At 41.3% G+C, this 72,089-nt stretch overlaps 1 protein-coding gene across 1 annotated transcript; it reads right to left on the bottom strand.

The window, feature by feature from the left end:
* Positions 1–55,602: 55,602 nt before the first annotated feature.
* On the bottom strand, positions 55,603–56,985 carry LOC122665635 (aspartic proteinase CDR1-like). The gene has a single exon (XM_043861786.1). It carries the CDS (start codon positions 56,983–56,985, stop codon positions 55,603–55,605), a length of 1,383 nt encoding a protein of 460 aa, XP_043717721.1.
* Positions 56,986–72,089: the final 15,104 nt, after the last annotated feature.

The raw sequence follows: 72,089 nt of genomic DNA, 5'->3' as shown, positions 1-72,089 counted from the left end.
AAGAAAACTGTTATATGTCATCCTGATCTGTATGTGCCATGCCATGCTGGTACCTGGGTACTAGATGAAATGGGACGTTGATGCACCCAGAATACCTCTCGGGATGATAGAACTTGCATATAGTATATCTGTGGTTAGGATGCTTGTTCCCTTATGTTACGACCCTTGCCAACAGGAGGTTTATGTGTTGGATAGTCTGAGCACCTGATGGCTGTGGAGGCAGGAGAGGCCAGGTCAGGGGTAGTGATGGCTATCGGGGTCAACCATTGGGTGGTCATGATGGCTTCTACCGGCATAGGTTGTCCCCTGGTGATAATTGAGGTTTCACTAGGGCGATAGGATAAGTGACCCTCAGTGTCTCTCGAGTTATCATAATAGCATATATTTGACTGATAGAATTGTGTGCTAGGTGAAAAATGAATCTAATATTAGCATGAATCATTCTGTTTGATATTGCTTGTGTGGTGTATGCGCATTCCCCTTTGCTCTCTCACTAGCCAGTGTAATTAACCCCATTGCAAAACCCCTTTTTAGCTATTATGCAGGAGGTACTACTTTGATGAGCACCGCTAGATGCGAATCAAGTGGAGCCAATGGTTAGGACTTGGATGTGGATGTACACCCAAGGATGGTGCCCTTGGGGTAATTATTTATTCTTTAATTTTTGTATTTTATTCCACTGTCATGTATAAACTATATGTTTAATTATAGGAGAGATTGAATGGTTACATCATGAATAATTATACTATGTGTTATCATTAAAGAACTGATGCTATATAATTTCACATAATTTAATTAAATTTTGCTTTCGCTAAATCTGTAATTGGAATGGTTTATTCCATTTGGTATGTTCCTTTCTGTCATCATAATATGATGACAGGGAAGATTGTGGCTCGGGACACTGTATCTGTGATCCTGATAGGCATTGGGATGATGTGTGATTGTCCCAATCATACCCCTATTTGGCAAAATATCTTACATTGGGATGGGGGCGTGACAAGAAGGGTGAGACCTATCTCAACAATAAGTTTAAACAGAACTGCCAAACAAAGAGAGAGCGTGTCAGACTCTTAGAGGGATTTATTTAAATCCATCTAGGAATTAAATTAAATCCCATCATTATAAATAGGACCAAAATGCAGACGGGGAGGTAGTCTTCCATGTTTTCTGGCTCTCCCCCTCCTGGAGTGTTTTAGTCCATCTCTCCCTCTTATGATCTCTTCTTCTTCTTCTTGCTTTTTTCTTCTATGATACAGAGTTAGGGGTTTTAGAAACCCAGATCTGTGCTTGAAGAATTGAAAAGCATCTGGGATTGGCTTGATTGGAGGTTCAGACCGGTTTACTTTGAGTGCTCATTGGAGGAAGAACCACTGTCTATTGGAGGAGCAACACTTGAGGCTCATCAGGTTAGCAGTTCTTTATGAATTCCTCTTGATTTTAATTATTGATTATTCATAGTATGTGAAAGAAACCCGAATCGATTTATTTCCACTACGCATTAGGGTATGGGATGGATCCCTCTTTCCATGTGATGGATTAGAGATGAATTTTCTCCATCTGTTTAGGGTTCCATAATTGCATGGGACACAAAACAGAAGGACAAGGCATTGGTTTATCAGATCAAACCCTAATTGGGATGCACTAGGGTTCCCATGGGTGACCATGGTAAACCCTAAAATTTAAATAGGGTGCCCATGGGCGACCATGGGCTAACCCAGGGTGTGCAATACCCTAATTGCTTTATTATTGGTTTCCCAGGGGAACTATGACTTGATCCTAGGACCGTAGTTTTGACCTATACATAAAAGGTCTAAAATGACCAAGGGTTGAGCCTTGGGCTTGGTCATGATGAAACCAATCATAAAAGTTCCATTTCTGGGCAGTTTGGTATGTGCAGATGAGACATAGTGCGGATCATGTTGCATCATCCACTCAATGCATCATCCGTAGGGTTTAACCTCTGCACACTGTTTCAGCCATACCTCGGTCAATATATAACAAAATGATGTGATTCAAAATGCGTTGTAAACTAGACTTAAAGGGCTACATTTTTCATGAAAAAACCTTTGACAAGTCTGATGCAGCCCTGGACCTGGACCATAAAGTTGAAAAAGTAGAAGCCGCCACCTCACACCCTAAGGTTCTTCGAAGATCAGTCCAGGTCAAGGAGAGGCATGCCAGGCAAGGCTAGCCCCTGTAGGGATAGTCCATCCATTCATTATCTTCCCAATAACTTTCAGGAAAGAAGTTGCACCTAAACGAGGGAAGATTTAGATCAATTTGGGATTATCTCAAATTCTAATAATTTTGCCTAATTAAATAAAGGATCAATCAGCTAGCTAGTATATTGGGTCGATTGAAGATTGGATTGAAGAGTGGATTTCTGATAGAGAGTATTTTGGGTGGTTTACAGAGATGGTGGGATTCTAATTGGAAGAATATGGGGCTGATTGAAGATTGGAGATTGCAATCTTATTTTGTTTCTTTTCTTCCTTACGCATACTCAATTCTAGGTCTATATGTAATCCCTCACGAGAATGTAGAAAGCAGATTATGAAGTCTAATGAAAATTGCTCAGCTGAGTATTTGGAACTCTCAATTGGAGTTTCTATTGCAATTTTGATTTTCTTGTTCGATTGATTAACTCTTGGTCACATAGGGAATGTGATTTCGATTCTCCTGACCCGTTGCTTCCAATGGGGCTGGATCATTTGGTTATCATGGCCTATGATTACGAGATCGGAAGATTGTAATGCCATCCCGTTGAGCTACCTGTACAGTCCCCGTTGAGGATATCAATGCAGGGGAAGAAAAATCGCGCTTGTGGCAAGAAATTACTACCTTGCAACGTGAGAATGAAGCTTTGGGAAATGAATCGAGACGTTCAAATCCGAATGAGGAGACGATTAATCTTGACTCACCTTTCATCCAATGACACACAACCTTTCCGGGAGAGGAGGCCTCACCAGAACGGGAACCAACATGGTGGAGAGCAAAAAGTTGTGATGATACTCAGGCATAGTGGTGGTCATACAACTCCCGTGGAGGACATTAACACAAGTGAAGTTCATACGACAATGGATGATGTTGCAGATGAATGAATCATTGTTTAGGTTGATTTCAGTAAACCCCCAATTTTTAATGAGCACCAGAATGAGTACATCGATGAACACAGTGGTTTCAAAAGTCTTGAACCAGATTACATTTTGAAAGCATAATAACATTTCTACCCGCATCGCATTGAGTGGTTCAACATTTTCAATATGTATGATGATCCGTATTTGGCCTTTACTACTTTCATGTCTCCATTTAAACTTGTTCGAGGTATTAGCATCATCAACAAGTCAAAAATCCTCATTTTTTTGAGTTGTGAAGATAACCATAGCTATCTTCTTCAGATCCGAAGTAGTAATGTAAAGTTTGTTATGTAAAACTGAAAATACCAATGGTGATTTTGCTTGTTTCCCATTTGACTCCGGTGGAAGACGAGCATTATTAACTAGAAATAGAGTTCAAGGACGAACTCTTTCTCAACCTGGAGGGAATGATGCTACCCTAGACCTGGACCATGAAGTTGACAAAGTAGAAGCCACCACCTCAGACCCTAAGGTTCTTCGAAGATCGTTCCAGGTCAAGGAGAGGTATGCCAGGCAAGGCTAGCCCCTAAAAGAGGGAAGATTTGGACTGATTTGGGATTATCTCAGTTTCTAGATAAATTATGCCTAACTAAATATAGGATCAATTAGCTAGCTACTATATTGCATTGATTGAAGATTTGATTGAAGATAGGATTGAAGAGTGGATTTCTGAATGAGAGTATTTTGGGTAGATTGAAGAGAAGATGGGATTCTGATTGGAAGAATATGGGGCTGATTGAAGATTGGATTGGAATCTTATTTTCTTAAATTAGAATCTTATTTTCTTTCTTTTCTTCCTTACACGTACTCAATTCTAAGTCTATATGTAATCCTTCATGAGAATGTAGAAAGCAGATTCTGAAGTTTAATGAAAATTGCTCAGTTAGGTATTTGGAACTCTCAATAGGAGTTTCTGTTGCAATTTAGATTTTCTTGTTCAATTGATTAACTCCTGGTCACGTAGGGAACTTGATTTTGATTCTCCCGATCCATAGCTTCCGATGAGGTAGCACTAAAATTAGAAGGCAAGGCCCTCAAAATTGGGTTTAAAGTTGTATATTATGCAATGATAGAAAACTAGAATCGAATTGACTCTGGTAATCTCACCTACTTCAAGGATGTTTAGGTAGGGGATTGAGAGAGGTTTTAATTGGGTTTGTTATAAGTATTAGCATCTTCAAAACATACTAAATTAGGCAAACACAACTGCTCGGATTTTGGACACGGGCATACCACAAACCCTTTGTCATGGCATCTGACACATTTTCAGTAGTGTCAAATTTGGAGATACTCACATCGCCCTGCTAGATAATCTCCTTGATAAGGTGATACTTCTGCTGCATGTGCTTGTTCCTTTGCTGAGACCTATGCTCCTTGGCTTGTTGAATTGCTCCTCTATTATCACATAATCAGGGAATAGGGCATTTGACAAGTTAGGGACCACCTCCAGATCTGATAGAAACGTCCTCAGCCAAACACCTTCCTTTGCTACATCACAATCTGCAAGGTATTCTGGTTCGGTAGTAGAATCAGCTGTAGATTTTTGTTTTTCTCTCTTCCAAACGATGGCACCTCCTCCCATTACGTAAACAATTTCATATGGGGATTTTCTGTCATCTTTATAGGTTTGGAAATCTAAGTCAGTATACCCCAAAATCGATAACTGGTCACATCCAAAAACTAAGAAATAATCCTTAGTCCTCCTCAAGTACTTAAGGATGTTGATTTAACTGGTAATGGCTCACAATACTTATTGTATAGAAAATATCTGGCTTCGTACACAATATAGCGCACATAAGACTCTCTATTGCGGAAGTGTAGAGAATCCTCCTCATCTCTTTAATGTCCATCAGAGTCTGAGAACATTTAGATTTGGAAAGATTGACTCCATGCCGAAAAGGAACACTTCCTCTCTTGGAGTTCTCTATACTGAATCTAGCCATAATTTTATCTATGTAGGATGCTTGTGACAAGCCCAACATCCATCTTTAGCGATCTCCCTTATGAGTTTAATCCCTAGGATGTAGTTTGTAATGACCCCGATCCAAGGACCAGGTGGGGCCCATGACACCAGGGTCCTGTTGGGACTGCACAGGAAAACATTCTACCAAGCGTTCAATATAATCAAAGTGCATAAAATTAAAGACATAGCGGAAGATAATGATTTAAAACTTAAAACATGGTACTGATGGCTTTAACGTCTACAATCCATACTCTCTAAGGAGAAGAACAGAACCTTAAAAAATATTTACAGTCATCCGAAAGATTTTCCTTCCGCATAAATATCCTTTACTATAGAAGAGTTCTATCTATTTCAAAGTAATAAACTCCAAAATGATCCTCAGATCATCAGTCTTCATCTTGCTCGATGATAGAAATGCCCTTACCCTTATTCATGCTTGTCTTATCTGTAAAAAATTTATCATTCGAGAAATGAGCTATCGCCCAGTAAAAAATGACATTGCTAATCATGCTCACAATATAACATGCAATTAAAATTTCATTTTCTATATAAAAGCATGGCATCATTCCTTATCATTTGAATAATAATCATTCAATCAATCAATTTCCATAAATCTTTCAGTCATTTATCTACCGGTAACATTTTATTCATTTATCATTTTTCATTTCATTTCAGTCTTAGATCTTCATCTAGTATATCTTTGTCGTACTACCGAAGTAGCTCTAGTTACAAACCACTAGAATGGGTTTAGTTGCACCGAAATGGCTCCAGTTACAAACAACTGGAATGGGTTCAGTGATGGCCTCAACACCCATCTTCATAGGCACTTCATGAGCACCGAGTCATATGTTGGCCTGTGCCCATCGACATTTAACTTTCTTTTCATTTTCATTCTTTGTTAATCATTTTTAGACGTCGTTCATAAAATCATGTACCATTTACATTCCCATTAATAACCATAAGATCATTCAACATTCAAGCATATAGAGACCTAACATAGTCATATCCATAAATCTTTACTAAATATCACCATAAGCATTGCATAAACATATATATATTCAATCTACAATATTAACCATCGATTAACAATGCTTCCTTACCAACACTTTTGCGTTTCGATTGTCCAATTAGTGTCGGCCTTTCGAGGGTTCTTGTTCTACAAAAAAAACCCCCAAAACTTAGGGTTCTTATCTCAGATCCTCAAATAAGCTCAAAATCTCTTCAATCCAAGATAGGTTCTAGTTGAAATCATCAAATTGTAAAATTCTGTTATGTCACTGTTTTACCTACAGTGATATAAAAATACTAAATAAATACTTGATGTGCTTAATATTGAACAAGGTTATTGGATACTGAAAGCTAACATCCATGTATTAATTTCATAATATGACCATACATCTTGAAACCCCTCCTAACATAGAGTTTCAAATATTTCAAAAACACACTTCTGACTATGACAGAATTGGAGTCATCAACTTGTAAAAATCATAAATCCATTCTCATAAATTCAAATGTCTTCATTATTTTTGGAGGATTTATAAGCCTGATTAAAGTTCATTCAATCCAAAAATTAGATCAAAATTCAAAATATAAATACCTCAAACACATCTCTCAATCTTAAGTACAGAAAACTACCCCAATAGTGACCTGTCGTGAGCACGAATTTATAAACATATCAAATGAACTTGTTTCTTAATGAAATTTTCAGGAGATCATATTAAAACATATAAATACTCTCAATAATTATATAAGACCATGAATCGATCCCTAAATATGGTAGATAATATGAACAATCTTGGGCTACTGTTCTGTCCAACCCAGAAATTTCAGAAACAAGAAAAATCATTTACTTTTTCTCTCATCACCTCTTGTATCCGAATTTTCCATGCTTCACTACCATGATTTAAATTTAGAAAAACATCAATATAACATGAATAATGTATGCCTTAATCCATATAAAATTTATAATGTATCCTCAAGCATCAACGCCCTATTCTTCCATCCCATTTATGAAATCTTCTCTCAAGGGACAAAAATTCAGAATTCAAGAATGGGGAACCTACCTTGTTGAAGAACCAGGTCTTGATCCTAGCTTTGGCTCTTCACTCTACCATATTCTAAGCTCCAATCTTCAACTCATCCTTGGAAATTTTCTCACAAAACCCTAGAATTTGGACACTCAAACCCCAAAAGGACACACTCCCCCCTTCCATGATTTTCCTTCCCTCTCTTTTCTTGTTTTTCTTGTTTTTATTTCTCTTCTCTTTTCCTTAGAATGACTCTCTCTCTGTCTTAGATTTATCTCACTTGAAATCTCCCTTATGCCCCTCCATTATCTTCTTCTTTCCTATTGTATCCCCTCATTAATATATATCTTACTTGAAATCTCCTTTATGCCCTTCCATTATCTTCTTCTTTCCTATTGTATCCCCTCATTAATATATATCTTACTTGAAATCTCCTTTATGCCCTTCCGTTATCTTCTTCTTTCCTATTATATCCCTTCATTAATATATATTTTACTTGAAATCTCCTTTTTTCCCTTACTTAACTCTTCTTTTCCTTTTACAACTTTCCCATTAAACCCTCATTTAAACTCTTCTTTTTCTTTTATAACTTTTCCATTAAACCCTCACTTAAACTCTTCTTTTCCTTTTATAACTTTCCCATTAAATTCTCACTTAAACTTTTCCTTTTGTTCACAACCTATAGGGAATTAGTATTTGGAATCTTTCTAGTGAGTTTCCTATAATATCCTTGTTTTCCTATTTCATTGAATCAAAAAGAAACTCAAAAAGAACCAACTTGAACCAAATAGTAAACTATTAATCAAAAGGTGAACTAAACATATCTTTCATACACTTTAAATTATAAACTATAGCATATAAAAATGTACCATAGTGTATAAAATCAATACATAGTTTATATACATAGATCAAGGGTTATAAAATTACATAAATACTCTTACATGGCTATACATGACCAACAATCATACTCATGCTTATAATTCATTATAAAACATGCAAAAATCATAATTACATGAAATCTTACCATAAATTAACAATATCAACAGGAAAATTGATTCCCTACCATCCAATCCAGTCATATAAAAAGTAAGACAGTAAACTAATATTAAAATAAAATTCTTGGGTCGAGCTATTACATCCTCCCCTCCTTATAAAAATTTCGTCCCCTAAATTGATGTACCTTGATCATCAAATAACTAGGGATACTCATCTCGCATGTTGGATTCAAGCTCCCATGATGCTTCTTGGCTTGTATAATTCCAAACACAAGAATTTCACCAATAGGACAGCTCGGTTCCATAAAACTTTTTCCTTTCGGTCCATAATCTTCATAGGTTCTTCCACATATGATAGATCTTCATTCAATTGTAACGGTTGGTAGTCCAAAACATGAGATGAATCACCAATGTACCTCTTTAGCATTGACAAGTGGAAAACATTGTGGACATTGGACAACTATGGCGGTAAGGCAAGCATATAAGCCACTGATCCAACTCTTTCAAGAATCTCGAAGGGTCCTATATATCTTGGACTCAACTTTCCTTTCTTGCCAAACCTCATAACTCCCTTCATTGGTGCAACTTTCAGAAACACCTTATCTCCTTCCAAGGTTTTAATTAAACTTATAAAAGGGGACCAAAAACAAAGAGGGGCCACAAAGTCTCCACGTTTTCTTGTTGCCCCCTCTTGGATGTGTTTTGGTCTCTCTCTCCCTCTTGTGATCTCTTCTTCTTCTTCTTCTTGTTTCTCTCTATTGTGATTGAGAGTTAGGGTTTTAGAGCATCTGGGATTGGCTTGAAGAACTTTGGCTGCACCATTGGAGGTTCGGATCTGTTTACTTGGAGTACTCATTTGAGGAAGAACCACTGTCTATTCGAGGAGCAACACTTGAGGCTCATCAGGTTAGCAGTTTTTTATTAATTCCTGTTGATTTTAATTATTGATTATTCATGGGATGCAAAAGAAACCCGAATCGATCTGTTTCCGCTATGCATTCGGGTATGGGATGGTCCCTCTTTCTATGTGATGGATTAGAGATGAATTTCTGCATCTCTTTTGGGTTCTATAATTTCATGGGACACAAAAGAGAAAGGCAGGGCATTGGTTTATCAGACCAAACCCTAATTGGGATGCACCAAGGTTCCCATGGACGACCATGGGAAACTCTAAAATTTAAATAGGGTGCCCATGGGCTAACCCAGGGCGTGCAATACCCTAATTGGTTTATAATTGGTTTCCCAGGAGAACCTTGACTTGATCCCAGGACCGTAGTTTGACCTACAAAATGGATTTGGGACAGCAAGGGATGGATCTTCTTCCTTCTTCTTTCTTCTTTTTCCTTCTTCTTCCTCCTTCCCTCTTTCCTTCTTGCTTCCCAAGTTCTCTCTCTTCTCTCAAGTGTTGGAGATGGGAGAAATGAGAGGGGGTTGTGGTTTCCACCTATTTCGATAAGGATTCAAAGGTGCATTTGGTTGGGGGTTGATTTGGGGCTTGAAATGGGTTTTAAAACACAATAGAATCCAAATAGGTCTTAGGTTCGTGTTCTTAGGGTTTAGTTAGGCCATATAGGCCACAAATGATCTAAAATAACCAAGGGTTAAGCCCGGGGCCAAGGCAAGATGAAACCAAGCCAATAGAACTTCCATATGATAGATTTTCGTACTAGGCGGATTGCGGGTGGCTCATGCATCGTCCATCAACCATTGGGGCAAAATACAGAAGACCTCTTCCCACCGTTTTGGCCATAACTCAATCGATACAGAACAAAATGATGCAATTCAAAATGTATTGCAAACTAGACTTAAAGGGCTACATTTTTCATGAAGAAATCATTGATCAAATCAAAAGGGAAGATCTTTGGAATTGGGTTCAAAGATGGCTATAGTGCATTGTAAGCAAACCAGGATTTGAATTGACTCTAATGATCTCGCCTACTTCAAGGGTATTTAGGTAGGGATTGAGAGGGGTTTTAATAGTGGTTGTTTGCAGTCATTAGAATCATTTAAACATACTAAATTAGGCAAACACCACAGCTCGGATTTGGGCACGGGCATAACAATCCCCACACCTTGTAAAAATTTTGTCCTCGAAATTGATTTATTGGATGGGTTGAAGATTTATGGGTACGTCGCCCACAATTCGTCCTAAAACTCCAGAGAGACGCTTCTTTGTTGAAAAGACTATTCCAAAGCACCTCCTCCTAGGTAAAGGGGTGGTTGCAAAGGTGGATTTTTCTTTGGTTAAAGGTCTCGACTGGTTGCTTCACCTGAGTTCAGTTGGCAGCAAGTTCGGGGTGCTCCTGAGTAAGGACACAAGTCGGGTTCGGGAAATACTTTCGCAACATCGATACGTGGAAGACATCACAGACACCTGCCAATGGTGGGGTAGTTCCAAACTACACACTACCTACTCACTAGGTGCCAAAACCTCATATGAGCCAAAGAATCTCAGGCTCAACTTTCCTTTCTCTCTATGCCTTAGCACCCCTTCAGTGGGTAAAACTTGAGAGAGAAATTGCATGGTCTCTAATAACAAATTCTGGGTTCTTCCATCTAACATTGGCGTAGCTCTTTTTCCTTAACTGAGCCACCAAGATACCTTGTTATTGACTCCATTCATTCAAGCATTGATGATGGGTGTGATACTTATTTGTGGCTTGATAGTTGACATGTTAATAGTGTTCTCATTTTCAAATATGGAGATCGAATAAGATATGATGCTAAATCTGATAGGATGGCCAAGGTTTCCTCCAATATTCTGGATGGAATTTGGTGTTCAGGGCCCAGAACTTCCAATAACTTAATTGAAGTTTGGTCTATTCTCTCTTCCACATTGCTAAGACCAAGAGGGAGTAGTGATTAAGTGCAATGGATTGGAAATTCTTCAAAGAAATTCACCTCTGTCTCTACCTGGAACTCGATTAGATTAAAATCCCAAAAAGTCCTTTGGCATAAGATTGTATGATTCAATTATAATATTTCTAGGCACAATTTTACTGTTTGGCATGCTTTGACACTATCTCTTCCTACTCAAGACTTCCTCCTAAAGAGAAACCTTTCTATGCCTAATTGTTCTCTCTTAGAACTCTCAAGAAAATGTGAACCACCTAATCTTTTCTTGTCCTTTTTCTAGATCTATTTGGAAAGGGATCCTTGGTAAGTGTTGGCCACACCATTGAACTATCCTTCCCTTTCAAAGAGAATCGACGTAGATATTAAAATATTTCAATGGTAAGTTCAATCTTTGAAATTATTGGAAAGCTTGCTTTTATTGAAATGATTGATCATATTAATTAAATAAAAAAATCTCCTCGTGTACCATAGAATAAATATGGGATGTCATTTCTTAAGAGATCATAAATAAACTTATACTCATTCATTCAGATAGACATCTTGCCTCAAGATGGGACATTCCTCCAAAAAAACAGATATGAATTCAAAGCGAATCGAATCTGGATTTTTTACTATTCCATTGCGAGCCAGTTGTGTTGCAATCCCTCAATCTGGATTGTTTTCTTGGACAACGGTTCACCAAAGAAGTATCTGCTTAATTCCAAACCAACTCCCCCCTCCCCAACAAAAAAAAAAAAACATCCCTAGCTAACTCAATTAATCAATAGAACTTCCTCTAACAGGCCCTTCAAGTAGAAATTTTTTCTAAAAATTGTGGGTTAGTCAACTTCTGGATAGATATACCTTGTATTGGCTTGGTCCAAACATGTATGTAATAGCACTTACTGACCAAGCTGTTGACATGATATGCATGCATTGTTGATCTTATACTTCAATGTATGTACATTACAAAACTAGTTCAAACTTAAGGAGTCTAGACACATGGGGAATCAAAACGAAGAATGTGTCCATTTTATTATTCAGTTTCAAAAACAATACAAGAGTTCTGAAAATGCAATTGCAGAGGGAACTATTAGAGTGGAAGATATGCTTCTAACTAGCATCATCTTCTAACTGGGAGATGATGTTCAAAAACACCTCAAAGCCCTGATACATATCAGAGAGAAGATAGTATTCATTCTTCGCATGGCATGTAGCCATCAATCCTGAATACAAAAAACATGTAGAAAGCACAATTAAACATTTTCCACAAAAGAATGACTTCAAAACATCTATCTCTATGCTAACAGATCCTGTCCTCTTAGTCAAGAATATTTACTTTCCTTGGACAATATGAAGAGTTGTATTTCTCCAATGAATATCAAGATTGAACTGGTATCTCCAATTGTTAGAAAGGGAAAGATATTGGGTCAATATTGGATATTGGACCCAATATTGGATTCGTCTAGCAATAAGGATCTTTCCTTGTTGGGAAAGATTGGGTGGATTGGTAATTGAGTCGCATACAATAGGAAACTCAATATCTCTTGCCCATATGTGCTACCAATTTGGGAGTGAGAGAGGGGCAAATCATATATGATTATGAGACTGCCAAAAACTCACAAGAGGCACAAGCAACCCAAAATCGTGAAAGGGCTATCATTGGCTGGAAGTCTTGCATCTGTGAGACTCTAGGTAATGATCAATGTCAAACCCTGCTCCTGATTGGCTGGTATTTTAATTGAAGGATAGGAACCCCTGACTAGGCAACCAGGAACACTGTGGAGTATCACTCGAGTGACTTGGACCAATGAGGAAACCTTGTGCATGTCATCCTACATACCTGTCAGAAGGTGGATAGCAGACCCCTGCAGTTGCACAGCTCATAGTATGACCCCAGGTAATCTCTCTCCTCCCCATAACTACGGGACCCACTTCTGAAAAAGTGTGTAAAAACCCCTATAAGGCATGTGGGGACAATACCCTGACCAAGGGTCAAACCCCTGTGCAAGCCCCATTGAGTTTCAGCTAGATGGGATCTCTGGACGATGGCACTGGGCGATGTAGACAAGGCCTAGAGACATCGTCCAGTGAGTGAAACAGCATATTTTAATGGATTTTAATTGTGGGGACCACCCAACATGGACATGGGCACCATCCATAGATAGAGGGGAGTCTGAGGGACCACCTCAAACCCCTAGTTTAGAATGGACCCCACCATAGAGCCCAAAATGGCTGTGAATTTGATTAAAAATGCATTTTGAAAAATGGACTTAACTGACCAAACAGACCCTAGATGGGCTTGGCCTATAAATAGGTGGCCTTGGGCTCATTTTAGAACCCTTGGCCACTATTCATTTCGTGGGAGAGAAGAGAGGAAAGAAAGGAGAGAAAGAAGAAGAAGAAAGAAGAGGAAGAAGAAGGAGAGGCTGCCACCCATCCAAGCTTGGGATCAAGCTTCTCTCACCTGTGCAGGTATAAACTCTCATGAAACACCTGTTGCCTTCTTAAGATCTCTGTGGTTGTTGATGTTTCAAATCCCTGGGAAGCCTTGAACAGCTAGGGCTTGCTCTGGACAGCTCCAAATCTGCCATGCAAGCCTTGAGCATGGGAGATCTGTGATTTTTATTTAATTTAAGAATTCTGGTTTGCTGTTTTTGAGAGCCGAATCTGGCTGTGCATGGCTGCACTGCCCAAATCCACTGCTGGCTTATTGTTTGGAACCCTGGATGCAGGCTATGGCTGCACAGACCTAACCCTAGACAATTGCAGCCTTAAATCACTATTTTACACTTATTTCCAATCTGATATAAGGCAAAAACTGAGATTCATGCTTGAAGAAAACCCTATGATACTATTCACTGGGTTATCTGGGCAGCCTCTGGCAGCCACAGGGTGGACCTAATGGAAGATCCAATCAGACCAAAATGGAGATCATCCCTAGGGCTACCTGACCCCCTAACATGCGTGGGGATCAGATTTGAACACTGTCCATAAAGCCCAACCTTGGAATCTCAGCCCATTGTCGATTTGAAGACTCTGGGCGATGCACCCAACACCTAGAGCCATCGCCCAATGAAGGTTTTTCTGCAGAAATGCTGATCTAGCTTTGGGGACCTCACCCATTGGCCATGTGACACTGTGGGAGGATGAGAAATGACATAAAAGCCCTTCCCCACATTTGTCCTTAAGAAGAATTGGTTTGGGAACCCAAGTGGGCCCCGTAGGTGAAAGGTACCCTACCTGTGCTTGGTCCTACAGCACAGACAAGTTGTGGACAGCATTGTGATCCTATTCTGACCTAGGGTCAGGTACAGTCACTGATAATGACCATTTTACACCTGTGCCACTAACTCTGGATGATGCACTGGGACATCAGCCTAACGCCCAGTGCAAGGCCCAGTAATTCCAAGTGAGAACCAACTGAACACCGGGTCAACCCAGTAAGCTTAGGTTAACCCTAGGACTACCAGAGACAGCTTGGAAACCTAACATGACAACTTCTGATTTATATCTAGGACTTGATCCCGTGCTCAAGGTCAACAACCAGACTACTGCTGGAACTGAGTTTGCAACCGAGTTTCTAGAACCAAACTCAGGTGAGTGAATAATATTATCATATGTGCATGTGTAATTATGATGTTATGCCGGTAATTAAGAATTATAATTATAAATGCTATGTTACTTACTTCTATTTCAAACTACTCAAATCATTGCATAATGACTGTCTGTTGATCAACATTATAAATTCTTATTTGATGATTGTTTGTTAGACTAGATGTCGTAGTCAGCTTGGAAATGAGGCCTGTGGTAGCCCGTAGTATGGGATGCGGTTGACACCACCTGACTTATACGATGCCATATAGATATGGGGCTAGGGTTTCATCACCTGTGCTATGCACCCTTGCCAACAGGGGTTTAGGTGTTGGATGCCTGTGAGGGTGACCATATGTGAATATGAGAAAAGAAAAGAAGTGAAAAGAAAAGAAAAGAAATGTGTTTACACTGGAATGGTGATTATGAGCTATATGCTAGGCTATAAACTAGAAATGAAAAGAAAAGAGAAAAGAAATGGATTGCCCTACAGGTTAATCACAGAGGGCTGGTCGGGCTAACCTTGGTGAACGAATGCGAGAGCTGACTGGTCCTCTCCGACAACTCAATGGGTGTATCGCGGGAAGAGGTAACCAAGCTTGCACCAAGGATACATGTATTGGGGATTGTAGTAGCACAGACCTGACTTAGTTGTATTGCTAGGTGGCTAATAAATAATCTGGACTTACATATCATGTAGGATCATGTGGACTGTGGTTGCACGTGCATGCATGATGATATATTTGCTCACGAGCTCAAAGGAGCTCACACTTTGTTATATATGTTTTCTTTAGATGATTTTGTAGATCGATGCCGCTGTGGCATGGGGGCTCTTTTCAAGGAGGAGAGCCCTGGTTGTTATGATGATGTTGGTGTGGGCTCCGACGGAGGTCATACCGATCCTGCGTACATTCTCGGAGGTCATTGATGAGGACCGTTGAAGAGTGTACGTGATGCTTTTTGTCTTGGGGACTCCTTTTTGTTTTTGTTAGGAGTTTATCCCCATTCTAACTATTTTTTTGTTGTAGTCTTTTAATTTTTTTTCTTTTTGGGGTTGAGTTAGCTCACTTTGTATATATTAATGTATGTAGTAACTTTAGCTTTATTTCGTCAACTTTGGTTCTTAAGTTGTGAGTTGTTGGGAAATGTATCAGGACAAACTCATCTATGTATATATTATCATCATTTCCCCGTATCACTATACTTCCTTTTATTATTGTAATTTGTAGTATATCTGTAGCACTCTGATCTTGCCTTCGGTAAAGTGAATGAACGTGGTTCCGTGAATGTAATAACTGCTTCTAGATCCGTGGGATTTGGCAGATTGCCGTTACACAATTTGGGTCACCTACCTAATCCTTCCAAGGGGTGGTTTGGGGTGTGACAGTGCTTGGTATCAGAGCGTGAGGCTCTTCTTACATTCATGGAATGCAGATTAGGGTTAATAAGTTATTGACATTAAAATACGTAATAACTAAAAGCTACAAGGGAGGTAGATGTAATTAAATGAAAAGTGCATAATTTCCATTAAATAAAAGATGACTGTGGCTAAACCACTACATAAGTTTTAATTACATGAACTGAGATTCAATAATTACATAGCTGATGAAAAAAAAAACACTAAACTAGATATACCCCAAACAAAGAAAAATACATAATCTTGATAAAGGGAAAATGAATAATATATAAAATAATAATAAATGAGTGAATAATTAATTAAATTAAATAACTAAATAAACATGAAGTGTGAAAATAAAGGAATACAACTATTATTTGGGGTCTTGGTAGGACTTATAGGAAATTGAAAACTTTGCTACTTGTTTAAAATAAGAACCTAAAATATATAAATAGTTATACATATTTATGAGCTTTGGTTTGTGTAATATTTAATTACTAAGTGTTTGATACTGTGATGTACGAACCATGTGGAGTGCTGCTATGCAAAACGGAACATAGATATATAGGTATGTTATATTACATATTTACAACGTGCCGGGAGCGTAGATCTTACCCTACCCAAGGACTAGGTCAGCCGAGAATAGGGTCTAAAAGGTTGTCTAACCAATTGAAGCACTTAGACGTTAAGGTACCTCGAGCCAACCCAAGAATTAGTTTCATTGATCCTTAGTCATTTAAATTCTAGTAGATATGTACTTAATTCTTCTACTTAAGTATGACCTAATGCTTAGAATCATTTTCTATGATAGGACCTATTACCTCAGCCAAGGCTGGAGACCCTAGCATCATGATCTATATTAGACACTTACGAGAGAGACTGAGACGGATACGACTAGTACTGCCCCAAGTCGAGAATCGATTGGACTTTTATTTAGCCATTGCTGCCATTAGTGGATTGGAAGAGCAAGATTATTTCATGTCCTTAGCTGAGGAAGTGAGAGCCGACATAGAGTACCTACTGGCAATGATGTTTATAACCGGGAAGAAGCTGGAATTGCTGGCCTGTTAGACCAGGTAAATAAATAAAAGCCTTCTATTTAAAAATTTAAAGCCTCACATATAGTGTCATGCATAGCATATTGTTACATAAAATGTTTAAGAAAGTGAAACATAATGCCACAATAAGACACATCACATAATAAACCAAGACAATGTATTTAACAATCCACCTTACTGGTGTGACTCATGAAACTCACTGGAACTATGGACTAGGTTTGTATCTGAACTAGCTAGGAAATGATTGCTGACCTTGATAATTAATATTGGAATATTGAATATGCTCCTCTTTTCAGAGAAGCCACCATGGTCAACACTAGAAGAAGTTCCCATGGTGGTCACAAGGGAAAACAACCTTGAGTTGTACCGGAGGTTGAGCTGCCTAACTGGACTGAGGCACAAAATTCTAAAGCATCGGCTACTTCGCCAGAGGCACCAGCGGCTGCTCAAGCCACTGCTACTGCACCCCAGCCAAATGTGGCAGCCGACGACGTGACTGCATTCATGACCACTATGATGTGGACATGCAACAACAACAAGAATTGCTTGGTCAGATGTCTACACAGTTTGCAACTATGATGCATGAATGCGCAACACCACCACAATCACCCAATCGGCCCATACTATTTCCATCACCTGTGCCTCAACATTTAGCAGAGAACTCTACCGCCAAGGTTATCAAGAGATTCAAGAAACTCCAACCGCCTGCATTTTCCAAAATAACTTCTGAAGCAATGTAGCCGGAACGATGGATTAGTGCCCTAGAGAAGGCATTTGAAGTACTTGAGTGTACGGATGCACAAAAGATTATATGTGCGGGTTATCAGTTGTAGAATGAAGCCGAAGCTTGGTGGAAGGCTACTAAGCCAAATCTGGAAGCCACTCATCCGAACCCCACGTGGGAGCAATTTAAAGAAGTTTTCTTCAAGAAGTATTTCCCAGAGAGTTTCAAGGATAGGAAAGAAGCTGAATTCATCGCACTAGTATAAGGAACTAAGCCAGTGCTGGATTATCAGCAGCGATTCGAAGACCTGTTCCATTTTGCCCCAGAGCACCTGAAAGGGAAAGTAAGTAAGGCAAAGAAATTTGAGAAAGGACTCAAGACTGAGATCAGGTCAGTGTTGTTAATCATGGACATCCGGGATTACGCTCAGATGGTCAACAAGGCAAAAACCATGGAGGATAGATTTAAAGAAAAGGAGAAAGAGAAGACTGTAGCGACGCCTGGGTTGAACAAAAGGCCAAATAATTTTTAAACTACTGAATGGCTGAATAAAATTTATAGAGGAACAAGTTCAAGCCCTAACCCGACACTGTATCGTAGGCCGAACGTGGGTCAGAACCCTTTTTATCCCACATTCAATCGACCACGAGTCAAGCGACAACAACAGTTTCGCCCGCCCGACCAGCAACTAATCAAGTGAGCCAAGCCTCAACACCTGTTGCTCCATCCTTTAAGTGTTACCTGTTCAACAAGGAAGGGCATATGGCCAAAAATTGTAGGAAGGGAGGGTACACAACAACTCGCTGAATCAACCCTATGCTAGGTCCTTCCAGCCACAGGATAATCGAACGCGAGGAAAGGTGTACGCTTTGACAAATGAAGAAGCTGAGGCGAACCCCGACGTACAGACAGGTAATTTTGTTGAACACTACTTAACTATAGGGAATAATTGGCTTACTTCAGGTAACCTAAAATTACCTACAAACCCTAGGTACCCTGAATGTCTCAACCATACCCGCGCGAGTATTATTCGACTCGGGCGTAACCCACTCTTTCGTCTCCTCAGCCTTTGCAAGTAAGATGGAAGATCAACCAAGAGACATCGGGCATGAACTAGTATTCAGCACACCGACGGGTAGTGTCGTGAGTTTGAAAGAAGTATACGACCCCTACCAGATTGATATTTGTGGGAAGAATTTAACCGCACGATTGATAAAGTTGGATATAGAGGATTTTGACGTAATACTAGGCATGGACTGGTTGTCGGCCTATGGTGCAAACGTCTTGTGTGCGGAAAAGAAGATAAGGTTCAACTTGAAAGATGGGTCAACTTTTACCTATCAAAGTGAACCCAAGAAGAAACCCAGGAGAATAAATTTGTCAGCCCTCCAGGCGCATAAGTTGCTTGATGATGGATGCCAAGGCTTTTTTTGCCACAGTAATAGACACGGAGGCAAAGATAAAACCATTAGAGGAACTTGAAGTCGTCAGAGATTTTCCTGATGTCTTCCCAGAAGATCTGATGCAGCTACCACCTAATAGCAACATAGAGCTCGCAATTGATCTAATTCCTGGTGCAGCACCGGTATCAAAGGCCCCATGTCGGATGGCGCCAATCGAACTGAAGGAGTTGCAGGTTCAACTTCAAGACCTGCTGTAGACGCTGATTTTTTGTCACCCCCTAATTGGTGATGATGACAACGGGACATGGACGATGGATGATGCACTCTCCCTCTTTTCAGACCCAAAGATACCTAACGCATAAGACCAAGAACCATACTGAGCACAAAATGGCCCATTTTAGGCCCAAAAACAAGGAAAAATGACACTGCGCTCCCACGGTGCCGTGGACTCTTCTCACAGCACCGTGCACGCCTTCCCACGGCACCGTGGGCACCTTCCCACGGCACCGTGGGGATGTGTACTGGATTTCCACTGCGCCATGAGGGGGTGTGACATCAGTCTGCTGATGTCACCCACGACGACGTGGAAAAGTCCCCCATAGCACCATGGACATCTCCACGGCGCCGTGGAGGACATATCTGGCTAGGAGAGAGAAAGGGTCCCTCCCTATAAATAGGAGGGTCCCCTCCCACATTTCCCAAGGAATTTTGGGTAGAGAGACCCTCCCCAAGTGATTCCTAGCCTCTTCTCCTCCCTTTTCACCCTCATTTCTCCTCCTTCTCTCATGAGTGTGTGAGTGCTTGAAGTTTTCTTGTAGCGGACAGATCCTTCGATTGTCCCTCTGAGTATAGAGCGCTTTGGCTCTTGGGCGTTGGTATCCTGTCTGTGCACGGATAACCATCGAAATTCCTTTGTTACAGATGTTATTCTGTCTGTTTACTCCTTTCCAAATCACTCGAAAGAGCCGTTACTCTGCCAAGAAAGAAGCAGCATCGGTCCATTCATCTCTCTCCCCTGAGCCAGGGGAATACAACCATACAGGTATAATTATTGTATTTTTGTTGATCTAATGTAGTCCTTTCATATTTTATTGTTTTAGTCCGCATTTTTCATATATATAATGTAGTTTATTATGCTTTAGCTCAATTCATAGCATCTGAATGTAGGTTCATAATATCCCCCATCCCCGTAATAAAAGAGAGAGAACATTCGTCCTTATGTAGCATCTAACACAGAGAGACTGGCTTCTGTCGGGCGAGGTGGGTGCCTAATACCTTCCCACACTCGTAACCTGACCCCTTACCAGAACCTTTGGTCGGACCATATGGAGTCACGTAGCCCGATTCCGCTCACCACGGGTAGGGCTACACTCAATGGGTCCTAGGCCCTAACCCTAGGTGGCGACTTCTCATTATATTAGCATATTTTAATGCATGATCCCAATCCCCTATTTATCGATATTATACATTGACAATGTTATCCACATCAATACACACACATATGTATCTCCCAAAACCCTATGTCACCATATACCACAAAGGGCTGAAGAAAACTTCATCCCGAAGGGCCGCGGTACTTACAGTGGCGACTCCACTGGGGATGTGGTGGACAAATGTCCACCCGAGGTCAAACTCTCTAAATAGGTGCTATCAATAAATGACAGAATGTTCTCTCTAAACTTTTTAAAAAAAAAGAAAAAAAATAATAATAAAAGAATATAATAAAAAAATATATATAAAACAAAATACAAAAAAATAAATAAATGAATAAATAAATACCATAATATGTTTGTCTGGCTAACCCTTGTGTGTACTAACCGCATCATGCATAGTGCTCAAAGTGAAATCAAATGACGAGGGTACTCCCTGTCATGCCTTTACCCCAGGGGAGGTGAGGCATGTCATACTAAGTACTCTGAGATCGGATGATAGCCGCTTCCTGTACCACTTTCTTGCACACACACACTGCATGGGAACTCCTCTTACCCCCGTAGTTAGTCGTTGGACCCCATAAGTAGTCATGGCTAATTCATGGCAAAGCTACAGCCCTTGATATTTACTATACAAGTTTAGAATCACTAGCGAGGGTATTCACTAGTGTGTTGTGGAGTGCTTTGCCACTCAAAAAAGGCACTAGCTCGATTACTCTGAGTTTGTGTGACCTATTCTCCAGGTATATCAAAAGAACCACGTGCCTACAATTCGCGACCATGAGCGATAGGTATATCGGTTCTGTCAAGGGTGGCCTTATTCTGTCCTATGGAAGCCTACCCATTACATGCATCATGTAGGAAAATGGACCACATATGATTAGGGTACGACACAAACTAACCTTTGTTAGCTGTAAGAAAGATCGAGTTTAGGGTCATTTGATGATTAACCTGGTTTTGATATGAGATGCCACCAAAGATAAGGAATTCCATAGCCCCACGATGGTCCCTCAAAGAAAAATGGAAGTCCACTTCCATATAATGGAACCTTACATGTCCCTCGAGAAAAAAAAGAAGGCATCTCATCTTGACTCCAGACATAATCATCAATAACCCAGTAACTAGGATCTTTCTTTTCTTTGTTTTTTGTTGTTGTGTTTGAAAATGCTTGGGCAATGACGGCATTCGAAGTCTGGTCTCAGAAGGAGTCTGCTAAAACTCTGATGACCACTCCGATTACTTGAGTCGAATAAAATAATAAAATAATATGAAACAAATGTTATAAAATACCAAAAAAAATCATAAAAAACTCAACATAAAAAAATAAAAAAATAAAATAAAATTCTTCTTTAGCCTTCTTAGGGTCTAAACTAGCTATTCTTCTCTCTTTCGTAAAAGCACGATTCCGTCCTGATCCATCTGGGTCCGACACGGTGGAAGGTTGACTCGAGCCAGCCCACCATTCTCCTCAAGATCCCTGATTCCTTCTCATTCTTCTAGTTCATCTTCTGAGATATCACTTGTGAGTAACATGAATCCTCCGAAGGATCACTTGTCTGAAAGTCACGTCGAAGATCGAGTGGATAGGCTGCAAGTAGACATGGCCAAAATGCGATAACTCATGGCACAACTAGTTCAATCGATCAATGAACTATTTAAGGGTGGATCCATAGCTGGATCAGCAGAGCAAGAAGTCTGGAAAACTAACCTCGCAACCCTCAAGACTCCAATCATCATACCAGTAGAAGAAGGGGAAGATAGCCACCCTATGGACCCTCCTAAGACTGAAAGGGAGAAGAAAATGAGAGAAAAAGTAGTTGAGTTGGAAGTGGTTGTCAAGGGCAAAGTCAAAGAAAATGATGAAGAAGACCTGGTGTTCTTTCCTGAAGGGAAAATCCCCAAAGATTTCAAATGAAAATTGGATAAGTTCGATGGATCGGGAGATCCTAGGGCTCATCTCAAGATTTTTGCCACCATTGCCAGATCATGGGACTTTCTGAAAACCAAATGGGACAGGCATTCTTGTATTCTTTGGCCGGATCTGCTTTGAGGTGGTTAACCCAGCTTGATCACACTCAAACCCAATCATGGGCCTCTGTGGTTAAAGCCTTCACTAAGCAATATTCATACAACACCGAGATGGATATTACTCGAAGAGAATTGGAAACCTTGAGGCAAGAACCAAGTGAAGAGTTCTCAAACTACATCATGCGGTTCAGGGAGAAGGCCACAAAAATGTGGAACTGCCCTACTGAGGAGGAGCAGGTCGAGATATTGTTAGAAAATCTGTACGGGGAGTACCGTGAGAAGATATACTACCAGCACATCAAGACATTTGATGCTCTTATGACAATTGGGAAGAAGATTGAAGATAAGATCTTTAAAGAAAGGCAGAATCAAGGTATGACCCATGAAGCATCAGGAAGCTATTCGGCAAGGAAAAGCCCAAGAGCCAAAGGAGGAAATACTATAGGGACAAGCAGCCAGGCGGCAGAAGTCCAGGTGGTAGCTACAGGATCTACCCCTCTTGTGATCCAAACTGAATCTGAAGCATCCAGGAGGAATTTCAACTTTGAAGGAATGACACCCTCGTTGTTATTCACCAAGCTCAAGAAGCAGGGAATGATCAATTCAGTTCCTCCTAGGCCTGTGGATTTGAACAATCCACCTACCTGGTATAAGCCCAATCTATACTGTCATTATCACGACCAACAAGGCCATCATACGGATAGATGCCTAGCTCTTAAGCATGCAATCCAGGACTTGATTGACGAAGGCAAAATTGAACTTCAGAAGAAGCAGCCGCCAAATGTCACCACAAATCCTCTACCTAACCATAGAGTAAACATGCTTCAAGAGGATGCCGAGCAAGCAGATCCTACCACCTTGATTCATTCAGTCGGGAAGAGGAAGCTAATGAAGGCACATGTCTATATAACAATGTTGACCAAGAAACTTAAGGAGGAAAAAGAACCACAGATTCGACAAGAGGTGTCTCAAGAAGTGGATCGGCCCGATTCCCCTTTCTATCATCCAAAGTCAGAAGGTGCCACATGGGTAGAATACCAGATACCTACATGGAAAATCTCACAACCACTGGTGAAGGGGATCTATTCTCCAGAGTCATCTATAGGATCAGTTAACATGTTGCAGGAAGAGACACCATTCCAAGATCCTACTACATTGATCCAGCCCATCCCATGGTATTCGAAGGAACAGATGAGCAATCCACGAAAGCACCTTGAAGACGAGTAGAAAGGATGTAGGTTTACGTTTATTGTGGCCAAACCATATGGGGGAGATACGCCCACAATAGCTCGATGAGGAAGACGACCGAGAAATCCACGAGGGATGGATAGAGTATGTCGAGCAAAGTCCAACGATGGAGGACGAAGGAGTAGAAACGATGGATTGGGTAAATAACATCGAAAGCGATGATAATAATGACCCTACCAGCCTTATTCAACCCATATCATCAGATGAGGATGAAAGCAGAGATGATGATGAGATATCATCTCTAGAGGTTCCCAGAGGCGATTGGACGGTGTCCAGAGAAGATTTTGAGCGTTGGAACATGAGCGCCTTCTACCAGGTCGCAGATATACTCGATATTTCCACCCATACTCAAGAGATCCTGTACAAGGCTACTTCTCTATTTCCAGATCTGGTGTGTAGTAACTTTGTAGCACTTTGTGAGAGCTTGGTAATGCCAAATGAGAGCGATGAACTCGCTCGAACCCTCCATAAGCTAAAAATATGACTTGGTTAGTCAATGCTTTGGCCTGTGATCTATTCGGAACTCCTCCAGAAGACCTGGTCTTGTATTCAGATTCATTCTCCTATCTGGATCCACCCCAAAGAAGTGAAATATGGGACGCATAGATCAATGATATCAGCCTCGGGGAATTTCAGATTGACCCCACCAGAGGTATCTTTCCTATGGACATCGATGATGAAGGGGAAGAGCCATTGGAAGAAGAACAATCATCTGAAGAAGATGAAAGTGAGCAAGAATCTACATCAGAGGAATCCAATGATGAAGTGTCTGAAGGGGAAGAAGAAACGGAGGATGAGGAACCTTGGCAACCAAGGACGCGTCTGGAGAAGTATGAGAACATTTGCAAACCCGCACCATAGGAATTATCATTTCGAGTGAACAAGATCCACCGGGATGTAGATAAAATCCAGGAAACACTCATGAGAACGGTGGTCTTGGATGATAAGTACCAGGAGGAGCTTCAACAGCTGGAACCTGTTAGAGAACAGTGGGCGCTCCCTCAAGCAATTCGCCATTTGGAAAACTCTGTAAAGCTAACTTTGGCCTTGGCACAAGACCTATGTGGGACTCCTCCCCCGTCTCCATATCAGGGTAACAGAGAATACTGTGCGTGGGCAAGAGCATATGATGATTTCTATATGTGTCATGTCAATGAGGGAGAAGTAGTAAATGACCCAATAAGAAATATCCACCCAGTTATTTCAACCCCAGAAAAGAGTTCCAAACGTTCAGTTTCTCAAGGAGAAAAGAAGGATCGCAGCTTCTATAATTCATTGGCAGAAGCAAGAAAGATGTACCAAGCGGCTTCGGAAGCCTTTCATGCCATTGGCCAATTGATACCAGAAGAATCCCATACAGTCCAGCAGGTTGCTGAAAAGCGAGAAACCCTGTCAAGAATCCTAAATCAAGCCTGGAAGTCTATCGTGGCCTTGTCTGATGAAGGAGGTAAAACCTGAATTTATCCCAAGGGTCCTCTTATCATCACTGATAGTGACGAAGAAGATGGGGACTTTTGCCCAGTCCGGTTGGTCATTAAAGAAAGAGAGTCAGAGGTGGCGGAAACCAGGAGTGGCCGAAACTTCAAGAATAAAGAGTTGGCAGTGAAAAAATATCGGTCTAGCCAATCAACGACGGTTGTTGAGCCAGAAAACCGAGTACTAGACCAATTAAAGAAAGCCCAAGCCAACATCTCAATCTGGGGATTATTAATGGCGTCGTTAACCCATCGAGAAGCTATTTTGAAAGCTCTTACCAAGGTTCAAGTGCCCATAGAAATGGGGCCTGAGGAATTATCTCACATAATGGGAGCCACTTACGCCATTCAGTCACTCTTTTTCTCAGAAGAGGATTTACCCCCAGGAGGAAAGAATCACAACCGGGCGCTTTACATTACGGTGGAATGTAACAAGAATCAGGTCCCCCAGGTTCTGATAGACAATGGGTCCGCCCTCAATGTGATGCCCCTCAAAGCAGCTAGATGCATGGGTTTATCTCTAGACAAAATGAAGTCGTCCAGTCAAACCATCAGGGCATACGACAATTCTAGAAGGGAGGTAATTGGGATTCTTACCACCAGTGTCAAGATTGGACCAGCCTGCTTTACTATAGACTTCCAAGTCATCGACATTCAAGCATCCTTCAATATATTGCTTGGAAGACCATGGCTGCATTCAACGGGAGCCCTAGCATCAAGTCTTCATCAAAATCTGAAATTCATATATGACCAGAAAGTAATTACCATCTTTGGAGACCCAGAAATGGTACACACTTTGGCCAACATTGAAGTAGGTGGTTCATCTTCGCAGGAAGTGCAGCTGGGGGGTTTGAAATTGGCCACATTTGTACTACCTCTGTAAGTGAAGAAGACCAGAGTCTAGGGAAATTCCTGACAATGTGGAGCGAGGCCTCTGTAAAGATTATGAGAAAGATGAAATATTTCCCTGGATTAGGATTGGGAAAAAACCAACATGGGGTACCGGCGTTCCCGGAGATACCAGCCAATGCCAACCGTTGTGGATTAGGGTTTAACCTGAAGAACCCAAGGAAGAAAGCCACAGGATAGAAGAATAGTACGGCAAATGGTGAGCCATATTTCAAGACTCTGAACGGGTACTTCGTGAAAGAGGGAGAAGATTTCCCTTACTGTGGAAATCCAGAACCATGGTTCAATCAAGAGCAGGGCGAACGTCTACCAGGACTTGAAATATTCTTTAAGAACGAAGTAGACTGGATAGCCATGGAATTGGATCAAGCCAGCAAGAAGGAAGTCACAGGGGATCAAGGGATCGGCGAACTGTTCGAAGTAGCGGTGATCATTGAAGAAGAAGAAGAAGGACCGGCACCACATCTTCTCATACAACCTCTCCAAGGATCCATAGCGAATTGGGCAAGAATGATGGAAGATTTCCATATTAATGAGTTTGAAGTTGTAACCAGCTCTAGGATAGTCCTGTCTAAGTCTGTCTCTGAGTCTGTATCTGAGTCTGGTGGAAATGTCCAGTCCATTGGGTCTGTTTGTACTCTTCCCCTTATCATGAATGAAATTACTGATTCTGAGTATGTTTCTTCTTCTTCTTCCTATTCTTCTGATGATGATAATGTTTTAGAACATCGTAATCTGTTAGAACGATTGGAGCAAAGAACAGCTCAACCCATCCGAGAGGATACCCACCCCGTAAATATAGGGACCGATCAATGCCCTCGAATAATCAAAATTGGTGCTTCTCTCAACAATAATGAAACATCCCAAATGATCTCTCTCCTCAAGGAATTTGAGGAAGTCTTCGCCTGGTCCTACAAGGATATGCCCGGCATTGATCCAAAAATTGTGCAACATGAATTACCAACATATCCGGAGGCTCGCCCAGTCAAGCAGAAGTTAAGAAGGATGCAGCCGGAATGGAGTGAGAAGATCAGGGAAGAAGTAATCAAACAATGAAATGCAGGATTTCTTCAAGTAACCCAGTACCCTCAATGGTTGTCCAATATTGTCCCAGTCCCTAAGAAAGATGGGAAGGTCAGAATGTGTGTGGATTTTCGTGACCTAAATAGGGTCATCCCGAAGGATGATTTTTCGTTACCCCACATTGACATTTTGGTAGACAACACTACAGGCCATGCTCTACTGTCCTTCATGGATGGTTTCTCAGGATATAACCAAATTAGTATGTGCCCGAAGGACAGGGAGAAAACTGCCTTCACCACACCCTAGGGCACGTTTTGTTACAAAGTAATGCCTTTTGGGTTGAAAATGCTGGGGCAACAAATCAAAGAGCGGCCATGGCTATCCTACACGACATGATACACAAAGAAGTAGAGGTATATGTCGATGATATGATAGTCAAATCTATTGACCGACAAGGCCATTTTGTAGCTCTCAGAAAGTTTTTTGAAAGAATCAAAGAATACAAGCTAAGGCTGAACCCTCAGAAGTGTGTGTTTGGGGCCAAAGCAGGAAAATTACTGGGATTTCTTGTCAACGAAAGAGGGATTGAAGTGGATCCTGACAAGATAAAAGCCATCACAGAAATGCCTCCACCCCGGACAGAAAAAGAGGTACGAGGGTTTTTGGGCCGCATCCAGTACATCAGTAGATTCATATCTCGGTTGACATCCACTTGTGAACCTATCTTCAAACTCCTAAGGAAGAAAGAGCCAAAAGAATGGAACGAGAAATGTCAAGATGCCTTAATGAAAATCAAAGAGTATCTACTTTCTCCTCCTATACTTGTCCCTCCCTTGTTCGGTGAACCTTTGCTCCTATATTTGTCAGTAGGAGAAACAGCGGTCGGATCAATGATGGCCCAAGTTGGTAAGGCGGATGGAGAAGAGCATGCAATCTACTATGTAAGCAGGAAATTCATCGAGTATGAAACTCGATATGCCCCAGTAGAAAAGACATGTACATCTCTGGTTTGGGTAACTAAGCGCCTGAGGCACTACATGATGTCAAATCCCGTCAGGTTGATCTCTCGGATGGATCCAATTAAGTACTTCTTTGAGAAACCAGCATTGACAGGGAGGATGGCTAGGTGGTTGTTGCTATTATCAGAATTCAACATAACTTATGTCAGTCAAAAGTCTGTGAAAGGGCGAGCAATCTCTGACCATCTAGCAGCATTTCCCTTAGAGGATGATTCCCGAGCAACAGAGGACCTCTTCCCAGATGAAGATTTACACTCCGTAGAAGCCGGACCAACTAGGGGGTGGCAACTGTACTTTGATGGAGCCGCCAATCAAAAAGGATTTGGCGCAGGGGTGTTATTGATAACCCCAGAGGACTTTTACTTGCCAATGGCCTTCAGATTGGAATTTAGTTATACCAATAACATAGCAGAGTATGAAGCTTGTGCTATTGGGTTAGAAATGGCTCTGTTTGTAGGAGTTGACAAAATTAAAGTTTACGGAGATTCCTCTGTGGTGATCTGTCAAACACAAGGAAAGTCGAAGACTAAGGATGAGAAGTTAAAGCCCTACCAAGTTTATTTGGAACAACTGATGCAATGCTTCAAGGAAGTTTCTTTTGAGTATCTGCCCAGGGATAGCAATCGGTTCGCCGATGCTTTAGCCACTTTGGCATCCATGGTAGAATGTGATACTCGGGACAAGATCCAGCCCTTCCTAATAGAAAGAAGGACCCACCCAGCATATGGAGAACCAGTCAATACACTCACCGAGGATGGAAGGCCTTGGTATGCTCTAGTGGTCGACTACATCAAGGAAAGGAGATATCCTGAAGAGTTTTTAGAAAGAGAGAAGAGGCATTTACGAAAATATGCTACTCAATTCATCCTCCAAGGAAACTTGTTGTATAAGAGGTCTTATGATGGTATCCAACTATTATGTGTAGATGAGGATCAGGCTCAAATCATTATGGAAGAAATCCATCAAGGAATATGTGGACCACACATGAATGCAAGGATGCTGGCCAAGAAAATTCTCAGGATGGGATACTATTGGGTCACTATGGAAGCTGAGTGTGGTGCCTTTGTAAGGCGATGTCATAAATGCCAGATATTTGCCAACATCATTCATATTCCTCCGACAGAGTTGCACTCATTAAATGCCCCTTGGCCATTTTCTACCTGGGGAATTGATGTAGTTGGTAAAATAACTCCAAAGGCTTCAAATGGACATCAATTCGTGTTAGTCGCCATCGACTATTTCATAAAATGGGTAGAGGCTCAATCTTATGCAGTTCTAACTTTCGCCAAGGTGGCAAGGTTCATAAAAGAGAATCTCATCTGCAGATACGATGTGCCGCAATAAGTTGATTTTAGATCAGGGCCTGCATTTCAGGGGAAAAGTGGAAGAATTCTATAACCAATTTGGCATTAAGAGGCATAAGTCTACTACTTACCAGCCACAGACTAATGGAGCAGTAGAAGCAGCCAACAAGAATATGAAGGTCATATTGCAAAAGATGGCAGATACACACAATGATTGGGCAAAGAAACTTTCACTAGCCTTATGGGCATATCGAACATCCATCCGAACCTCTACCGGAGCTACCCTGTATTCTCTGGTATATGGGATCGAAGCCGTATTGCCGGTAGAAATTCAGGTCCCTTCTCTTCGAGTCTTACTCAATAGTCAATTGCCAGAAGGAGAATGGGTAAGGGCCAGATACGAAGAGCTCAATCTCTTGGATGAGAAAAGGATGAAGGTCATGGACAATCTCAAGAAATATCAGTAAAGAATAGCTAGGGCATTCAATAAGGATGTCCGCACTCGGAGCATTGAAGAAGGAGATTTGGTCCTTAGAGAGCAGCTAGCTCCAATCCATGACCCAAAAGGAAAGTTCTGACCCAATTGGAGTGGACCCTACAAAGTCAAGACCATATTGCCAGGACAGGCGGTCCAACTCTCTGATCTTGACGAAGAAGATCTTCGGGGATTGGTCAATATGGACCAACTAAAGAAGTATTTTGTCGGAGATATGTGAAGCAATTTGAACTATGTTTGACCTGATTCCTCCAAAGGGATACGTAGGCAACTCGATGTATTCGGGTACGGTCTCCAAAAAAAAAAAAAAAAAGGGAAAAAAGAAAAAAAAAGAGAGAGAGGGCATTGTATTAGTTTCCTCCCATAAATTTCGCCAGCCGGCGTCCCTTGCACATATGAGTAAATCTCGCCAATTGGCCTTCTATTCCTTGACCTAGCTTAGGAGTAAAGTCATCTAGAGCTGGTTATTAACAAAGGATTTATTCATTCTGTGTCGCAAAATGCTAACCCAATCCTTGATACAGGTAGTATGAGGGGACCAAAGAAAGAAGGATTCGATGAATAGTTGCATCAGTGGACTCTCCAGATGAATGTGGACGAGCCTACACTTCTAGAGGATCACCATCTGATAGTATTGGGAAGGATCGGTTGCTTCAAGCTCCATCATGATTTACTAAGGGAAGTGTCGAAGTGCTGGAACCCCCAATTGCACGCGTTTCGCTTCGAAAAAGTCTGGCTGGCTCCGACCATTGAAGATTTCTGGGCTTGCATGATGTCACCCCCTCGAGGAAAGTTGTTCCTCCCAACTATGAAGAAAGAACAGCTTTTCAAAATTTTGGGAGATTTCTTCGCCTTGAATAAGAAGGAGTTAAAGCAAGTTCTCAATTATGACAAGGTGGATGCATTGAAAGTTGTGAAGATCTTCAACAATAATGGATTTGAAGAAGAAAGACAGATCCGACGCAGAAAGTGGGTGTACTTATTCTGTATGATTGGGAGGTACTTGTTAGCATCTCCGGGAAAAGGCATGTCTCCAATAATTACAGAAGTGGTTAGGCAAATTGAAGAAGGATGCGACATCGCTCCTACCATTTTAGCAGAAACATTCAAAGGGTTTGATACCATGAGTCAGTCTCAGAAAAATGGAACAGACTTCCTTCATGGATCTCCGACGGTGTTCCAAATGTAGTTGATGGAAAAACTAAAATTGGTCACACCAATTCCGTGTCCTCACCTCTGGCCTATGCATTATCAAATACAAAGGGAGAAGTCAAAATTCCACAAGGTCCAAGACTGGAAGAAATATTTGGAGGAGACAGATGTCCAAGAAATCCAGTAGAACTGCCCTTGGATGAAGGCCAAGATAGAAAAATCAGAAACATTAGGGTACAATTATGTGAGATTCATGGGTTTAACTGACACCAGTTTTTATATCCCTTACTTAGTATCTTCAAGACAGGAACGACCTAAGATGGAGAATTTTAGAACCCCAGAGATGTGGCACAAGAAGTGGTGATGCTGTTATCCGAAAAATGTTACAAATAAGTGATATCAATTTTATGTTCCTATCTTTACTTGTTTGTCTGTCTTTTCTCAATTTCTCTGTCCTTGCTCATGTAATGGAACCATTTACCAATGGAATTCGTGCTTCTAAGGAAAGGGATGGAGTCTCATGTGCATTTCAAAGAAAGAAATATCCAATGAATTCATAGACAATTTGTTTATGTGTACAAAAAAAAAAGAAGAAGAAAAATGTACATAAAAATTGCACCAGTATCCATACCAAAATGTATAAACAAAAAAAAAAAAAGAGAGAAGAAGGGAAGGAAAATAAATGTACATAGTTGTAACAATACTTCCAAATAATTAAAAAAAAAAAAAAAAAGAGGAGCGGTCATGACTCAGGGGAGTAATCGTCAACATCAAGCCTTCCCCCTCTCCGCTTTGGGACGCTATCAGGGCATCCCTCTCGACCTCAACCCGCATAAGGTTGAACTGCAGCTGCTCATTTGCAAGCCTGAGTCTCTCAATCTCTCTCCGGCAATGGTCGAGCTCAACCCTCTAAACAAAAAAAAAGAAAGAGAAAGAGAGGAAAATCAAAAGATAAGCAAGGAAAAAATAATAGTAAAAAATTGAAATAAGAACAAAAAAAAAAGAAAGAAAAGAGGGGGGGGAAAGAGACGAAGCATTACCATCCTATGGCCAGCGTCCACACTCGAGATGATCGTCTCATCCATGCTAGCCATCATGCGCCTCATGTTGGCGTATTGGCTCGCATCCACCTAAACATGATAATCATCCAAGATGTCACGAATTTGAAAAATAACGGATGAAGTTAGGAAAGTTGGAAGTGCTTACCCCATCATAAGGAAGAGGGAGGCCTAGGTCTGTGTCTGCAGCCCGAGGAGGTGGTAAGATGACCTCAACCATCCCAGGCTCGTGGTGGCAAATAAACCACGAACGATACCCTGGAATGTGGTCATCTGGACCAGGAATCCACAGGGCTGGAACCTCTCCAAAAAGCCCAACACCTGACTCAACTTCCCCTACTCGGGAGGCACGAGAAGAGCTCCCACCACCATAGACCCCTGGAATCATGGGGCGACATGGGAACTGTCAAGAAGAGAAACACATTAGAATAAAAGCTAGATTAACAATCTGAGGAGAAGAGGGGAAAATGGAGAAGATCTTACCTGAGGTCCCTCGCGGGTGAGGGGGACGCAGACTGTCTCTCAGAGAAGGAAGTCGGTATAGTCCGTCTCGGCTAGCACCAGCCCAGTCGCAGGCTCACCAACCCTCCAGTGCCTGATCTCATCCCGATCCATCAAGGCTGGCTGATGGACCCGAGCAGGAGGAGGGCAGGGCACCAAGCGAGCCTCAGCCCACTACAAGGACACTCGCTCTCCCAAGTAAAAGGTAAACCCCCATGGGCCCTCAAAAAGGACCCTACGAGTGGAGAGAGCTGAGGCCCTGTCAAACATGTCCGGCTCTAAAATCACCTCCCCCAAATAAGGACGGAGAGAAGCCTGTCAAGTAAGAGTCAAGATCAATGCAAAAAAAAAAAAAAAAAAAAAAAGAAGAGAAGAAAAGAGAAAATTAGATAAACAACCACTTTAAATTTACCTCGGTAGGCTGCAGCTCATTCAGGAGGCCGCAAATGGACCCAAGGTCCTTATGGCGACCGCTCCTGAGTAACTGGGACTTACGCCATCACGTAGTTCGAGGAAAGGTGGTTCCGGGGTCATCCCCAGGTCTGAAAGTAGGGACCCGAAATCGAAGGATCTTATAGCTCCACGTCTGTAATAGACAATCATAAATGAGCTCAAATAAATAAGAGTAAGATAAAAATAAAAAAGGAAAGAGAAAAAGGCAAAGTTGAGAGAACTAACCTATAGGACATAGCAGCATCCGATCAGGTTCGGCGACCCCATAACCAAATAGTCTAACATATCCAGGAAGTAGGCGTACGCCGAGCCCCCCCAATCGTAGCCCGTGGCCACGTCAAAGTGCTCAAAGAAGCGAACATATGCGGCATCGGTTGTCACCGTACCCGTCATATCACTAAAGATCACCTCCGCCAACAAAAAGAGGAGGAAGCATCGAGCCTGCTGATCCTGAAGGATGGACGGCGATTGGTCTGTAACGACCCTCTCATCCCAGCTACCCCTCAGGATCGACGCAGGGATCTCTCTCCCTGTAACGACAATCCCCAACTGCTGCCTATAATACTCCAGGCGCTCTGAATGCTCCGCCGAGGTTATAATCCTCTCCTCCGGAGTCAGTGTCACGGGTAACCCACCAAAGGGTAATCCCATAATCATGTAGAAATCTAGGGGAGTGACCGTCGCCTCACCAAAGGGAAGGTGAAACGTATGGGTGCTCGGCCACCACCTCTCTATCAGAGCCCTCGCAGTCGAACTGTCTAACTCGTGAGCTTGGTACAAGGCGATGTGTCCCAGCCCGGTCCAAACTACGCACGACTGTACCACCGGGCAAAGTGTGCAGTACCACTCTGAAACAGCCTCCAGCCCACAATACTTCTTGGGCGAAGGAAGGGAGCTGCCCTGCAAAGAAAAATAAGGCAAATGGTTAGCCAAAATAATGGGGACAACAATTAAATAAAAAAAAAAAAAGAGAAAGAGGGAGAGACTGTAAAAAGGGGCATTTCCTCGAGTTGCATGCCCAAAGATACTTAGGGTAGTGTCTGATGGCCTCGCTTTGATTTGCATGCCACTAGGTGCCTAGGATGGTATCTATAGGTATTACCTAGATTTGCGTGCTAAAAGACACTTAGGGTAGTGTTTGATGGCATCGCTTTGATTTACGTGCTACTAGGTGTCTAGGATGGTATCTAGAGGCATTACCTAGATTTGCATGCCAAAAGATACTTAGGGTAGTGTTTGATGGCATCGCTTTGATTTGCATGCCACTAGGTGCCTAGGATGGTATCTAGAGGCGTTACCTAGATTTTTGTGCCAAAAGACACTTAAGGTAGTGTTTGATGGCATCGCTTTGATTTGTGTGCCACTAGGTGCCTAGGATGGTATCTAGAGGCATTACCTAGATTTGCATGCCAAAAGACACTTAAGGTAGTGTTTGATGGCATCGCTTTGATCTACGTGCCACTAGGTGCCTAGGATGGTATCTAGAGGCGTTACCTAGATTTGCATGCCATTAGGTGCTTAGGGTAGAATCTAGGGACGTTACCTCTAATCTATGTGGTGAGGTATGAAGCTAATATAAATAAAATGCATAAATTGACAGGGAAAGAGTAAGAGTACTGACCTGGCCCCATATAGAGCGGCAACCATGGCGGGCAGTGTCGGCCAGGGTAACCCCTGAAAGATACCATGCAGCTCGTGTATCGCGAGCAATAGTACCGAGTAGTGGCTCCCGGTGAGACTGGCGTCCTCGTCGACGAAAAAACATGGTGTGAGCGGATAAAAAGGGGTTGAAGTCAAAAATCAAAAAGCAGAGCTTCGCAGCAGAAATGAGAGTGAAGAAATGAGGGATGGAGCCCTCTATTTGTAAATTCTCTATCATGCCCACGGTGCCATGGAATTCTCCACGGTCCCGTGGAACAGCGGCCCACGGCGCCGTGGAGGTTTGCCCACGGAGCCGTGAAGTCTGGCACGGAGCCGTGCACACGAGGCCGTGCAAGCACGGTGCCGCCCATACACGGGGCCGTACGGACCCCCACAAGGCACCGTGGACCAAAAAAAAAAAAGTCCCCAGTGAAATCCCTCAATACTAACTTTCTGTCGAGTGGTGCCTTATCACCCTCAAATTGGATCTTCGGGCCGAGTGGTGCCTTATCACCCTCCAAACTTGATGGTTTCGGTTTAGTGGAACCTTATAATCATCCAAGTTTGACTTTTGGTCAAGTGGTGTCTTATCACCCTCAAATTAGATCTTCGAGCCGAGTGGCGCCTTATCTAGGTCTTTGGTCGATGTGGTGCCTTATCACCCTCAAATTTGATCTTTGGGCCGAGTGGTGCCTTATTTAGATCTTCGGTTGAGTGGTGCCTTATCACCCTCAAAATTCTATCCTAGTGGAGTCCCTCATATTCGATCTTGTGGGCCGAGTGGTGCCTTGTCTAGGTCTTTGGTCGAGCGGTGCCTTATCACCCTAAAAAATTGTTTGAACAATGCTCACAAGATAAAGATTTGGTTCTTCAGAGTTTTTCTTTTGAGGATTATTGAAAGATTTCATCGCGATTAACCACATATTTTTAGCAACTTTGCCACCTTTGAGCAAAGCGTCAGCAGTACATGCTCTTGGTGACAAAATTAGTTGGTCTTTTGTCTTTACCCTTCGGCTGTTGGCACAGGCCTCGGCCAAAGAGAGGCAAACTGTAGAAGCTGATTTTTTGTCACCCCCTAATTGGCGATGATGACAACGGGACATGTACGATGGACGACGTACTCTCCCTCTTTTCAGACCCAAAGATACCTGACCCATAAGACTAAGAACCATACTGAGCACAAAATGGCCCATTTTAGGCCCAAAAACAAGGAAAAATGACACTGCGCTCCCATGGCGCCGTGGACTCTTCTCACCGCGCCGTGGACGCCTTCCCACGGCACCGTGGGGATGTGTACCAGATTTCCATGGCGCCATGAGGGGGTGTGACATTAGTTTGCTGACATCACCCACGGCGATGTGGAAAAGTCCCCCATATCGCCGTGGAGATGGAGGACATATCCGGCCAGGAGAGAGAAAGGGTCCCTCCCTATAAATAGGAGGGTCCCCTCCCACATTTCCCAAGGAATTTTGGGTAGAGCGACCCTCCCAAGTGATTCCTAGCCTCTTCTCCTCCCTTTTCACCCTCATTTCTCCTCCTTCTCTCATGAGTGTGTGAGTGCTTGAAGTTTTCTTGTGGCGGACAGATCCTTCAATTGTCCCTTTGAGTATAGTGCGCTTTGGCTCTTGGGCATTGGTATCCCGTCTGTGCACAGATAACCATCGAAATTCCTTTGTTACAGATGTTATTCTATCTATTTACTCCTTTCCAAATCACTCGAAAGAGCCGTTACTCTGTCGAGAAAGAAGCAGCATCGGTCCATTCGTCTATCTCCCCTGAGCCAGGGGAATACAACCATACAGGTATAATTATTGCATTTTTGTTGATCCAATGTAGTCCTTTCATATTTTATTGTTTTAGTCCGCATTTTTCATATATATAATGTAGTTTATTATGCTTTAGTTCAATTCATAGCATCTGAATGTAGTCATAATATCCCCCATTCCCGTAATAAAAGAGAGAGAACATTTGTCCTTATGTAGCATTTAACACAGAGAGACCGGCTTCGGCCGGGCGAGGTGGGTGCCTAACACCTTCCCACACTTGTAACCTAACCCTTTACCCGAACCTTTGGTCGGACCATATGGAGTCACGTAGCCCGATTCCGCTCACCACGGGTAGGGCTACACTCAATGGGTCCTAGGCCCTAACCCTAGGTGGCGACTTCTCATTATATTAGCATATTTTAATGCATGATCCCAATCCCCTATTTATCGATATTATACATTGACAATGTTATCCACATCCACACACACACACATGTATCTCCCAAAACCCTATGTCGACATATACCACAAAGGGCTAAGGAAACCTTCGTCCCGAAGGACCGCGGTACTTACACCTACTGAAGAAGGGATTTATACAACCCAGTGTATAACCCTGAGGAGCACTCGTGCTGTTTGTTAAGAAGGACGGTAGTATACGGCTGTGTATCGACTACCATGAGCTAAACAAGCTGACCATTAAGAATCAATATCCGTTACCGCGCATCGACGATTTATTCGATCAGCTACAAGGAGCGAGAGTTTTCTCCAAAATTGACCTTAGATCAGGATACCATCAATTGAAGATCAAAAGCGGCGATATCCATAAAACGGCGTTCCAAACCCAATACAGACATTACGAATTCCTGATTTTGTCGTTCAGATTAACCAACACGCCGGTAACATTTATGGATATGATGAACAGAGTCTTCCATGATGTGCTAGATAAGTTCATCATCGTATTTATTGATGATATTTTGGTGTACTCCAAAAGTGAAGAAGAATATGCTCAGCATCTTACTTTCGTGCTACAACGGTTGTGAGAACATCAACTTTGTGCCAAGTTCAGTAACCGTGAATTCTGGCTTTACCAGATTGGATTCTTAGGACACATCATCACCAAGGACGGCATTCAAGTAGACCCAGACAAGGTGAAAGCGGTTTTCGAGTGGGACACTCCGAGAAGTGCCACTAAGATTCGAAGTTTCTTAGGTTTGGCCGGATATTACCGTCGATTTATTAAAAATTTCTCATGCATCTCGGCACCTATGACAAAACTTACAAAGAAGGGAGCCAAATTTGAATGGAATGAAGCATGCGAGAAAAGTTTTCAGGAATTGAAGAACCGATTGGTAACAGCTCCAGTTCTGACCATTCTGGATGGCACCGGAGGAATGGTGGCATACACCGACATATCCAAAATAGGATTGGGTGGCGTCCTGATGCAAAGAGGTAAAGTAGTCGCCTATGCCTCCAGACAATTAAAAGAACATGAGAAAAACTACGCCACTCACGACTTAGAGTTGGTAGCGGTAGTTTTCGCGTTGAAAATATGACGACATTACCTATATGGTAAAAATAGTGAAATTTTGAGCGATCATAAAAGTCTGAAGTATTTCTTCACCCAGAAGGAGCTCAACATGAGACAGAGACGGTGGTTGGAATTGGTGAAAGACTATGATTGTGAAATCCAGTGCCACCCTGGTAAAGCCAACGTTGTTGCTGATGCATTAAGCAAAAAATCTCAAACTGCATCACTCACTTCCATCGTCGTAAGCGAGTCGCTGATAGAAGAAGCCCGAAAGTTTGATCTGGAACTCGTAATCGAAGGGACAGCTATACGACTAGCAGCTATGAATTTGCAGCCGTCGATACGAGAAGAGATAGTTACGAATCAACCATTAGATCCTGAGCTGGCCAAGATAATTTGGGAAGTTCAACAAGATGTCCATATGGACCCAGACTTTTCTTTGGCCCAAGATGGTGCACTGAAGTTTTGAAACAGATTGTGCATGCTTGACGATTATGATGTCCAAGACTAAATTCTTAAAGAGGCGCACAGCTCACCTTATACAATCCACCATAGAAGTACAAAGATGTACAAGGATTTGAAGAAGTATTATTGGTGGATTGGAATGAAAGAAACCATAGCAATTTAAAAGTAGAGACACTGACCATATGGATTTTTACACCCGCTACCTATACCTGAGTGGAAGTGGGAAAGGATAACTATGGATTTCGTAATAAATCTGCCCAATACCAGAAAGGGCATGAATGCAATTTGGGTGATTATAGACGGACTAACAAAGGCGGTACACTTCATACCGATCAAGATGAGTTACCCAATGGAGAAGCTTGCCCAGATATATATTGAAAACATAGTCTGCTTACACGGCGTGCCTGTCAGTATTGTGTCTGACAGAGATCCTCAATTCACCTCAAGGTTTTGGAGAAGTTTACAAAAGGCATTGGGATCTCAATTGAATCTTAGCATAGCTTTTCATCCTCAAACGGATGGACAGTCGGAAAGAACCATCCAGACACTAGAAGATATGCTCCGAGCCTGTGTTTTGGAAATGAATGATAGTTGGGAAGCTCACATACCTCTGGTGGAATTTGCCTATAATAATAGTTATCACTCCACCATTGGCATGGCACCATTTGAAGCTCTATATGGATGGAAATGTCGAACTCCGTTATATTAGGATGAAGTTGACGAGCGGAAATATCTCAGACCCAAGATGATACAAGCAACTTGCGACAAGGTTGATGTTATAAGAGAGAAGATCAAAGCAGCCCAGTCAAGATAGAAAAGTTACGCAGATAATCGAAGGAAGGATATTGAATTTGAAATCGAAGAAAAAGTATTCCTTCGGGTGTCTCCAACTAAGGGATTGCTACGTTTAAACAAGAAAGGCAAGTTGAGCCCAAGATTCATTGGTCCTTACGAAATACTCAATAAAGTGGGACCCGTAGCATACCGACTGGCACTACCACCATCTTTGTCAGGCGTCCATGATGTTTTTCATGTGTCGATGGTGAGGAAGTACATTAACAATCCGACACATGTACTATCAACTGAACTTGAACAGTTGGATGTAGATATGACCTACGAAGAATAACTCACGGAGATATTGGACAGAAAGGAGCATAACCTCCGTAACCGCACCATAAAGTTCGATGGGGAAACAATCCAGTGGAAGAAGCTTCATGGGAATGTGAAGAAGAAATGAAAGAGAAGTATCCTCAACTCTCAACTCTTCGAACTGCAAGGTAAGCAAATTTCGAGGATGAAATTTTTGTAAGGTGGGGAGAAATGTCAAACCCTGCTCCTGACTGGCTGGAATTTTAATTGAAGGATAGGAACCCCTTACTAGGCAACCAGGAACACTATGGAGTATCACTCCAGTGACTTGGACCACTGAGGAAACCTTGTGCATGTCATCCTACATACCTGTTAGAAGGTGGATAGCAGACCCCTGCAGTTGCACAGCTCATAGCATGACCCCAGGTAATCTCTCTCCTCCCCATAACTACGGGACCCACTTTTGAAAAAGCGTGTAAAAACCCCTATAAGGCATGTGGGGACAATACCCTGACCAAGGGTCAAACCCCTGTGCAAGCCCCACTGAGTTTTAGCTTGATGGGATCTCTGGACGATGGCACTGGGGGATGCAGACAAGGCCCAGAGACATCGCCCAGTGAGTGAAACAGCATAATTTAATGGATTTTAATTATGGGGACCACCCAACATGGATATGGGCACCATCCATAGATAGAGGGGAGTCTGAGGGACCACCTCATACCCCTAGTTCAGAATGGACCCCATGATAGAGCCGAAAATGGCTATGAATTTGATTAAAAATGCATTTTAAAAAATGGACTTAACTAGCCAAACAGACCCTAGTTGGGCTTTGCCTATAAATAGGTGGCCTTGGGCTCATTTTAGAACCCTTGGCCACTATTCATTTTGTGGGAGAGAAGAGAGGAAAGAAAGGAGAGAAAGAAGAACAAGAAAGAAGAGAAAGAAGAAGAAGGAAGAGGAAGAAGGAGAGGCTGCCACCCATCCAAGCTTGGGATTGAGCTTCTCTCGCCTGTGCAGGTATAAACTCTCATGAAACACCTGCTGCCTTCTTAAGATCTCTATGGTTGATGTTTCAGATCTCTGGGCAGCCCTGAACAGCCAGGGTTTGCTCTGGACAACTCTAGATCTGCCATGTAAGCCTTGAGCATGGGAGATCTATGAGTTTTATTTAATTTTAGAATTCTGGTTTACTGTTTTTGAGAGCCGAATCTGGTTGTGCATGGCTGCACTGTCCAGATCCACTGCTGGCTTATTGTTTGGAACCCTGGATGCAAGCTATGGCTACACAGACTTAACCCTAGGCAATTGCAGCCTTAAATCACTATTTTACACTTATTTCCAATCTGATATAAGGCAGAAACTGAGATTCATACTTGAAGAAAACCTTGTGATACTATTCAATGGGTTGTCTGGGCAGCCACTGGCAGCCAAAGGGTGGACCTGATGGAAGATCCACTCAGACCATAATGGAGATCATCCTTAGGGCTACCTGACCCCCTAACATGCATGGGGATCAGATCTAGGCACTGTCCATAAAGCCCAACCTAGGAATCTCAACCCATTGTCGATTTGCAGACTCTGGGCGATGCACCCAACACCCAGAGCCATCGTCCAGTGAAGGTTTTTCTGCAAAAATGTTGATCTGGCTTTGGGGACCTCACCCATTGGCCATGTGACACTGTGGGAGGATGAGAAATGACATAAATGCCCTTCCCCACATTCGTCTTTAAGAAGAATTGGCTTGGGAACCCAAGTGGACCCCGTAGGTGAAGGATACCCTACCTATGCTTGGTCCTACAACACAGACAAGCTATGGACAGCACTGTGATCCTATTCTGACCAAGGGTCAGGGACAGCCACTAATAATGACCATTATACCCCTGTGCCACTAACTCTGGATGATGCATTGGGACATGAGCCTAAGGCCCAATGCAAGGCCCAGTGATTCCAAGTGAGAACCAAATGAACACCGGGTCAACCCAGTAAGCTTAGGTTAACCCTAGGACTACCAGAGACAGCTTGGAAACCTAACATGACAACTTTTGATTTATATCTAGGACTTGATCCGCGCTTGAGGTCAACAACCAGACTGCTGTTGGAACCGAGTTTGCAACCAAGTTTCTAGAACCAAACTCAGGTGAGTGAATAATATTATCATATGTGCATGTGTAATTATGATATTATGCTGGCAATTAAGAATTGTAATTATAAATGTTGTGTTACTTCTATTTTAAATTACTCAAATCACTGCATAATGACTGTCTGTTGATCAACACTATGAATTCTTATTTGATGATTGTTTGTTAGACTAGATGTCATAGTCGGCTTGGAAATGAGGCCTGTGGTAGCCCCTAGTATGGGATGCGGTTGACACCATCTGACTCATACGATGCCATATAGACATGGGGCTAGAGTTTCATCACCTGTGCTATGCACCCTTGCCAACAGGGGTTTAGGTGTTGGATGCCCTTGAGGGTGACCATATGTAAATATGAGAAAAGAAAAGAAATGTGTTTACACCGGAATGGTGATTATGAGCTATATGCTGGGCTATAAGCCAGAAATGAAAAGAAAAGTGAAAAGAAATGGGTTGCTCTACAGGTTAATCACAGAGGGCTGGTCAGGCTAACCTTGGTGAACGAATGCGGGAGCTGACTAGTCCTCTCCAACAACTCAATGGGTGTATCGCGGGAAGAGGTAACCAACCCTACACTAGGGATACATGTATTGGGGATTGTAGTAGCATAGACCTGACTTAGTTGTATTGCTAGGTGGCTAATAAATAATCTGGACTTGCATATCATGTAGGATCATGTGGACTATGGTTGCACGTGCATGCATGATGATATATTTGCTCACAAGCTCAGAGGAGCTCACACTCTGTTATATATGTTTGCTTTAGATGATTTTGCAAATCGATGCCGCTGTGGCATGGAGGCTCATTTTAAGGAGGAGGGCCTTGGTTGTGATGATGATGTTGGTGTGGACCCTGATGGAGGTCATACCGATCCTACTACATTCTCGGTGATCATTGATGAGGAACGTTGAAGAGTACACGTGATGCTTTTTGTCTTGGGGACTCCTTTTTGTTTTTGTTAGGAGTTTATCCCTGTTCTAACTGTGGTTCTGTTGTAGTCTTTTACTTTCTTTTCTTTTTGGGGTTGAGTTAGCTCACCCTGTATATATTAATGTTTGTAGTAACTTTAGCTTTGTTTCTTAAGTTGTGGGTTGTTGGGAAATGTATCAGGACACACTCATCTATGTATATATTATCATCATTTCTCCGTATCACTATGCTTCCTTTTATTATTGTAATTTGTAGTATATCTGTAGCACTCTGATCTTGCCTTTGGTAAAGTGAATGAACGTGGTTCTGTGAATGTAATAACTGCTTCTAGATCCGTGGGATTTGGCGGATTGCTGTTACGTAATTCGGGTCACCTACCTAATCCTCCCAGGGGGTGGTTTGGTGTGTGACAATCGATCCCTATAATGTTCCTTTTTTAATCACATCTCCCATCGATATGTTTGATCTGATTATTGCTTCCGTTGGATCGCACTTTGATTGCTAATAGTGGTATCAAAGCCTCGTTATCGATGAGAATGTTTTCAATTTTTCCCATTACAATATGTGATGCTCTTAGGTTTCTATTCTAGTCTATTAAAAAAATGTTTATTTTTGGGGTAAGGATGTGTTGAGGAAAAGTCCTCATACATAAACTCCAATCATCTATCATGATGATATAAATGTTTTGATAATAACAAATAAATTGAATTGTACTAACTCTTGACTAAAGATGCATATATAAGAGCATGGCACCACATGAGGGGGAGCACTCAATTCAAGAGATTGATGCTAAAAGAAAATTGACCCTTGTCCAATCTTTTAAGACATCAAAGAATCATGAAGAATGGAGAATAAGTTTGGAAGACAAAGATCAAGACAAGTTAGAAGAACACACATTGAAGACATTTATGTACAGAAGTGAAGTCCAAGACTTGAAGAAGGTTGAAGATTTAGAACTGTACTAAGTTGTAAAATCATAATTAAAGTCACCAATGATGTAATGCACACACACAAGCATGCATTCATTTAGATGGACTTTAGGAGGTTAAAATTAACCCAATCCATGTGACCAAACCTATTTGGAATCATCCAAGTAAGTCCAAAAAGAACTTAACATGGTTCAACAGAATTGGCTGATCCAACATGCCAAATCATAATCCGTCATATCGAATCACTTATCCCACAGTTGCAATCTCAGGAAAATGGTCACAAAGAGCAAACAGAATATGCCAAATCATGATCCGGCATACCGTATCATGATCCAGCATGCCGAATCATGATCCAGCATGATTTGGTTGTTACTAATGATATTGTTGAGCCTACTTATTTTTCACAGGCCTCTAAAGTTCCTGAGTGGCACATTGCTATGGCAGAGGAGTATAATGCATTAGTCAGAAATGGCACTTGGTCTTTGGTACCTTGTCAACCACATATGAATCTCTAGAGCAGCCTAGTGGAAGCTGCAGATCGGGAGAATCGAGAACACTTTAATTCATCATGGAGTTGATCAATCAAACAAGCACTAACAGTTGCAAGAGGGGATACTCTTCTTGAGATCCAAGACTAATGTCTTAATTTTATTCAACCTTCACTACCTTCCTCCATTCATGGAGGATTACACATAGGCTTAGAGTTGAGTACATCTAAGGAAGAAAAAAAAAACATAAGAATCCAATCTTCAATCAGCCCAATATACTCTCAATCAGAAAAATCCAATCTTCTCTTCAATCAATCCAATACGCTCCATCAGAAAAAAAGAATCCAATCTTCTCTTCAATCAGCCCAATATACTCTCAATCAGAAAATAAGAATCCAATCTTCTCTTAAATAGAAATTCCCTGATCGGCAAATTTGACACACTGTTGGAAATTTTAGATTCAAATCTTCCATGTATAGATCGTCATCCAATAGGAAATAATTTTATAGAAGATCCAATGCTTCAATGCTTCCGTAATAAGAACCACTTTAATTAGGAAACTATGTGAACCAAGGTTTTCATTAAAATCCCATTCCAATTAGGAAAGTGTAGCTCTATAGTACATCCCATACTTTCCATAATAGGAACCTTCCAAATAATGTAGGGTTTTGTCGAGATGGCTAATAGGAACTTCCAACAACAGAAGATGCAAAGCTGGCCTGCATCATTCCCTTCAGGTTGAAAAGAGTTCGTCCTCGAACTCTTGGCCGAAAAATGATGGTTGTCGACCACCAGGGTCGAATGGAAACCAAGCAAATTTATTATTGTTGTCTTCAATTGAATAAAACAATATTTTCATATCAATTTCAGATTCGACAAAGATATCAAATGAGGTACTCACGACTAGAATAAATGAAATAAATGAGTGTTCAAATATGGATTGTTGTTGACGTTCATATTTTGAATAAATTGAGATAGAGACGTGAAATTGATAAATGCCAAATACGAATCATCATATTTACTAATAATGTCGAACCACTTGAACAAGAAGGAATCATAGGTTGTGACATCATTTTGATGTGGGTAGAAATATTGTTGTGCTATCGAAACAAAATCTGGTTCAAGACTTTTGAAAACTCCATGTTCGTCGTCGTACTCATCTTGATACTCGTAAAAAATTGAGGGTTTACTCAAGTCAACTTGGGTGACGAATTGATCACCATCATTGTCGACTTGTGAAGCTGAACTAGTAATTTCTGGTTCATTATCTTTGAAGTTCATATCCCATAATTGTGGAGTCCATTTGGGAAAGCTGTGTCAATGAGTACTCCTCATTCGGATAGATTTTCAACTCTTTGAAGACAAAGAGTAAGTAGCGGATATCTCCTCATTTGGAATCGGACGTTGCCAACCTTTCCTCAAACATTCATTCTTAAGGCGAAGTTTGGCAAGTTCTTCTTGAAGTTCTTGTTGAATGCATAAAATTTCATCTTTTGGATTGATATCCTCAACATGGACGGTATGACCTCCTTGTCGCCTTGGTGCCATTTCCGCCCCTCATTCTCCTCCAAGAGCTCTGATACCACCTGAAAAGCCTAGTTGAAGCTGCGGATCGGGAGAATAGAGAACACTTTAATTCGTAATAGAGTTGACGAATCTAATAAGTACTAACAGTTGCAGGGGGGATACTCTTGAGATCCGAGACTAATGTCTTAATTTTATTCAACCTTCACTACCTTCCTCCATTCATGGAGGATTACATATAGGCTCAGAGCTGAGTACATGTAAGGAAGAAAAGAAAAATAAGAATCCAATCTTCAATCAGCCCAATATACTCTCAATCAGAAAATAAGAATCCAATCTTCTCTTCAATCAGTCCAATATACGCTCAATCAGCGAATAAGAATCCAATCTTTTCTTCAATCAATCCAATATACTCTCAATTAGAAAATAAGAATCCAATCTTCTCTTAAATAGAAATTCCCCGATCGGCAAGTTTGACACACTGTTTGAAATTTCATATTCAAATCTTCCATGTATAGATCGTCATCCAATAGAAAATAATTCTATAGAAGATTCAATGCTCCAAAGATTCTATAATAAGAATCGCTTTAATTAGGAACCTATGTGAACCAGGGTTTCCATTAAATCCCGTTCAAATTAGGAAAGTGTAGCTCCATAGCAGATCCCATACTTTCCCTAATAGGAACCTTCCAAATAATGCAGGGTATTGCTGAGATGGCTGATAGGAACTTCCAATAATAGAAGATCCAAAACTGACCTGCATCAATCTCATAGGGTGTAAGTGGGTTTATCGCATTAAGCAGAAAGCGGATGGCTCCCTCGAGCGCTACAAAGCATGTCTTGTTGCAAAGGGCTTTCACCAACAGCATGAGCTTGACTATGGTGAAACTTTCAGCGCTGTCATCAAACCAACCACTATTCGTTGCATTCTCTCCATAGCCGTCTCGCATGGATGGTCTGTCCGCCAATTAGATGTCAGTAATGCCTTTCTCCATGGCTAGTTGGAGAGGAGGTTTTCATGTCTCAGCCACTCGGGTTCACTGACTCCAACCATCCGAAGTATGTTTGTCATCTTCATCACTCCATTTATGGTCTTAAACAAGCACGCCAAACTTGGTTTCATGGGTTATCTAATTTTCTTCTTCTTCTTGGATTTCGTGGTTCCAAGACTGACACTTTACTTTTTATATGCACTTAGGGTTACCATGTGTGCTACATTCTGATTTATGTTGATGACATTCTAGTTACTGGCAGCGACCCGTCCATGATCTCTTCTCTATTGTAGCAACTTTTTGATGAATTTTCCCTCGAGGATCTTGGGAATTTGTACTTTTTCCTTGGTGTGCAGATTACCACTCATTCCAAGAGACTGCACTTGTCTCAATGTCGGTATATCTCTGACTTATTACACTGACTAGCATGATTGAATGCAAACCAATGCGTAATCCTATGGCTAGTATACAAAAGGCATCGGAAGCAGGGGGTGCTCCGCTATCCAACCCTAGTAAGTATCGTTAGATTGTGGGTGCTCTATAGTATGTCACCTTCACTCGTCCTGATGTTGCATTTGCTATCAATTAGGCCTGCTAGTTTATGCATGCACCCACTTCTGAACACTGGCAGATGGTGAAGCGTATTCTCAGATATCTCAAGCACACTTGCTCTCATGGTTTGCTCATTGAACACTTTACTTCCAACTCTTTGCAAGCCTTTTCTGATGCTGATTGGGTGGGTGACAACCTTGATCGAAAATCTATAGGTGGTTTCACCATTTTTCTTGGCCCTAATCTTATATCCTGGATATCTCATAAGAAGAAAATGGTGGCACGCTCTTCAACAAAGGTTGAATACAAGGCCTTGGCCGAATTAATCTGGCTTGAGTCCTTACTTTGTGAACTTGGCTATCCTCTTTCTAGCACACCAATTCTTTGGTGTGACAACATTGGGGCGACTTACTTATGCGCCAATCTAGTTTTTCATGCCTACACAAAACATGTCGAAATAGATTTTCACTACAAAGAAGCAACTTCAAGTCCAGTTTATTTCTACTCAAGACCAACTTGCCGATACTCTTACAAAGGCACTTAGCATAACCTATTTTCAACTTCTCAGGGACAAGCTAAAGATTCGGGTTCGTGAAACCCCACCTTGAGGGGGTGTATTGAATGATACACACACTCTCTCTCATATTCCCCATTTTTCACATGTGATATTGATTTATCATCACATGTGAATTCATTCCTTGGATTGCAAGTTCTGAAACTTTGTATTTTTTGGAAATCCAATTTGGCTTCAATATTGCATGTAAGCTTACCTTGAATAAGTTCAGTTAGTTGGTCTCCTCATGTAAACTCTATATAGTCTCCAATTTGGAGAATCCATTTAGCATGAAATAATAACAATATCTTTTAGACTTATTAATCCTCAAATACCCAACGAATAAAGATTATGATCAATAGACCACTTAGTTACTAACTGAAGAAAAGTAGTTGTTTTAGAAGGATTCTATGACCTTGTTCATGATGGATTCTATGGTCATGATCATGGAAGGCTTGTTAGATGCGGTGAATGATTCATGTTTTGTGAATTTGGAAGGACTTTTTTGTGGAATGGATTGGGGCTTCTTTACCCACAATGAGTCTTCTAAACCCTTTGCATCACCCCTCTATTCATCCAGTTTTTTATTTGTGCTTATCACTATTTTGTTTACCACACATCAACATCCATTATTTCTTCATCCACAACCCTCTATCAGCCAAGGTTTTGCTATCAATCCCTACTTTCTTTGATTTTTGTACCTTGACATTGTCTTTCAAATTTCAAGATTGAGATTTGCATGATGCATTGAAGCAGTTGGGTTTTCCTTTGTAGATTCGCATCTCTATACGAATTTAATTTCTATGGTGGCTTTGAATCAGTTCAAGAAACACTATACAAAGTATATCAAGGTCCATGGAGAAGGCTAGGTGCACGCTACCCGGAGAGTGCTCTAGAGGTGCGTGATAGCAATACTTTGCGAGATCTTTTGAACTAGGGTTTCATGGCCATTCCTCCTCCCCCACGGGAGGAGCGCCAACTAGATCCGCCTGTGAAGTCTTCACTGGGTAACGGGATTCGTATAACCTTTGTCTCGATGGTCACTTGTTCTCTTTCCTCGCCGCTTGCTGAAGTAGAAATTAAAAAAACATCGAATTTTTTGGAGAACTTACGGTATTTTTCATTAAAGAGGAAGTGGAGAGATTAGAGGTCTCCTTTCATTCTACTCACATTGCCAAGTGCAGTTATGATCAATCATTGCTCTTTGATATTAAAACTTATTTACAGAAGGAGCTTTCTTACAAGGGGATCTGAACCTCTCTACGTTGGATCCTCATCACGTGTTATTACGGTTTACTATTCATTTTGATTTTGTCAAGGTATGGATGAAGGATTAGCTCCACGTTCAAGGTTACTTGCTTTGTTTTATGAAGTGGATGAGCGACTTCGTTTCGGGCTCGGAGTCTCCCTTTGCCCCTATTTGGATTTCTCTCCCAGGGTTCCCCATCAATTTCTACCAACGCAACTTTCTGATTTCAATAACGGGAATTATTGGGAGGATCCTCAAGGTTGATAGTGGAACTTCTAATTGCACACGAGCTGTGCATATTTGTGTTGAAGGCGATTTGCGAGCTTCCTTCTAAAATCTGGATAGGATGTGGATCGGATGGGTTCAAGATTGTGTTTGAAAACTTGCCATTGTACTGTGAGAATTGCTTAAAGCTTGGTGACATTAGTGACGGCTGTAGGAAATTAGTCAATAATAAGTTGGTGAAGGAAGTGCCTTCTGGTCCAAAGGGGAAATCTGTTGTTCAATTTTTAGTGTGGGAGGTGAACGACATAGTGGGAGAGGGGACAAATATTCAAACCGTATTTGATGTAATCTCTCATGGAGTCATGGGTCCCTCTCAAAGTGTTGTTGGATCTCTAGGAATTAACGGCACCCTAAAGCACCTTTGGTTTCTCAAAAAGATTTCTAAGGAAGGCATCGAAGGACGAGATGGGAAGAAGGAAATTCTTTATAGGCTTGATCTCTTCAGGCTTTATCTTGAGCTTCCTTGTGAGTTAAGCCCCGACTTGTTCTTCTTTATCATTACATTAAACCTGTTGACATAATAGAACACAGTGGCTTGTGCCAACTCGTTTGTTATCATCAAAACATTTATAGAGGGAGGAAAGACTTTTCCCAACACGCAAGATAGCACCACAATGGATGCCGTCCTACCATGCAGCCCTACAGACAAGGTGCAGCCCCGTCAGCAGCACCGTAGTCTGCACGGCCCTATAAGGCAGCCCCACAAGGTAGTGTCATGCACTGTGCAGCCCTACAAGGCAGCGCCACACATGCCATGCAGTCCCGCTAGCCAGCCCCACCCTGCGTCGTCGAAGCCTGCAAGGCCCCTACCGTACAGCACCACACACCCTGTGTGGTCCTATCATGCAGCAGCACATGCACTATGCGATCGTGCTATGCAGCACCACGTACACTGTGTGGCCCTGCCGTGTGGCGCTACACACACTGGGCGGCCTTACCGTGCGGCACTGCACACGCTATGTGGCCCTGCTATGTGGCACCACATGTGCTATGCAGCCCCGTGAGCACCCAACCTTTTTTTTCCATCTTTCGCAACCCCGTAATGCGGCCCCGCATACTTCACTGCGGCGCCATCGAACCCAACTTCTATCTATAAATAGCCACTTCCCCTCCTCATTCACACATTCCAAATTTTTGGGAGAGGGGGCACCCTAGAGCTCCAATTTTTTTATTTTTCCTAGTTTCCTTGTTCCAGGCCCCTTCCCCAATTTGATTTTGAGCCTTCGAGCCTTGTCCCCTTGTCAGAAGTCTGGGTTATCTGAACCCGACTTCTTCGACGCTTTTTTGCCCATGTCCTAGAAATCTTTCATGGCATAGCCACTCTGCCTGAGAATCGAGTGTTTCGCTCCCTAAACCTTGCAATACTATTACTCTATCCAAAACCCAAAGATTACTCGTAAGCTGATACTCTGTCCAACAAAGGATAAAGTCATCCATTTGTCTCCACCTAAGCCGGGGGACGCCTTTCGCATTGCATTTTCCATAATCGCATTGGTTTAGTGTACAGTTATACATTCCTATCATTAACCTTTAATTTTGGCATATTGTAGTCTTTCAAGGATTCTTGTGTAACGTACATAGTTATTAATGTAACATAGTTTAATTTATTTTTAAGTAGTTTGTGCATGATTGTTTAGCCAAAAATGTGGGTATAAGACATTCATATAGGGAGAATATTAAAAAACAAGCATCTAGTAGAAAGAGCGATTTACCTGGGCAAGGTGGATCCTAACACCTTCCTACTTACCCTGAATCTCTAACCAGACCAAACGAAGTCATGTAGGCCTTCACAGTGCTACTCCAATGGGTCTAGCCCTAATCATAGGTGGCAACTCCATTTTACATGATTACATGACCCCCATCCTCCTGATAATCATAACCTTGAGAAGATGTATTCCTTCTCCCTCCAACCGAGGAGCAACAAACCTAACCCCTCCACGTGCATTGTGCGTGTGCCACAGAAACGGATCCTCACACTAGATGGCAACTCCAGATGGCTAATTGCCTGATCTGCCGCCCCCAAGTGGCATATACAGCAATAGCTGCCAAGGCATGGGGTGGCAATTCAGGCAACAGTTGGCTTGAGGCGGCAGATGTAGTAGCACACACCCAGGTGAGGCAGCATGGGGCACCTGCTCACCTGTGCAGGGTGGTTGATCGCCCCTTTGCGAGAAAGAGCTTAAAAGTGCCTCTAGGGCTCTTTTTGGGCAATCCAAATTGATTTTTGAGTGGATTATACTTTTCAATTTTTGGTGAGAGGCACTAAGTTAGGTGTCAACCTCCTATTTGTTGGAGACTAAGAGAATATTTTCTCTAAGGAGAGAGAAAGAGAGATTATCTTCATGGAATAAAATCCCAGCAAAGGAAGGAATTTATGTAAGATTAAAATTCCAAGTCTGAGGTTTAATTTAAAAACTTAGAAACAAAGATTCCTTTTGAAATATTTTGATTGGGGGAGTGAAAATCAGATTTAGACTAGGATTTTTAGAAAGGAATCATAGGGGATTTGAATGACTCCTAAAAGGAGTTTAAATCTGGAAAAGGGGCAGAAGCTCCCATGTTTCTAGAAATTTCAAATTTCAGTCATATTGTGGGGGCTGGAAGTTCAATTGACCTCAGGATTGTGACTTCAAGGTTTTTCATTATGAGGGTGGAGTTTGGTCGGGGATAGTGGTGGAACTGTACCTTAGGCTAGAGTATGAGTCTCTAATCTAAGAGATCTAAGTTTTGATTCTTTGAAGTAATGGAACATTATTATGAAGTGTAGGTGTTTTCTTTGTGGAAGAGCCAAACATACAGGAGAAGTACACGTTGATTGATTCGGACGATGAGTGGAATTACACAAGTTATATATTTATTTACTTATCAAAAAAAAAGAAACTTATATATTTATTTTCATTATAAAAACTCTCCTTCTGATCTTCTACAATTTATCTTTGCACTTCATGTTTTTAAATGTGTGTGTGTAAATTATAAAACTAAGCATGTAATTGCATTTAAAATCTGGAAAATTGCTTTCTTCAACCGTGTGGACGTTAGGACTGGTCGATCTATTGTTGACTGCTCAAGCTTGAAAGCTTGTTTTGCGGTTATTTTTTAGTGTGGTTTTGCCCAAAGCTCCAATTTATGTTATCTCTGAGAATTGTACATGTGCATCCATATTTTTCTTTACGACCTGTATAATGGTGCAAACGTACTTAATTTCATGACCTGTATAACGGTGCAGGCATTTTCTTTTGTGACATGTATAACAGTGCAGGCATATTTAATTTCACGACCTGTATAACGGAGCGGCCATATTTTTGGTGATCTGTATAACGGTGTAGGCAAGTTCATTTTGTGACCCATATAACAGTGCGGGCATACCTTCCTTTAGTATGCATGATGTTTATGTTTATTTCCATTATTGATGTAATTGGACAAAATTATTCTCTCTTTTGTTTCATAAAACTTGAGTGGACTTCTGAAACCGAAACTGATCTAACATTGAAATTGCACCTGAAGCCAAAAGCAAGAAATCGACATCTAAATAGACATCTATGGAATCTGACCCGACACCTAGAGAGCGGCCAAAGCCAATAAGTCGAGCTAACTGTTGGAAAAATAAAGTTTTTTAAGTCTGCTTCAAAGCTCAACTTTCAATCTTCAAAGTTTGATTTTTAGTCAAAAAAGTCCTGGCATAGCCTTAAAGTTAACAGCGAGGTTCAAACGAGGAAAGGCTTACGGTGGATACCTAGGCACCCAGAGACAAGGAAGGGCGTAGTAAACGACGAAATGCTTTGGGGAGTGGAAAATAAGCATAAATCCAAAGATTCCTGAATAGGTCAACCTTTCAAACTGTTGCTGAATCCATGGGCAGGCAAGAATCAAGAAGACTAACTAGCGCATTCAAGAATTGCTTATATATGGAATAAGAGTAAGTAAGGTAAGCTAATCTTCACGTTCGAAAAGCTACTGCTTCAGCTTCACCTCTTCTTTCATATCTGAAGGAAGTGCCAAGTGCCAACTAGCTACTAGCAACTAAAATGACTGCTTGCTAACTTCCATGACGGTAGATCAAAGACTGGTGGCTATGATCTTAACTGAACACCAACCCAATCTCGATGAACAAAAGCAAGAATCGGGGCCCATGGAGCAGTAAGGAAAGTAGGAAGGCGCCAAGATAAAGAGACAAGTCCAGCTGCATAGTCAGCACCTAGGGAAAGACAAGGCGAGCACCGGGGGCTTCTGGGTTAAGAATGAAGGGTGACGTTGATCATCGATCATGTCATTATCCGTATGGTACCGTGGTCAACAAGCACTATGGTTTTGCTCATTAATATTTAGTTGTATGATATCTTATATTTAAAAAATGAGATGAATGAAACTCGAAAAAGACACCATTATTGCTAGCAAATATTTTCAAATAAAGTAAAGACAAAGGAGGGAACATGGAGAACAATAGATAAATGGAAAGAGGTAGAAGAGGAGGAGGAGAATAGAGAAGTAGAAACAATTTGAGTGATAGGGCGACCTTTACCATTGCCAATGTGAACTTGATATGGACCGGTGCAATTGTCAACAGAGGAGAGGGAATGAAGAGTTGGGGTAATTTAATGTGTAACACCTGTATTTGGGTACTAGGTCAGGGTAGAGGAGAGGGTAGTGTGGAGTTTTTAAGAGAGGGGGTTGGCATAGTGACTGGATGGTGGAGGAGGGGTAGCTAAGATGGGTAGTTGCAGGTAAGGCTTGATGATGAATGGGTTGGCATTAATAGTAGGTGTAGGTAGTGTGGTTTGTACAATTATAGATGGAACACCATAATCGACCACCCTAGTTGGGGAAGCGACCCCCATGACCATGCGCCCCACGGCCTTTGCCCATCCTACTACCAGATAGGGAAGACTAGGAGTCATGGGAATTGGAGAGAGAGTCACTATGGGTAGTATTAGCAGTGGGAGTACCCGTTGGGGCAGGCGTCTCAGGTAATGTCAGCTTACTGAAGAAGGAAGAGCATAGTAACTCATGACACAAAAATAGTCAATGAAATTTAGAATAAAGGATAGCTTTTAGGCAAGTAAGGAGAGTAGGCACAATATCCTTGAAGTTAGTCCAAAGAGCAGAAAAGATGTGAAGGTTGAATCCTCAGGTTGCAATGGTTTCCCAGGGGCTGCCAATTTGTCAACGATAGATTTGGCATACTACAAGAACTGAGAAACTAGTTCGTCCAGATTGTGAACCAGATCTTGAAGGCCAAGATACAGAGATCAAATTATGATAGTAGAGACACAGCCAAATGTTGTTATTAAGGCATCTCGGATTTCATGACTGGTAGTTTTTCCAATAATAAGAGGAAAAACCTCTTAATATAGAGAACAATAAGGAGACTCATGAGAGTTGCATCTTGTTCTTCCAATAGGGTAGCGATAGAGGTTTTAGATGGGTATGGCAGAGATCCATAATTAAAGCCGAAGAATTGTTAGACCTTGAGAAAGAGAACATGTTAGTTCTTCTAGAAGAGAAAATTCTTGGGAGCCAATTGAGAGAGAGAAAGTGGTGAACAGAGTTGAGAGAGGGGGAAAGAAAAGTGGTGATGGGGGAGATGGTAGTGGGTGATGATGTAACGGGGGGAATTTGGTAGACTTGGAGGTGGGGAAGAAATGTGATTGACTAGAGAAAGAGGGGTGGAAGATGGCTCACTAGAGTTGAGCGGTTTGAGCCTTTGATGGCTCTGATACCAAGTTAGAGCTTAATATTCTAATCTATATTTCACTCACTTCACAATAGTTATATATACAAGGAGAGCCCTAGTTGAAATTGTCCAGGAAATAAGATTTACAAGATGAGTTTGCGCAATATTCTAATCTGTATTTCACTCGCTTCACAATAGTTATAAGTACAAGGAGAGCCCTAGTTGAAATTATCAAGGAAATAAGGTTTAAAAGGTGAGAGCCCTAGTTGAACTCAATGTTTGGTCATGACAATTCAATATTTGATCAATACCTTGAAAATGGTTCCCAAAGGACCAACTATTGTTTTAAAATGAAAAGAAGTAATGCTGCTTAAAATTTGCTAATTTCATCTTTGATTATTAAATTTTTAGCTAGAGAAATTGGGTATGAGACTAAAGGGTCATTTAATGAAATTATTTATTTTGATCATTGAGTACAAACTATTTCAGAGAAGACATAAATATTTCATTCTGTAGCTCCTTATCTTCAAGATGAAGAGGCATCCACCCTGCTCCCAATATCAACTGCAAAAGTCTTAATCAGGGGATCCACAATCCTGAGGAACAAAGCGAAGAGCACCAATTTCTCCTTGTCTTCTATCTCCCAACTCAAAATCATAGGAGAACTTGTATTGTGTTTGCTGAAAAGCTCCAATCAGTGTAACAGGGCCTGATTTAAGTAGAACACAAAAATAATTTCTCACTAACGCAAATATACCATCGGGGTGCACAACGAGGTCAGCTCCTCTGAAATGGAATGTCATAGTTGGAAACCTATCAAAACCAGACGGATTAGGGAAACAGAGATCTAACATTGGCAAATCTCTTGGTCTACTTCCACTATCGTATGGTTGAATATGAAACTGTTCGAAGTATTGAACAAAGCCAATTCTCACATGAGCATAAACATTAGGAAGAAGTACAGTTACCGGACTTCCTGAATCTATGACAGAACCCCCAGAAAATGATCCCTGTAGTCTAAGACGAATATTTTGGATACTAATATCCTGTAAGTCCAAATAGTATAGTGCTTCATTTGATCCTTTCAGCAATGGTGTTGATAGCACTTGTGGTCCTTCCATTATTGCACCTCCAATATATAACTGAGAATTGGTGTTTTCAGAGTTTAATAGGCAATAAGAAAAGCGTTTTTTGCCTACTTGGTTCTGGAAGGGAAGAGTTCTAGTGCCTTCAAACCCTAAGCCCAAAATCCCACCAATTTTATTCGGTTGTGGAAATTCATAGTGGTAGCTCTGAAAGCCACAACCCAAGAATAAATTATGGTAAGATTCCGTACCTCCAAAATCAGAAGGGAAGGTTAAGGTCTCTCTTATAATGGCTCCTGCTGTTGAGGCTGGAGGATCCTCCCCAGACCGTATCATGAATCCACAAAATGATTGAAAGCAATTCTGGTTTGGAGTTGGACAGGTTGGGTCACCACAAGGAATAGATTTGTAACTCTGAGATCTATTGTATGGGAAATTGGGTTGTTGTAGGGGAAAACAAGGATTGCAACCTTCACATTGAACCCATGTTAATTGACTTCCAGTGTCAATCGCCAACAAATAAGGTAACCCCTTTCCGCTAGGAAAAGGTGAAAATGAACCTATACCCACCTGGGTTACAAAGTATAAACCAGTGTATTGCACTGTTGCTGCTATGTCTTCAACCTCACTGCTACCATTCCAATTTCGTTCTCTCATCGTCGAGAATAGATGATGAATACGAATGTTTGTGCCCTGAATAAGTATATCAATCTTCTCTATGTCTGTTATGTTCCCTGGATAGAAAGGTGAGTGGGGCGAGAATGGGTGAATAAGACTTAGAGTGATGGGCTTGGGACCTTCAATAGCTGCATGCAGTAGTAAAGCACTTGAGAGTAGAGAAATTAGAGATAACAAAGTCTCCATGAAAGCCATTGAAGCTATTCGATGATAATGAATGGAATGTCACCACAATGGCTGAGGACATGAGATTTATAATTGAGAACTGCTACTAAAGCTGAGGTTAAAGGGGTACCCACATATCCTAAATTAAATGGGAAACTAGGAAAGTAAATGTATTCTTACCAAAAAAGGGCAAGTGAATGTATAACTGAAGAATGTGACAGGAAACGTCTTAAGTTGACGCGAAAAAAATGGAAAGTCTTTAATGTGAAAAATAAACCCAGTCAATCCATGGAATGCTTTTATAATTTGGAGGCAAGTGCCAGAATATGTATCAGAGAAAAAGTGAGAAAATTTATTATGGACAGAAGTCTCTATAGAGGAGTGTAGCACCTATGCCCAGACACTTAAGGGGAAAAATGACCACCCCACCCTTATGAAAGGCAAAAAGCCCACCCCCATGATACTAACATGTACTCATTGGCTCACGCTTGCATTAGGGCCACGTTTCCCCGCAGAAAACTTTGATCCATTTATTATAAATTAAGAAAATAGAGTTGAATCTAAATATGTTAGGTTCCCAATGGGACTCGATCTATTATATGGGTGATAGATTGGGCCAACCTAGTATGGGAGGTTAAAGGTTTCAATTTAACGTATTTCATCAGCTCTGGAGCTTTTGGAATATCGATCATTTACTTAACATTTGGTATCAAAGTGGGGCACCAGGTCACGAGTTAGAGTTGCAAAAAGGATTACCTATGAGAGGGTCAAGTATTCAACACATCAGTTCATAGATATTTAGTCTATACAATTAATGATTGAAGATTTCATTTTTGTTATGTAGGAAAAAGGGAGATTTCATTAGTAAGAGGTCACACCCATTTGTGTAATTCCAATTTTCAATCTTAGATACATAGAATTTATACCATTAATGATTTTTTTTTGGTAAGATATCATTAATGATTGACGGTTTCATTAATGTTCTTTAGGTAAAAGGAGAATGTCATTACTATTAAGATGTCAGACCAGTCTAATTAATTCCAATTTCCAATCAATGGGTCAACATGTTGACCTCATTGGGGGAACTATATATCATTTGTTTCTTCTTTTTTTCGTCTATATATTTAGGTTACCCCATGGGATTTTGACTACAAATACTAAAGAGTGACCATAAGAAAATGGGCAGAGAAGTGGGGAAGAGGGAAGGGGTTTTCTTAAGGCACATGGTGAAGACATGATTGTCGAACCAGTGACCTCTTAGGAGAGTACACTATTGGCAAGGCACCGATCAACTACTTTAGCAGTTGCCTTTTACTATATAGTCCAACAGCAAAACTACATATTTTGACGAAACTCAATTTTTAAGATAAGAAAATTATGTCTTTTTTTTTTTTGCTAAAAGTTCATTTGTATTAAAAAAAGAAAAAAGAGTGAACAAAAATAACTGGCAAAACACCAAACACCCCATTCCCTAACACCGAGTAGTGTGACTAGGATACCCCATATCTCCTACCAACACTAGGATCTATCCTTGCAATACCAAGTTCATCAACCCAGTAATGTGATCATAATCAGAGTAGAAGTGGAAGTAATATAACATAAGCATAATATCAGAGTGCGGAAGCTAGACGAATGATATCATATAAGTAAGTTGCATCTTATTCCAACATCACAAGTTTATCAAAATCATACTAAATATATACACCAATATATCGTAATCAAAGAACACTATTGTATTTAATTAAAGCCTAACTATTAAAATAAAGTTTAATGTTAAAATGGGCCTCAAGCCCCCAACACTAATGTGCCCCATAGGCATAAGCCTCACAAGTGTAGTCGGGTCCGTACTCCAACTTGCTGGGAGCACCCCAAACATCAAATCCGTTACCGTACTGATACGTTGGGTCAGCCTCAACTGGGTCCACCAGACCTGCATCCATATCTCAAAAGAGAGGATCCTCGAGGGATGAGCTTCACCAAGCCCAGTGAGCAATTAGATCAAACAAGCAAGCACAAGTATGTATACATGATGCTCAGTACATATGATGCATGAATTCCTTTGTTGATTTTCCACCTAACATCGCAACTAAGTCTAGTTCTAGTACTGCTATAACCCATAGGTAGCATCTCGGGCCCCAGTGCCATAAAATGGATGAGAGTTTGACGATGACAAACTCAAGTTACTATGGAAGCCTACGGTACTAGATTCCTTCGTAAGATTATCCGTAAACCCCCTATACAAACCATGTCTTAGTGTTCAATCTAAAATACGGTTAGCACCTAAACTTTTTAGCAGGCCGCGCCTATGGGCTTGCCGACACCTAAACCCTATCGATAAGGGTCGTAGTACTAGGTACATCACATCCTAACCAGCATACAACTATTGCATGAGAGGGTTATGCGTATGTGTAGTCTAGAGGTTGAATCCATAGTGCCGAAATAACGGTTGGCCTGGTTATCCTCTCACCTCCTCTAGCTTACTCATACACATACAAGAGTACGATGACTATGATACCAAAATAATGGCTGGCCAGTCATAGACCCATTTCCATCCTAATGCAGCAGTTATCTCTAATGCAAGTTACTTCTACATGAGCAACAAGTAAATACCACAAGCCCACTGACGGCATTTGGACCCCATCATTCTCATTCACCTCACAACCATCATACACATTCTCATCTCATCACATAACCAATATATAACTACACTCACATTCATGTCTTAACATATAACCCTTATCCATAATGATTATTGTAGGAATAGTCATGGGATCATCTTTGGTTTATAAGTATTAGAAAATCTGGGTCACCCCATGGTTGCCCATGGTACCCTAAGGGTAATCCCATGGCTGCCCATAGGAATCCTATTGTAACCCTATTAGCGTTTGGTATAAATTTTTTTACCAAGCCCTCTTTTTTTTGTCGCATAAACATTAGGGGATCCACGAGAATTGAGAAAGTCATCTCTTTTCCATCCCATGGGAAAAGGGATCCATCTCATACCCGAATGTGCAACGAAAAATAGATCGATTCGAGTTTCTTTCACATCTCACGATTATCAAATAATTAAAAAACTCTTAATGCATAAAACAAACATCAAGATATGCTAACCTATAGAGCCTCAAGTGTTGCTCCTCCTCCAGATAATGGTTCTTCCCCTAACGAGCCCTTCAAGAATGCCCCAACTTGAATCTGCTTGATGCAGTAGAAGATCCTCAAGCCAAACCATAATTTAATCTCCAAACATTGGACCCAATCTAAAACCTAGGGTTTCCAAAATCCTAATTGATCTCACAACTCAAGAGAGCAAGAGAGTAAGGGGAGAAGAGAGAGAGAGAGGGAGACGATCACCAGAAGGGGAGAATTGCCCAAGCATGGCTGGTCGTCCTCTTGGTGTGTTTAAATAGGTGAGGCTCTAATGAGCCTCCTGATTACCAGTGAGAGTCTGACACTCTCTCCTATTTGACTTACAACCTTGATGGGCTTCTAATTAGTGAAGAAGCAGAATCTAAAAAAGAAAAATAAAATAATTAAAATTTTAATCTATAATGGGCCTATAATTAAATATTATATCAATTCCATTTAAAATTATACAAAGTAATTATTAATTTGAAAATCCCAAAAATACCCCTACATAACGACTATGTATTAACCCTCCACTAAACAACATCATCATGGATTCTAGGGCATGCACAGTAGTACTGCCAAACTCCATTCCATGGTACATGTTCGTATCAGAGCATCTGTGTAAATGATCGGAATCCACAAAACACGATTAAATAATGCAAAATATAATTTTAATTTATCATTTTATGTGAAAATATGTTTTGCGAAACCATCTAACAAAAATGTTACAGGATCCTAATTCTTATCCGACCATCCACATACTAACTCCTATTAATGTTCCTCAATCAAGCAGTGGAGACCATGTTGAGTGACTCTTTCACTCACATAATATTTACGCATTCCCAGAACACCAACCTTAGTTCTTTTGAACCTCAGGAATTGGTTTTCTCCAAAAAAATAACCTCAGTACTAGGTGAACCAAAGAATATGTTCACATCATGCAGTGACAAGACCCTCTCAGGCACTGGTTCTCGGTGACACATGTCTATCCCAAACCTACACCTGGCAGTTATACATGAGGGAATCGATAAAAAAAATATTTTTTGCCAATACACATCCATGTGAGTACTTGCATTCGTACCCTGACATCAATACATCTAGGCATACCCAATACAACGACCATATGATAAGTTGAACTTATGGACATGCATTGCTCAAAAAGTTCATATCGCATGTGATCATATTAAAGAAAAATGTATGAAATGTTAAAAGCACAATAAACAGGTCGAACTAGACTGAACCGCATTTGATTGATACATACATCCAACAATCCCCCATATGTACATTAAAAGCCAACTCCCCATACATTTTAAACCCATGCCCTCCATGTGTTTTTCAAACACTCTAGGAAACAAACTGTCACACCCCGCTCCCTACCCCTAGGGTCATGTGACTGGAATACTCCTTGTATTTCACACCAACACAAGTATCTACACTTTATAGTACCAGGGTCATCGACTCCATATAACAAATCAAATTAGAATGTGTGTGTGGATGCTATATAACATTTATGGATTATTAGAGTGTGGAAGCTACATAGGTGATATCATATAGTAAGTGGCATCTTATTCCAACATTTTGAGGTTTGTCAACATTAACTAGTAATATGTATAAATACAAGTAATTAAAATTCCAAAAATTAAATTATATTTAATTATATCAACCTTCAATAAACATCCCAAAACTCATATGGGCCTCAAGCCCGCACTAAGCTACTCCGCCAAGTACCTTTGCCATCAGAGGACTAATACGTCGAATCACCATTGGCCAGTTCCTCTAATCCATATCTAAAAAAAAAGATTCCTGAGGGATGAGCTTCCACAAGCCCAATGAGTGATTAATCCATGCACAATTATACAATAATATATACAACAATAATGCATGCTAATGTATGCTCATCACATATGATACATAAATGCATTTGTTGATTTTCCCCCTAACAGCAAAATTCTAAGTCAGGTACAGTACTACTATAACACAGGTAGCATCATCGACAAACAGTGCCATATACTGGATGACATTCCAACAATGTTAAACCCATGCTACAATGAAAGCCTGCGAGATCAGAATCCCTCACCAGTTTGTCTATAAACCTTCGATACAAACCCCGTCCTAGTGTCCAGCTCGATCTACAGTCGGTGCCTGAACTTCGCAGTGAGGTACCCCAAAAACATGGTAGGGACCCATGGGCTTGCCCGACACCTAAACCCTTGTCGATAAGGGTCATAATACTGGGTAAATCATAACCTAGCCAGCAAACAACTACTGCAATGCAAGGGTACACACATGTGTAGCCTAGAGGTTGAGTCTATAGTGTCAAACATGGTGGCCCGGCTATCCTCTCGCCCCCTCTAGCTTACACACACACAAAATAATAATACGACGGGTGTGATACTGATATACCATTCGACCGGTCACAACCCTAATCCAATCCATCATATACACATCATAATCATTCATTATTCATATCACTCTCCTCACAACACAGTCATAGCAATCAGAATTCCAGTACCCACTCACGGTACTTGGATTCCATTACTCATTCTTATCACATATTCACATTTCATTCATAACAACATTCGCATAAATACTAAAATAGAAATTCAGTCCTAGAATCATCTAGAATTCAACATGATTATATCTTATCATCTTCGCATTACTTCACAATAATAAGAAACGGGGAATGACACAGCTTGCATAATAATCACACCATATCATCATGCATAACCTAGTCACATGCTTCATGAGAAACATTCAATAAAATATTTCAAATGTTCAATCCACCCACAATCATCAAAGTGTATGCAATCATGGATTCCATGTAGTATACACCCTCTACTGTAGGTGTACGTTACCCTAACATATTAATACACAAGCATACAATAGGTACGAGGTGGTCTAGGTACCAAGTCCAGAGTTAAAACTCCAAATCAGCATCAAAATAGCCTGAGCGAATGATGCATAGTGTAGATCGTGTGCATCATCCACTGACCAATGGACTGTACAGGTAGTAAGTCCATTTGGATTACAACGGACGATGCTCTGGGTCTGAGCGGATGATGCATCGTCTGCTCAGGCCAAAATTGTTGTATTTTGGCTTGAGCTCGAATCCATCTATGGCCAAAGGCCATAGGGCTGATAGGAATCAATATGGGAGTGTTTTTAGCCTCCAAAGAAGCTGCTAACCATGGGGTTGAATCCATATAGGATCACCAATGAGGGATTTGGTTTCTAACATCAAGAATCCCCAAAATGGAGGTTCTACAATGGGGTTTCATGATAGTTTGGCCATGGGGTTGGTAACCAATAGATTGGGGTCACAAATTAACATTAATAACACCTAATAAAAGGTCTAACTATAGTAGATCAAGAAGCCCTATGATTTGGCTAAAGATTGGATAGGTTCCATCATCAAGAATCCTCAAATTGGAGCCTTGTTGCTCATGGCTATGTGGCACAGAAAGTCGATGGGTGATTCCAAGTTTTGAAAAGTAGGCAGGAAGAGACCTAAATTGGCTACCCCAGTCAGTTTGCAAGGCTTTGATTTTTCTACCAAATAATCTTTCTACTAGAGCTTGAAATTGTGAAAAAATGACAAACACTTCAGATTTGCGGATTAACGGATAAAACCATATGAATTTCGTATTGTCATCCTCAAATATCACATAATAACGATGATTAGAAATAGAGAGAGTGGGCAAAGGCCCCCAAACTTCAATAAAAATTAAGTCCAAAGGGAACATGCTTGTACTACTTGAAGCAGAAAGAGAAAGGCGACTGGCTTTGCCAAGTTGACAAGCCTTACACAAGGAATGTAAACGATTACTAGTAAATGGTAAATCATTAATACGAAGCAAATATTTAAGAAGATGTTCATTTGGATGCCCAAGACGATGATGCCAGAGATCAAGTGAACTATGAACAACAGTATGAGCAGATGAGGAAGGAGAGGAATGGAGCTCATATAGGCCATCCTTACTCGGTCCGGAAAGCAGTGTTGCCTTGGTTACCTGATCCTTCACAAGAAAATGGGAAGGGTGAAACTCAAAGAAAACATTATTGTCTTTAGAAAATTTTTGCACAGATAAAGGAGACTTTGAGAGGGAGGGAACATGTAGAATATTATGTAAGTAAAAAGACGAGAAGACAAGGAAGGAATGGAAGAAGAACCAATGTGAGAGATCCTTAAACCCTTACCATTACCCACGTGCAATTGATCCATACCAGTGTACTCGTCGTACTGAGAGAGATCCTGAAGATCTGGAGTTACATGGTAAGAGGCACTAGTGTTAGGGTACTAGGGTAAGGCCATAGATGCGTGAGGTGTGGGTAAAAATGGAGGGTTAGATTGAGGGTAAGAGGGGAAGTGGGGTTTGGGTATGTGTGGTAAGCTGATGGGGTAGCTATGGTGGGAAAAGGGTAGGGAGAAGTGTTAGGGAAGCTAGGCTATGGTTGATAGAAGCACCTATCTGTGGAGTGATTGGTGCACCTGCAGATGGAGCACCAAAACTGGCTATATCTTGTAGGGGGTCCACGACCACGACCAGCACCATGGCCTCCATGGCCCCACCTGCCTCCACGGTCACCACGGTTTGTTGGAGAGAAGCCGGAGGGACTGGAGGAAGAGGAGCGTTGAACATTATTCACAGTTATCTAAGTAGTAGGGGTGGCAGCATCTGTGATTGCAAGCTTCTTAAGAGAGGATCCATGAAGGAATTCGTGGCTCAATAGCATGGCATGCAGGCCATCATAACCAACCAGATCAGTACATGTGAGAAGAGAAGACACCATGGATTTAAACTCGGCCTTCAGTCCACAATAGATATGAAGGTTGAAAGCTCCAGGACAAAGAGGGTGACCCGCAGCAGATAGTTCGTCTACAATAGATTTGGCACGCTGCAAGAAGAGGGACACAGATTCATCAGAGTTCTTTCAAGATCAGTCAAAGCCATATTTAAGGACATCAAATGTCTCTCAGAGGGAGAGGAGAAAGTAGTCGTTAAAGTGGTCCAGATTTCACGGCTGGTTCATTTGCCAACAACCAACGAAAAGACTTTCTCGGACAGAGAAGAGACAAGCATACTGCGGATAAGCGAGTCTTCACGTCGCCAAACTGCAGCCTCAGTAGGATCGATACGACATGAAGTGGATCCATCGATGTGGCCAAATAAATTCTGCCCGTCTAGAAACTGTTCTTCTTGTGTTTGCCAAAAAATAAAATTTTTGGATGTGAGTTTTAAAGAGATATAATGGTGAGCATGATTTAAAGAAGGAGGGGAGATGGATGGAGAATGAGGGAGAGGGGCAGGTGATTCATGTGTAGCATCAAAGGAGCTGCCATCGGCTGCAGTACTATGTCCATCAAGCATGGCAAGAGTGAAGAAAACAAAATTGAAGATTGATTCAAGGCTTGCTCGATGGAGTTTGTGTGGCTCTGGATACCATATTGGAGTGAATATTGTTCCTCAATTCATTGATAGTCCCAAAAGGGATATAATACATGGCATACAATCATGTTTAAACAAGGTAACCCAATATTGGGTGATGCAGAGAATATACAAGAATAGGTAACCCAATATTGGGTGACGTAGAGAATATACAAGAATATTGAATGACTGAAATAGAATATGTGTAATCCATATGTGGTGCCCAACCGATTGTGTTACCATAGGTGACTTGATCCATATCACATGTGATAATAATCTAAGAAAGGTAGGTGTATTGGCTCTAGTGATCTTTCTCTCAATATATGCTAAGGTCCGTTACTGTCTCTCTCTTACATTCACCAATTGTTTCTTTATTTGCAACTGGTTAGTACCAGGTTTGTGCTAGTTTTATAGGCATGTTGTTTCCTCATGAGGTCTTCAAATACCGCAAAACATAGATGCGTTCAGTACCATTGAGATATACGAAGAGGAAAGGATCCATCTGAGAAGGCTTAAAACCATATTGAATGAGATGCCATGCCAAAAATGATGGAACCATGCCCAAGGTGCTTGTTTCAGACCATATAAAAACTACAGCTTGCAAACATGAGATGGTTTAGAGGGATCCATAAAGCCTTGTGGTTAAACCATGTATACATTTTTATTCAAAACGCCGTGAAAAAAAAGAGTTATGTACATCTAACTAACGAACCAGCCATCCATTGCTAAGTGTTAGGCCGAGGGAAAGAATTGTGAGAATGGTGGTAGGCTTGACAACGAGACTGAATATATCTGTATAATCAAGACCTTGTTGTTGGTGGAATCCATTAGCAATGAGACAGGCTTTGTATTGCTCAAGATACCCATCGCATTCCTTTTGATCCTATAAATCCACTTACAACCAATCAAATTCATGTTAGGATAGAGGGGATAAGAGACCAAACCCCATTACGCACCCAAGCATTAAATTCTTCAGTCATAGTAATCCGCCACTCAGGTAATTTAGTGGCTTGGGTATACCAAGTTAGTTCAATGGAGTTAACAAGGGAGGTGGTGGTTGATGGGAGGCAAGTGGAGAGAGTTTGATGAGGCCAAGTCATGTGGCGTAGGATCATCGGATGAGTTTGGGTGCGAGCTGGTAACACCAAGGTGGACGGAGCAACCAAGGAAGGTGGGGGACATGGTTCAGCCAGGGGTGGAGGAGAGGGAGAAGGTTCAGCCAAGGAATGTGGGGAGGGGTTGGCATACAAGTCCTCTAGCGAGCAAAAATGAGGAGGGGGGAGGGGGAGGGTGACGGTTTAAGGGTGGCGGCAAGAGTTGGAGTAGTAGGGGAATGGAGCCTAAGGGAAGGGGAGATGTATACTAGGTTAGGGCTACAGGGGTTGTGAAGTAAGGGTTCCCTAAAGGGAAGTGATGGTAAAGTGGCTAGGGAGATGTGTGCAGGAGCCCACGACGGGGAAGGAGATGATGAGACATGGGCAAAACCAAGGATGGATGGAGTGGAAACAAGGAATATAGACTCATGGAAATGCACATGACGGACGATGTAGGTACGATTTGTTTTTAAGTCTAGGAAGCAATAGCCTGTATGAGAGGGACTATAGCCTAGAATGACACAAGGTGTGGAGTGAAAATTCATCTTATGGTGGTTGAAAGGAAGGAGAAACGAAAAATATAAATAGCCAAAAGCACACTACAAGGTGAGAGGGAAAACAAGGTTTGCTATAAACAAGTTCAAGGGAAACACCGTGACTTGACATGGGAGGGGAGTCTATTGATAAGAAAGACAACAGTCTCAAAGGCATAATGCCATTATTGTTAAGGTACGAACCATGCGCTAAGAGGAAAAAGGTTGGTCTCAGATATGTGGTGTAACACCTTTTATAGAACCTAATTATTCATGGGTGTGAGATGTTACACCAATACCCAAAACCATCCTAATTTATACTTAATGCGTAAGTAATACACTAGCAACTGTCAGTGTGGTTAGTTTGTGGGATGTGAATCTCGAGTATCCATATAGATTCATCATCGAGGTACTGGGAAGGTTTGCATCATGGTAGATGGGTGGACTATCCTCCATGTTTGTGAGAATGGCTATCTGAATCCACTACTGGATGTCTGGACATAGGTAATCATCCTTACCAATTATATCTTTGAGGGCATGGTAGTACACTAACACTATATTGTGGACAAACCCCCCCTAAGTACCCTTAAGAGTGGGTGAAAGCATTGTTGAAATCTCAGCATGAACAGGGCTGGAATTGACCAACCGGCCAATCACAAAAGGGTGAACTTGATTAGCCGGTCACTTCAGTCGGTGGGTCTTACTGTCCACAAATTGGACTATTTCCTGTGCGACCCTAGTGTTCCATATTAAACTCTCTCCCGTGCATCCCAACTCAATGTGAGACTCACCTTTACCTTCATACCCCGATATAAAGCCAAGGTGGCAGGTCCATGAGATTCAAATGGGAATTAATTAGTTCTTCACCTCCTCCTCTCTATTTCTTGTTGAATCTAAGCCGAGGTTTAGGATTTTTCACTAGGTTTCAATTGAAACCTAATGTTGTGCATTGAGGTCAGCTGGAGTGTGGTTGTGTAAGGGCATTTTACCCTCATGCACACTCCCAATCCCGTTCTACATCTATTTCTGTGAGTTTGGGTGAAAATAGCCCAAAGCCTAACTTTAGGGTTTCAATCAGAGATTTGATTGTATCTCCAATTTCTATTGGTGAAAACTGATGTTGTTAGGCTTAAAGTGTAGGTGGAGTGATCCGCTACAATCTCTATGGAACAAAAATGGCCCCGACACAATGTCGGGTGAGACCTAAACTGAAGTTCAGCTCTCAAACTGACCACCGGTCGACAACTACCGGTAAAAGTCTAGTTTTTCTAGTAGGTTTCTGTCGGTTGGTAAAATTATTATTTGAAGCTCATACTTCAGGTACTGGCTAATCAATAATGATCAATCGGCAATCAATAGATCAATCAGTTACTTCTACCAGTGGGTTCCTAGAGTTGATTTTGGCTCTACCCTTCTGGGAATTCTTCAGGAATTCCTCCAACACTAAGTCTAGTATGTTTTACACCAAATTAGGCCAAAGCCAAGTGTAATGGTGAAGCATAACGGGGATTGATCAGCTTTGATTTTGGGATTGACTCACCTAATCAATTGATAAGGTGAGTGGGTATAGTTTGACTTATTTTGGGAGTGTTTTACATTCTAATTGTTGTATGATACACACATGGCATATGTCATTTAATTATAACCTTAACTATGCTTGCTTTCATTTCATAACTCCATTATGTATGCTTTAACTGTTTTGAATCTTAATTGTGAATCTTAATTGTGAACTGTGAATGGGACATGGGATCTGGTGTGGCCAAAGTGGATTCAGATACCGTGATCTCCATACTAATAATATGGTCATGTGTATTATGTGCATTAGATATAGGCTTAGAAATGGGCTGCGGTGTGGTCAATGCATGATTTCGATACCGTATTCGCCATACTAACTGTATTTACAATTATACTTGTCGTATTAGAAACTTGTGGTGCATTAGGCTTGGAAATGGGTTGCGGTGTGGCCGAGACATGGTTCTGGTATTGTATTTGCCATACTTGTTGTATGTGTATGTCTATGCTTGAGGAAATGGGAGGATAGTGTGGCCGAGGTATTATTCTGGTACTGTGATAGCCAGGTTCAAGCATACACGTATATATGCGACGCATACTATACCTATAGATTAAATGGTTGTTAGGATAACCCACCCAGCTCCTACAACCCCTAACCCACATGGGGTTATGTATTGGATGGCCTTTCGTGGTATGTTTGATGATGATTTTCCTGAATGCCACTTACGCGGTACGATGTGATTATTACCAGAGGCAGACCGAGCCTGGTGAGCTATGGTAATTCCAGGACCGGTGGGGTCTAATCGGGGTTTGCTGGGAGACCCAAGGCACATTCAGGGACTAGGGATACATCCTAACGTGTTGTAGTAGCACCATGCCTGAGACTTAGCTTGGATGTTAGGTTATAAATATAAAATGATGAACTCAAGCACCGCATCATTACTGCTTGTGTATGCTTGCATCCCCTCAACCCTCATTGAGCTTAGTGAAACTCACACCACGTGCGTGTTCCTTTTTGGCTGTTGATGTAGGTGATGTTGTAATAGCTAGTACGGATGCCTCATCTTATGGCGATAAAGGTGAGATGGACTGGTGGAACCCTGATGCTATGGAGCATGATTCGAGTTACGCCTGCAATGACTGCACTTACAGTGTGCAGTGATTGAGGACATGGTGTCCCAATTCTCTTTTTATTTATTTTTTGTATTATTAGGAATTATATAAATGATATATTATACTAGTCTTGGTATTAAATGAAGAACAAGAATAATACACTGTTATGTAATAATTTAATCACTTAGTCTTCCAATTACAAGAATTCTTTATTTTATATTTTGTTGCTCTGATTTGTACAGTTGAGTATGAATTATGATGTTAAGATACTGCAATAGAGATCCTGGCAGGCTGAGTAGGATGATGGTAAGCATCCTAGTCATATCTCCTAGGTTATAAAGTGCGGGGCGTGACATGAGGACACCCCAAATTTCTAACTAAAAAAAAGGAGGACACTCCAAAAGACGAAGAATACTAGTATCGGTAAAAAATTTAGGGAGAGTACAATACTACCCCCAATCAGTTGGATGGTCTAAATTTTCCTAGAGAATTGTCATTCAACAAGAAGTCAAAATTGAAAAAAAAAAAAAAACAAATATTAAAAACATCATAATGATGAAATAGAAGGTAAATTTAAATGTACTTAGTGTGACAATCAAAAATCACAAAGTAATGAAATCCATTAATTGAAGGGGTACGGGATGGTCCCCATACATCACTGAAAATCAAATCCAAAGGAGAAAATGATAAGATGATGACACTTTTAAAGACAAATGATACGATTTCCCTAATTGGCAAGCAGTATAAAGAATACTCACCCTTGAGCACGAACATGTAATGGAGGGTACACTCATGAGGGTTGCCAAGGCGACTATGCCAACCATTAGTAGAGGTCCTTTCAGCAACACTAGCAATGAGAAGAGATGGTGAAGAGGCTGAGAGGCGATAGAGTCCGCCATTACTCGAGCCAGAAAGAAGAGTATGCTTGGTTACCTGATCTTTCATAGAGAAATAAGATGGGTGAAATTCAAAGAACATGTTGTTATTACGAGTAAATTGTTGAACAGAGAATCGATTTGTGATCTAAGGAACATATAAAACATTAGACAGATGTACAGACCGTGAAGAAGAAGGGATAGAAGCAGTCAGTACTAATATGGGAAATCAGGAGACCCTTACTGTTGCCCACATGTAGTTGATCCGTACCAGAGTAACCATCATACAAAAAGAGGGATTTGAGCTCGACCATTACATGGTGAGTGGCTCCCGTATCGGGAAACCAGGTGTGAGGGGAGATTCAGGAGCAGAAAGAGCATCATTGGGGTTAGATGATTCATAAGACACCATTAGAGAGAGAACTTGCATGAGCCGTCCAAACGAGGAAGGAGAAGCTCGGTGGAGCAAAGAAGGCTCTAATACCATACAGATTCAAAGAACGTTTTTTTATTATTGTTGCCCTACAATTGTAAATTCATGGAGATAGAGTTGTATAAGGAAACCACACACACAAGAGATTGAGATAAGAATGGAAACGTATATTGAGTTCCCATGCATAGAGAGAAATTCATATACGTCAATAAGGCTTATTTAGTATCCTGTCTCCCTTGTTGTTTTTAAGTTCCCCTTGGCTTTTTTCTTGCCCCTTCGAGTGATGCAATTCTTTCTTTCTTTTGATAAAATCTATTCACCCAAAAACAAAAAGCTAAGGGAAAATATCATCCCCCTCCCCTCTAAGTTTGCCTAGTATCAATCCAGTACCCAAGTTTTGAAAAATATCTACCCCTCCCCTACTTTATAAAGATTACATCAACCGTACCCTAAGTATGTAACGGTGTTAAAAAAAACCTGTGTAAAGACAAAATTACCCTTTTTAATATCTATTGAAAGCATGTCTTTCTCCCTTGCTTATGAAAAGACTATATTGCCCTTTTGCTCTCTCTCTCTCTCGCTCGCTCTCAACCTTGTGTGTGGTTTGACACTATTCAGTTGGGTTTTAAAACCCCAAAGCTGCAAAGCAGAAAGCAAGAAAATAGAGCTTTCGTTCTCCTTTCCATTGCTTCTTCCTTTTTCACCCGCACTAGATCCGTCAAGAAGCTCTGTAGCTCCTTTGAAGCCACCAAATTAGATAATTCAGAATCGAATTCGATGGACGAAGGGAAGGTGAAGAAATTGTGCAATTCGTTTGAATCGTCGGCAGATCCCAGGGAGTAATAATTCATCAATGAAGCCCCTCTGGAAACACATGTCAGAAGAATTGCTTTTAGCTGATATGGATCCCAACGTGGTTTCTAGTTTCAGATGGGCTATGTCGTCTAGGCAATTGGGCATGAATCAATCAAAGATATTGAGGCTGCCTATGGGTTGAGCTCTAGGGTTTCACCTTTATCCGA

The sequence above is a fragment of the Telopea speciosissima genome, chromosome 6 (genome assembly GCF_018873765.1).
Source record: "Telopea speciosissima isolate NSW1024214 ecotype Mountain lineage chromosome 6, Tspe_v1, whole genome shotgun sequence".
NCBI classification, from domain to species: Eukaryota; Viridiplantae; Streptophyta; class Magnoliopsida; order Proteales; family Proteaceae; genus Telopea; species Telopea speciosissima.
This window is presented reverse-complemented; position numbering and strand designations above follow the sequence as displayed.

Bases quoted from the DNA above. Each gene is read 5' to 3' on its own strand.
- LOC122665635 (XM_043861786.1), bottom strand. From the start codon at position 56,985: ATGGCTTTCATGGAGACTTTGTTATCTCTAATTTCTCTACTCTCAAGT.